Below are 72,089 nucleotides of genomic sequence, written 5' to 3' on the forward strand. Positions count from 1 at the left end.
GTTCAGGCTTATCCACCAAGTATCACTCGACTTCTGCTGCTATCAGAGTGTGGGGGCTGATGACCCCGTAAGGGACTGTTACCCCCACGCACTGTCATAAGCAGTAAACCATTTTGCCACCTTCTTGGACCTTAGTAAATTTTCTTGGTACTGTTGACGCCACCTTCACAGCGGGTCGCTTGCTCGCGACCCCTTCTTCCCTGTTCATTATGTTCTCCCACCTTGGGACCTTGATGCCTATGGGCTTAGCTGATACCACCTCCACTTCTTCCTCCATCTCGGAGAAGTAAATTGCATCGGGCAGGTGCGCCTCATCCGTGTCAAAAGGCTTTTCTGACGCGGCTACTGTGGCCTTCTTTCCTGCCCAGATTCCTTTCATGCATTGATGATAGCTTGACGGGACTACAACACATTTGTGCATCCAACACCTCCCAAGGATTATATGGTAGTTCGTCTGTGCATCAATGATGTGGACCTTCGTTGCAGTGCGGATAGCGCCTACCACGAGGTCTACCACCACATAGCCCAGAGACTTTTTCTTATCTCCTCCAAATCACGTGATCGCGACAGAGGACTTCACAATTCGGTTTTCTGGTATTTTGAGCTTCTTGAAGGTAGCGAGTGACATGATTGATGGACGCCCCTCCATCTAGGAAGGCCCATTTCAACTCGACCCCCCTGACGTGGGCTGTGACATAGAGTGGCCTGTTGTGGGAGAATGTGACGCGACGGTCCGCATCGGAGAAAGTGATGGAGTTAGCTCCTTCTCAGATGGTTCGCGGCACTAAGCCATCCGCAGCCATGCATGCCTGCTGGTGCGCCTCTGTATTGTTTACAATAGACTTGGCGATTTCTGTTCTAGCCGCAGCCGTGAAGCCCAACACGTCATAGAATGCCTTAAACTTAGTGCTTCCTTGTAACACCTTGATTGTAGCGTTAGGGTCAGGGATGACCCTTGGCTGCTCGTGAGAGGCAATTTCATCCAAGTGATCATAATAGGAAGTCATACAGACCTCCTCATCCATGTACTCATTCTCTTCAACAAAGAAGTTGTAACAGGCAGCCATATGGACGATGCGCTCATGTTCCGGATAAGGATGTTCGCGCACGTTGCTAGGGCGGCCAGTCCCAACTCTCAGCTTATTGGCCTCCAGCTTTCTCTTGAAGATTCTCCTTAGAGTCCAACAATCGTTTGTTGGGTGCTTCATGTGCCTGTGGTAAACACAGTACCTCGGACTCCGCGATCTTGCCGCGATGGTTTGTTTTCGACCTCATGTAACTTGATTACACCATCGGCGACCCATTGTTCCACCAACGCCTTCACTTCTTCTATGCTACATGGATATTCTGGGGCTTCAGCTGGTTCTCTATACCTTCGCTTTTTGTGACCGCTACCGTCGCAACCACCCCCTGCCTCTTATGCGACTGTGGGGCGGAAGAGGCAGTAGTGACTGTGATAGAGCGATTAGACTTCCAGTTGTCCTTGGGAGGTGGCTTCACTGTATGACGCAGGTTGTAAGCTACCTCAAGGAGAGCTGAGAAGGTTGGGATTTTGATGTTCACCAGGAATACGCGATAGTCTCGCAGGATTCCGTCAATGCATATTTCGACCAAGTGTGACTCGCCCACTGGCTCGTGGCAGTCCACAGATTTGTCTTGAAAATGCTTGATGTAATCAATGATATCCTCACCATTACGCTAGGTTTCCTTTACGAGGGACAAGGTAGTCACCTTCTCGCAGACTTGGAAGAACTTAGTGTAAAACTTGTTTACCATTTCTTCCCAAGTTTCGATCGAATAAGGTTTAAGATTCACATACCAGGTGTATGCTCGTGAGGTAAGGGATTTTGAGAACTCGTGGAGGCAAAGGTTATGGTCACCGGAATGGGCCCCAAGTGTTTCGATGAAGCGAACCACATGCTCTTGGGCGCTACCCTCTTTTTCGTCAAATTTAATGAACTTGGGTGGGGTATATCCTTCTGGATAAGGTAGAGAGAGGATGGTTATGGGATATGGGGGTTGTATATCAGGGTTGGGTAGGGAGGGAAGAGTGGCTTTCGTCTTTTCTTCGAGTAGGAGGGCTTGCACATCAGTTGCAATGAGAAATTGATTCTGAGACTAGCCGTTGTTCTCGGCCTGGAGAGGCTGCTGGTGGACTGAACTAGTACTTGTAACAAGGGCTGGTCCACCAATTTGGGGGTTTGGGGGATTTTGGACAGGGTTTTGAACAGGGTTTGTTGGATTTGCTGCTACTGCTGCTGCAGTGGGAGGCGGCTGGGCTATGACGAGCGGCACTGCTGGTGGTACCGCTGGTGCTGTAGGCAGAGCTACTGTAATAGCCTCTCTAAGGGCAGTCAGAGCAGCAATCATCTGATTCTGGCCATCTCAAACAGCCTGGAGGACCTCCATGGTGGCGTATCCTCCCTGAGTAGAGGATCCATCACCCTCAACCAAGATCGGCCCGGTATTTGGCAGATTTTCTTCCATGGTCGCCGCTGTGCGATCTAGAGGTTGTTGAACAGCTGAAGTTTCTAGACCACTTCTTAAGTTAACCATAAACTAAGCAACCTCCCCAGCAGAGTCGCCAATGTAGGATAGGTCCGATTTCTGAGTGGACAAATACCCCTTAGGAATAGATGTGCCGGAGAGGTTAGAATAGTCTATGGAAAGGGATGAGAGGAGTGATCTAGAAGCGTGAAGATGGGAGTAGAGGTGAATAGAGAAGGTAGGCAGTGGAGATCCAAACCCAGAGATCCCCAAGTGGAAAGACAGTAGAGCCCCTGAAAGAGGATAAGACCTCTTTAAAATCAGTGCTCACCAACTTTCTCTCTCTAGGGAATGTTCACAATGTGCCCAAAACCTCCTAGGATTCAATGAAGAGACGTTTCATATTTATAGACCACACGAGCTAATGCTCGAGCACCAAGTGGCACGCTGATAAAATGACACGTGTCCCTTCTGTCCCCCTGACCGCCGAGGTGTCGCTACCCTCGTGATGTCCGCGAGTATGATGGTAAGCGTATCCTCTTATTCGCGGAGATCCTCTTCTTCTTTTACAGCCACCAAGCCACTAGATCCCCTTCATTCCTGTAGGGCAAGGTTGTGACTTACTCGGTCGCGCCAATACCGCTGCCAAGCCTCAAGGGGCCCCTCGGGTCCTGCCTAAAGGCCAGAGCAGACATAAGAGTCTGGGCAAGTTCTTTGTGCATCTTGGTTACCGCGTTATCGTCTCCATTAGATTGGGACCACGCCAAGCATCCACCTGAATAAATGTAGCTCTCTCCTTAAGGGAGGAATATGGGTTCGCGACCCTTACGTGGACGCTGCAAAGGTATGGGTAGCGCGTGGCTCCCACGCGCGGGGCCACGTGGAGAGCTAAGGTTCGTTGGTCATATCGTTAACCCTGCGAGGACAAGTACAGGTGTCGTATGCCCATTGGCTAGTCAAACGGTCAACGGTCGCGCCTATTGACCTTTCCTACGAAAGGTATTAAAGTTTCGCGTAACTCTCCTCCCCTAACCCACCTTTTCTTCGCTGATGACTTGATACTCTTTGGAGTTGATAATTGTAGTACTTGTCACGCCATGCTCAATGTCATTACTTCTTTTTATGATATGTCTAGGCAAAGTATTAATTTTAACAAGTTTAAAATGTATATTTCTCCTAATGTTGAGAGAAGGAAAGCAACTAGACTCTGCAATGTTGTTGGTATTCAGCGTACTATTGATTTGGGAAAATATCTTGGTATTCTTTTGCTACATAGTAGAGTGAGTAAAGTCCATTTCAATGATCTAGCTGATACAGTTCAAAGTAGACTTGATGGTTGGATCAATAATACTCTGAATTTTGCTGGACGTGCAACCATGGTCCAATCGAAGTCCTCCACCATCCCCAGTTATATTATGCACACTATGGAACTCCCTATGGGAGTGTGTGATAAACTGGATAGAATTAACCATAATTTTCTCTGGGAGGACACAGAGAGCAAGAAGAAAATTCATTTGGTTAATTGGAACCAAGTGTGTAAAGGAAAGGAGAATGGAGGTCTTGGGCTCAGGAAAGCTTGGAATTAGAACCTTGCTCTTCGAGCTAAGTTAAGCTAGAAAATTATCAATAATGAAGATAAACTCTGGGTTTCTCTTCTTAGAGGTAAGTATCTCCAAAACCACCCTGTTTCCCATTGGCCTTGTAAAAAACTTGCTTCTTTTGTGTGAAAAAGTCTCACCAAAGCTGTTGTGCCGAACACGAAATTGAGAATATAACAAATCAACAAGCGATAAACAAGAACACAATGATATACATGGTTCCGTTCAAGCACAAAGCAAGAACGTACTCCACGGGGAAAAGAGCAAGAGGATTCACTATAAACGGGGAGAGAAACAAAGAGCCGGCTATACCCGTAACTCTACTTGAAGCACCAAACAGATATCTAGGGACAAATCTCTGGTGGAACCCAAAAGGGAGACACAAACCCTTGGTGGAACCCTAAGAGCATAAACAAAACCCTAATATCTAAGCCCTTGAACAAAAGACCATAACCCTAGGAACCCCTAAGGTCCCTATTTATAGGAAAACACTAAATAAACCTAAACCGAATAGGAAAAAGGAATCCTAGTCAATTTAGGAATTCTAGTCAATTTCCAACAAGTCTCCACCTTGACTTGAATTCCATCGAATTCAACACAATAGGCAATCCTCTCCTTTAATCGCTCATCTCCCCCAAAAGCCCCCCCACGGGGCAATCACTAACGGCACAAACGAGCAAGACTCAAGCACACCTGCTTGACCTTGTAAACGCGACTCAGGAAACCCAGCCGCACATGCCTCCAAATTGAGCCTCTATCTTCCAACGGGCACCTCCCACCCAACGCATCCCTCCCGAATGCACTCGAAGATCTGCTCAAACTCCACACGGAGTTAATTACTGACTCTACCACAGAGTTAAAAACCCAACACTAAGTCAAACTCGAATTCACCGATGAAGAACCCAAAGATGTAGCACCCACAATCGTACTACCATCAAGCACATAGAGGTTATTCGATTTTCGACCCTTCATCAAAACACGAGCACCCTTCAAAACCCTCAAGACTCCACCTTCAGCGGTATGCTTCCAACCCAAAGAGTCAAGAGTACCCAAAGAGATAAGGTTCCTCTTCAAATCTGGTATATGTCGAACACCAAACAGCGTCCTCACAAACCCATCATGCATTCTGACTTCAACTGTTCCAATCCCAACAATTCTACAGGGCATGTTATTCCCCATAAGAACTGTACCATAGCTTACCGATTCATAAGTATCGAACCAATCTTTATTCGGACACATGTGGTAAGAACATCCGGAGTCCAGAATCCATTCGTTATTCGAACAGACATCACCGACACTCACAGAAAGAACCATAAGTGAATTGTCAGAATCTTCTTCAACAATACCAGCAACAACCTTCTCTTCAAAATTATCCTTATTTTTCAACCTAGGACAATTTCTCACCATGTGCCCATATTTCCTACAGTAAAAACACTTTACTTCCTGATTTGTGGAACGAGAGCCAGAAACCCCTCTACTGCCATAATCCCTCTCAGAAGTTCTTCCTTGCATCATCAAACCCTGAGCATCAAAATCACCACCCTCACCGGATACTTTTTTTCTCAATTCTTTCGAATACAAACTAGACTTAACGTCCTCCATGGAAATCGTATCCCTCCCGTAAAGTAGGGTAGTAACAAAATGCTCATAAGATGCAGGCAAAGAACATAACACAATAAGGGCTTGATCTTCATCATCAGTCACAACATCAATATTTTTTAAATCCATAATAATTCGATTTAACTCATCTAGATGGTCTTTTACGGGCGTACCTTCCCTCATACGAAACGTATAAAGGCGCTGCTTCAAATACAACCAGTTGGTAAGAGACTTCGTCATATAGATGCTTTCCAACTTCAACCAAATACCGGCAGTAGTATCCTCCTCCCCGACCTCGCGAAGCACATCATCGGCTAAACACAGCTGAATCGAACTGAGCGCCTTCGCATCGAGATCCTCAAACACACTATCCTGCATATCAGCAGGCTTCTTCAATTTTCCTAACAAAGTCTTGTGTAATCCTTGTTGAACAAGCAAAGCCTTCATCTTAATACGCCATAAACTGAAGCTAGTGCTCTGCCCATCGAACTTCGCAATTTCGAAACGAGTCGCCATTGAAACGATCACCAATTGCACAATACGCAACGGAAAACAAAAGCCTCGGATTGAAACCCGGAGCTTTGATACCAATTTGTTGTGCCGAACACGAAATTGAGAATATAACAAATCAACAAGCGATAAACAAGAACACAATGATATACGTAGTTCCGTTCAAGCACAAAGCAAGAACGTACTCCACGGGGAAAAGAGCAAGAGGATTCACTATAAACGGGGAGAGAAACAAAGAGCCGGCTATACCCGTAACTCTACTTGAAGCACCAAACAGATATCTAGGGACAAATCTCTGGTGGAACCCAAAAGGGAGACACAAACCCTTGGTGGAACCCTAAGAGCATAAACAAAACCCTAATATCTAAGCCCTTGAACAAAAGACCATAACCCTAGGAACCCCCAAGGTCCCTATTTATAGGAAAACACTAAATAAACCTAAACCGAATAGGAAAAAGGAATCCTAGTCAATTTAGGAATTCTAGTCAATTTCCAACAAAAGCGAATACCATTCTTAAGAAAGGTGCTAAATGGGTTATCGGAGATGGGTCAAGAATTGAGCTTTGGCTTGACTGGTGGTGCGGGGATCGGCCTTTAATCCTTCTTTTCCCGAGTGCTCATGGATTTTGCAATGTTAAGGTCAAAAGTATCATCAATGGCAATACAGGCTGGGATCTGTCTTCAATTTTGCATATCATTGATGATCAAACTATGAACATTGTTTGCGGTATCAGTATTCCTAATTCTAATATTATACCCAACTATCCCACTTGGGTGGGCCGGGGGCACTCCCGATGGGAACTTCTCCACTGCGACTGCCTTTGGTATAATTCTTGGGAATTCTGATGGCTAGCTCTGACTGGAAATGGTTATGGTAAATTAAAATACCTACTAAACCGCATTTCTTTCTTTGGCTTATGTTGCATAATTGTCTTCCCACTAAATCTCTTAGAGCACATAGGGGCATGATTCCTTTGAGCTTTTGCTCCCATTGTGATGAGACACCAGAAGATTTGAACCACCTCTTTCGTGGTTGTGCGAAAGCAAAGGAATTATGGTCTAGTGTTTATAACCCCCATTAGCTGATCAGGGGCGAGCATTAACAAACTTGTTTTTTTAACTCCAAAACAAAATATCCTTATCAAAAGGACAAGACACAACTTTGGAGCATGGTGTTTATTGTCACTCTTTGGCAAATTTGGAAGGCAAGGAACAAAAATTGTTTTGATAATGTTGAAACTGCGTACTATGGCTAGTTGCTCCAAAGAAGTTTTACCTATGTTAAAGATATTTCGGATGCTTTTACGGCTGCTCAAGCCAAGAACTCCTCTGTTGGACTTTGTATTAATTGGTTAATTTCTCCCTTCCACGGATACTATCAAGTTAAATACAGATGGGTATTTCTACAAGTTCAATAACACATCAGGTTTTGGTGAGATTTTCAGAGACTGTCATGGAAGTTGGACGCTTGGGTACTATGGGAAAGCAAATTGTACCAACAGCCTAGAAGTGGAGATCTAGGCACTATAGTGGGGTCTCACCATTATTCTAGAGAAAGGGCTGTCTAATGTCACTATTGAATCTGATTCGAGCATGGCTTTGTAATAATGATCCCCTGGTGGATCATGTTCATTGTCATATTGTTAAGGAGGCGAGAAGGATTGCTTCAAGAACCAATTCCACCATATCACATATCTATCGTCAAGCAAATCAAACCACGGATTGTTTGGCTTGTCTTGGTTACCAGCTGTAGACACCCCATTCTGGACTGTCCAGATAACGTTATTTGTCGATCTTTTGTTTTCCCCAATGATGATTTTAGTCGAAAACAGTTTAAGGACAAAGGTGTGGTTGAGCTTTGAGCGTCCCTAACCTCTCTCAAACCCCTTTCAAACCCTTCAAACCAGAGCCAAACAGCCCCAACAAAACCCAACTGGCATACGCCAGTGTCCTGGAGGCGTACGCCAGTTATCTGCCACGTGTCAGTCATCGACCAGTGGCCCAGCTTTTACAGGCGCACGCCAGTTAATAGTGGCGCACGCCAGTCAATTCCAGTCAAATCAACTTTATTCAGCCACTTGGGCGGGACTTTTGTGCCACCCTGACGTCGGCCACAGTAGCCCCTGATGATTATATCATCTAGGCGCGTTCCCTCTCTCTCCTACAACCCCCATCAAGGCAAGTCCCATGCATTTAATGCATGGGAGGCTCCCTTCCTCCTCCAACCAGCCAAACAAGGCCCTAGATCAAACTGATCTCAATCACTCCCCCTCTATATATACTCCCCTCTCACACTCTTGTAAAGGGTTACCAAGTTCACAAAGGGTTAGCACCATCAAGAAGCAAAAGCACTCCTCTCCTCTCTTCTTGCCCTTTTCTCTTCTTCTTCTTCCATTGAAAGAGAAAGGAAAGAAGCCCACATACATATACCTCCACTGATATCCAATCACCAGGCAACATCCATCTTCAACCTTTAGGCTCTAAACCACCTCAAAACTTCAACACCCAAAAGGTATACCACCTTTGTTTTCCTTTCTGTTTTAGGCCCCTGAGGGGAACCAGAAAGGTTCAGGCTAGTAAACAATACTAGTCCTGGCCTCAAACTGGTGAAATACGACAAACGTATGAGGTAGCACATGGCGCACGCCAGTAACAATATGCCGTACGCCAGTCATGGTAGAACGAGCACTACTGGCGTGGGGATCATGGATCACCCTTTCTGTCATTTTATCTTCCTGTCAATCACCCTTGCATGCTAAATAACCAGTTTACTGCTTTCTGCATATTTAGAACTGTTTAGATGTAGTAGTTAATACTCACTTCTTAGCTGCTTAAAAGGCCTCTGGGATCCTTCTGGTCATGTTCCAGAGCCCAGATGATGCAAAAGCCAAGCACTGGATTAGGGTCAAACGTGCGTACGGCAGCCCATGACTGGCGTACGGCAGTTAAAACTAGGATCCAGTGGCTGGCCCTTGCATCTTAGTGTGATCTTGGCCTGCTGCATGTCCCCACCCTGTTCAGGGGGTTTTCTGTCTTTTTGCTTTTTTTTTTTTATGGCTTCAAGCCATTTCATCTGTCTGTAAATATATATATCCTGCTTGTTTAAACTGCATGGTTTGTCCTGGGTGTGCGCTGGTCCTTTTCCAGAGCCCAAAGGGTTGCAAACAAAGACTGTGAAACCAGATAAGTGGAGTACGCTAGTCTTGCTGTGGCGTGCGCAAGTCTAACCAACATGCAGTGGCTCGACCAATGCATGCTGGTAGAACTTGCTCATGCCCCTGCGGGGCAGCGTATTGCAATTTGTCCAGTTTGCTCAGTGCTTGTTCTCAATCTATATTTAGCATTGCAATCAAGTCATCCATAAACATTTTGCCACATAAATCACAACTTGTCATAGTTTTAACCCCCGTTAACTGTTCCCCCGCCCTAACTGGCTAAAAAATGATCAAATGAGAGAAAAATGCAAACGTTTTATAAAATGCCCGAGTAGAGACCGATCTCCGGATTGGGCGAGAGGGGGTGCCATAAAACCCTTCCCTTTTCGTAACCTGGCTCCCGAACCTCAGATATCGAAGGTGACTACGGACCGGTCTACGCCTCTTTCAAAATCAAACAAATGTGGCAAACGTTTTCGAGTTCGGTTCCTTGGGTGTTTTCACCGCTAAAACCCAAGTGGCGACTCTGAATCGAGGCGTTTCGCCGCGCTTTTCCAAACACAAAAAGGGCCGCACCCAATTTCGCAAGCAAAATTTCCGGGGTGGCGTGCCCACAGTGGCGACTCTGCTGGGGACCATTGCGTTGATTGATATTTGGCGATTAATACATAACTGAACAATTCTCAAAAGCTTGTCAAAACAGCACGCTTCGCGCTGCTGAACAACGGAATGGTAACGTAACAGGATCTCGGCATCCGACCAATCCGAACTAGGGCTTTTACTATTGTTCTCTTGTGTAGTTTTCTCCAAATATCAATTAACAAAAGTGAGCCAAGCTTCAAAAGGCATTTGTTTTCAAAAGCGTTGCATTTCTCTCTCATTGAATCATTCTTCGGCATTCTCCGTTCGTATCGATGGTTGGTCAGCCCCGTTGAGGTGTTTTGGGTAACCGGCATAGTTTACTGGAGCCCGGGGTCCTCGAACGCCCAACAACCTTGGACGATGATGAGTCGTACTACCGTTCGACCATTGCTTTACTCCACGCGTTGCAATGGGAGGTATATCGCGGCTCTAGTCAGAGGAACCCCTTTAAGCCAAAACCGGCCTCTACAGCGTTTACAAAGCACTAGAACCTTTCAACATAAGACAGGAACCCGCAGGGTAGGATTACTTGTTTCTAACCCCATATCCTGTCTATGTGTTACCGCTTTCCTTATCGCATGCTTGTACATACATTCATGACCGTTTTTGCGTAGGAGCATGCTAGGGCGGCTTTTAGGATATCTTTTGTCGAGTCTGTCTTGCGCCCATTCGGCGTTGCCTTGGACCGATGATGAGTCGTGCATCTCGATGTTGCACGTTACCAAAAATTTTCAAGTCCTTAATCAATGAGACTTCGGGAAATCAACACTTTCTAAGTCTTTGTCCAATACCCCATCGAGGTTTCAAATCGAAAAACAAGGAACAACGGAGAGAATGACGTGATACTTACGCCACTCAGGTTAAGAGTGCCAATCACTTACACCGCTCAGGCTCCGGCACAGTGCTGCTTACGCCATTTCGGTTACAGTATCACGCCATCTACACCGAGTTGTTCCGAGCTCAAACTTTGAAACTTCGAGAAGGGAGAAAGCCAAAAGCTTAGGCTGTTTTGGCATCTCTTAGTAACATTCGATTCAATCAAGGATACACCGTCGAAAAGAAAATCCGAGGATTCCATGGCAACTGTCCGAGTGTCGTGAAGCAGACTCCCTCTAGTTCTAGAGTCTAGGAGGACACCGACGACAATGACATGCGCATTGCATTCCTTCAAATTCTTCCAAAAGCTTACTGCAGGAACGCCACTGAGTTCTCATTTACTTTGCTGTCCAAAGCTCTAGGCCATTTCATCAAAGGAAAGAGCCAAACCTACTTGGGAGCGTCTGCCAGGGCTATTTCACCGTCACTTCCAAAGCCATATCACCCTCCTCACTCATCAATCCAAAATGGCAGCACAAACAGAGCTGGCTGAGCTGAAGAGAGCTGTACAAGAACTGAACCAGAAAATGGACAAACAAATGGCTATGGTCCAGGGACTGGTTGACCTTTTTACCTCTGTCATTTCAAAGACGGATCTGGGGCTAGTCAAACAACCCCTTCAGGCCTGCCAAACTCCTGCGGTTGGAACCAAGCTGTGCTCGAAAGACGTGTTCAAAGACCTGGCTGAGTTTCATGAAGCCAGAACTCACCCGAAGGAAGATGTTGGATCCCTGTTCAAAACCAACGCCGAAAGGGAGGATATGCACGACAAAGAAATCAATCCCAAAGGCAAAATAGTGTATCATGTTCCTCAATCTGGTCGTCGGAACCCACCAAGGACCTTCTCCCGCTTCTCCACACCTTTGTCCTCGGTTTATGAGAAGCTCCTCGAAGCTGGCTTCCTCAAGCCACTCCTTCCAACTCCTTCGCCTCGAACATTCCCGGCATCCTACAACCCAAACGCCTATTGTGCTTTCCATCAAATGCCTGGCCATCTCACCGATGCCTGCTTCCGCCTTCGACATGAAATTCAAAATCTCATTGACAATGGGACCATTCAAGCTCCACTCCCATCAAAGCCCAGCATCATATCCAACTTCATGCTCCAACACGGTTCAAACCCATGTGTTCACCAGATATCCATCAACTCTACTCAAATCAACTCAAGCTCCACTCAAATCAAACCTAGCTCCACCATGTTCAACCCAACCCTTTTCATTAGGGCAGAAAATCAAACCAAGCCAATTTTGTCTCTCCCATCCGAACCCGAGGTTAACCTGATGGCCATAGGTGCAATCGAGGTCCTTACCGCCGATACCTGGGTTGACAGTGATGGGCAGTCTATAAAGGAGGAACTCAAGAGGAAGCTTAATCAATCAAAGGAGAAAACAGACTGGCTTGGATCCTTCAATCATGAGAATTTGGGGCTGTTGTTCAAGGAGTTCTCTCAAGTGGGTTTGGACGAAGAAGCTAAAGAAGCCGAAGTGCTATTGCTTGAGCCTGTTGTCCTCTAGCTCCCACCTCTCTGTGAGGAAGTCAAGGGTAACTATAAAAGTTGCATTTTCAAATCGCGTCTCTTTTGCATTGACACTTTCGAGTCTGAGTCTGACACAATGTCTATCAAGTCGTCTAAGTCTAGCTCTGAGTCGGAGTTTGTGCCTCTTGGCCCTCCACGTCGTAGCTTTTACTCTCAATTTAAGTCTTTTTATTGTACTTGGCAGCCCCGAGGGTTCTTATGATATGCATTATCCTGCTTTTAAGTACTTTGCTGGCTTTTGAATAAATCGTGTCGACCCTGACGACGAAGGGATAGATTTCGATGGGATCATCCCCAAGGAAATGTGTTCCCTCGCCGAAAGGGAAGACGGAAGGCATGCTCAGCCTCTGAAAAGAAGAAGTAATTTCAAATAAACTTGAAAGATGGGGCAGACCTCCGGATGGTTCAAATTGGTTCAGCGCTATCCCCATAAGAGTATTGCGCCCGTTCAGACTTGTTCAAAGAATTCAACAATATCTTGGCATGGTCTCACAAAGACACGCTTGGCGTTGATTATGGGATAAAGAAGTATCAAATCCCCTGCCGCTGAATGCCAAGCCAGAAAGCAGAAGCTCAGAAGGCTCCAGGCCTCGTACCATGTTCAAAATAGTAACAGCAGTGTTCCATCAAGCGCACATTAAAAGGGTGCAAAAGTGGCCTGGAGCGAGGCATTTCCAATTGTAGCAGTCAGGACCCTTTCATTATCAAAGTCGTTCTATCTGGGGCTACAATCAAAGATCATCGACCTCGACGGCAACAAATTCAATACCTTGGTCAACTCAAGCGTTATTATCCCTGAGAGATGCTCGTTGGATCGAAAACCACAAGGGTGGGCGATTCCAAGCAAAAGTTAGAGCAGCCTGCTAGACCGAAAACCTATGAAGGCGGTCTAGGCAAAAATGAATTGGCAAAAGTCGAAAGCTCGCTAGACCGAAAACCTGAAAGGGCGGTACTAGGCAAAAGTTAGAGCATAAAAGGAGAGGTAAAACACACGAGTGAACCTTTGCCTGAACTACGTTCTGACCTGATTCCTTGAAAAGGGATACGTAGGCAATCTCACCTCGAGATTCGGTCACATTCTATCAAAAGTTCGATCCAGGTTTGACATTTTGTGTACACATCACAGTTTGGGAAGGTCGAGCACAAGTCAAGGTTGCAGTGAAGTGAATCAGAAAAGGGAAATCCATTGTCTTTCAACTTTATTGCAAAACTACTACTTCTAATACATAAGCTGAGCATAAAAACCTTAAAAACAGTTAAAGCATAAAAAACAAAACGAAATGCTTATGAGGCCTAACGGCTCACGGTTTATTCTAAGTTCAGCAACGTCTATTTTAAGCAGCTGCAGTAGCTTTGCAATCTCGCGCGTTAGTTTGAGGCTCACATGCACTCATACAAAAGTGATACACATTGATCTCAAGCCTGCGCTCGCTTCTTCAATTCCTGCATCAGACAGCAGTAGGCAGCCACCACGCCTAACAAATATTTTTGAACCCTCGGGGGCATATTTCAAATTCAAAGCACCTCAAATCTCGTTCAAGGGGCTTTTGCCAAGATTTGTCATGCTGTGCAGGTCATATGGTCCTAATGTGGCTGCACAGGGGTGTCGGTTTCAGTCCGGGCCTATATGAGTCATCATTTACGTCTTTTGTCCATCTGTGCGACACTTTTCTAGTTCTTCAATCTATTGTCATGTCGGGATGCTTTTCCTAATTTTACCGATTTGTACAGGTCAATGTACATTTATTGGACCTTATGCAAGTGTCAGTTTCACCTATCTAAGGGATACTGTGAATTTTTGGCACGTTAATGCCCAAAATTTCATTGTTTTCCATATGTCTAGGGGTCCGTGATGTATCCGGGGCTCTTCTCCCTTTTCGTTCGAGCTAGGCGAGTCTGTACATATATGTGTCTGTGTGTCGACTCAGCTCACTTGTCAATGCAAATTAGATATTAGCGATTGGTCTATGCATTCTTTCAAACTTTCTCAAAAGAGAGTCAAATAAATTGGAAAATGCAATTTGCATTGCTACCCTACCATCTGTGGTCCGCAAGCAGTGGAATCTTGTGAGCAGCGAAGGCATGTCGGCTCAGGGCCAAGCAAAGCTTATCTATGGGGCTCATCCGCCCAAGCATCAAAGGAAAAGGGCACGTCGACCCAATGCCACTCCTAAATGTCAACTGAGGCATGCTGGCCCGCTCAACGTCTATCTATCTAGAAGCACGTCTCAGAAGCAAAGGACAGTGAAGTAAAGAGGCTCAATGGTAGTCCTCAGTGGTAGAGCTCAGCCTCGTTCTCGTCGTTGTCGTCACTCTTGATCTCTTTGAAGTACCTGGGGCTCCTATCCCATCTGCCTCTTCTGAGGGGGCTTTCGCTAATGGACTCTTTCTCTCTCACTCTCTCTTAATCTCTCAGACTACTCTCTCTGAACCTCTGAAAACTCTTCGGTGCGAGCCACCCTTTCTATGGGCCTCTCTTTCAACTGCACACCTCTAGCCGCTGGTTATCTATTGCTCTCGTATCTTTGAGCTATGGCTAAGGTGGCAGTACCGCTTTGTGTAACTCTTGTTTATGTGGCCATCCTAGGCCATCAATCCTCTAGAGGCCGCCCTAGTCTGCCCTTGCATTTTCAATTTATGCATTCAATTCCGTACATATCATTGCATATTGTATATCAACTGTTGAAAACAGGGAAAATCTATCCAGTGTCAAAGCATGCCTGTCCAGTATCGAAAGCAGCAAGTAATCAGGATTTTGGGGGTTCCTACCTGGGATCTAGTCACTACTGGAACTGGAGCTGAAGCCGCTGCTCTAGGAAAGTGCAATTGTAAGGGGGGGTGCCACATGTTGTTCTCCTTGTCTATTTCTCCATGACAAATGTCAAGCATACAGCCTCACTGTCCCGCTCCACTAGCACCTAGAGCACACTTTGGCAATCAGAATACAATTCAAAGCAACAATGGCTTGTGCTACCTGTTCCAATCCATCAACGACGATTAACCATGTCGTCCTTCTCATCAAATCAACGACGATCAGCCATGTCGTCCTTCTCAATCAAATCAACGACGATCAGCCATGTCGTCCTTCTCAATCAAATAACCGACGATCAGCCATGTCATCATTCTCAATCAAATCAATGACGATCAGCCATGTCGTCCTTCTCAATCAAATCAACGACAATCAGTCATGTCGTCCTTTGAATCCTTTTCAAATCAAGCCATATCGTCCTTCTCAATCAAATCAACGACGATCAGCCATGTCGTCCTTCTCAATCAAATCAACGACGATCAGCCATGTCGTCCTTCTCAATCAAATCAACGACGATCAGCCATGTCGTCCTTCTCAATCAAATCAACGACGATCAGCCATGTCGTACTTCTCAATCAAATCAACGACGATCAGCCATGTCATCATTCTCAATCAAATCAACAACGATCAGAATATCGTCCTTTTTAATCTTTCAAATCAACGATGGTTCCCGAGTCGTCCTCAATGATGACCCACCGTCTCAAATCAACGATGGTTCCCGAGTCGTCCTCAACGATGACCCACCGTCTCAAATCAACGATGGTTCAACGAGTCGTCCTTCAGTGATGACCCACCATCTCAAATCAACGATGGTTCAACGAGTCGTCCTTCAGTGATGACCCACCGTCTTAAATCAACGACGGTTCAACGAGTCGTCCTTCAGTAATGACCCACCGTCTCAAATCAACGATGGTTCAACGAGTCGTCCTTCAGTGATGACCCACCGTCTCAAATCAACGATGGTTCAACGAGTCGTCCTTCAGTGATGACCCACCGTCTCAAATCAACGATGGTTCAACGAGTCGTCTTCACGACGACCCACCGTCTCAAATCAACGATGGTTCAACGAGTCGTCCTTCAGTGATGACCCACCGTCTCAAATCAACAATGGTTCAACGAGTCGTCTTCACGACGACCCACCGTCTCAAATCAACGATGGTTCAACGAGTTGTCCTTCAGTGATGACCCACCGTCTCAAATCAATGATGGTTCCCGAGTCGTCCTAAATGATGACCCACCGTCTCAAATCAAAGATGGTTCAACGAGTCGTCCCTTAACGATGACCCACCGTCTCAAATCAACGATGGTTCAACGAGTCATCCTCAACGATGACCCACCGTCTCAAATCAACGATGGTTCAACGAGTCGTCCTTCAGTGATGACCCACCGTCTCAAATCAACGATGGTTCAACGAGTCGTCCTTCAGTGATGACCCACCGTCTCAAATCAACGATGGTTCAATGAATCGTCCTTCAGTGATGACCCACCGTCTCAAATCAACGATGGTTTCCTGAGTCATCCTCAACGATGATACATCATCCATGTTCAACGATGGTCCGTCCATTCTGAATGACTACCTCTACTTCAGTCCAGCTTAGAGCACATTTTCCAGCAGTCCTATTGCTCTGTCTCGGATGGTCCTTGATAAGGAGATTGGCTCTGATTCCCAACAGATGGAATTTAACCACCCTGACGCGACCTACCCGTGATTGTTGGAACTATTCGTGCCAAGGATAGCTTGATCCCCTCAACGACGGTTTGCCCGTCCAACTTCAAATCCATGACGGTCCACCCGTCCAATTTCAAATCAACGACGATCTATTCGTCCAATTTCAAATCAACGACGGTCCACCCGTCCAACTTCAAATCAACGACGGTCCACCCGTCCAAGTCCCAATCAACGACGGTCCACCCGTCCAATTTCCAATCAACGACGGTCCACCCGTCCAAGTTCCAATCAAAAACGGTTTACCCGTCCAATTTCAAATCAACCACGGTTCGCCCGTCCATTATCAAATCAACGACGGTTCGCCCGTCCATTATCAAATCAACGACGGTTCGCCTGTCCAATTTCAAATCAACGACGGTTCGCCCGTCCACTTTCAAATCAACGACGGCTCGCCCGTCCAAATTTTCAAGCAACGACGGTTCCCCTGTCCAATTTCCAAGCAGCGACGACTCATCCTTTCTAATTCAACGACAGCCAGCCCTATCCGAGGTCAACGACAGCCTGTCCTGTCCAGTCCATTTGCAGCATCACTCTGTCCTGGTCTACAGTGATCCAACCATTAACACATCTTCCAACAGTCTTATTGCTCTGTCTCGGATGGTCCTTGATAAGGAGATTGGCTCTGATTCCCAACAGATGGAATTTAACCTCCCTGACGCGACCTACCTGTGCCTGTTGGAGTTCTTTGTATGCCGAATAAGGTTTGGTCCCCAACAACGTTCATCGTTCATTGTTCATCGTTCCGCGATTAAACCATTTCCCCAAGCAGAGGCCCGCCAAATCAACGACGATCCACTCGTCCAAGTTCAAATCAACGACGGTCCACCCGTCCAATTCCAGATCAACGACGGTCCACCCGTCCAATTCTAGATCAAGGACGGTCCACCCGTCCAATTTCAAATCAATGACGATCCACTTGTCCAAAATCAAAACAGCGACGATCCACTCGTCCAAAATCAAATCAACGGCGATCTATCCGTCCAAGCTTCAAATCAAACAGGTTCTTTAAAAATTTACGTATTCTGGATAGCCTTGAAAAGGGTGTCTAGAAAAACCTTTGACGTTACTTGTCTCCAGTCAATGGTTCATCAAGTGCCGTCAAAGGGGGGCTTCTGTAGACACCCCATTCTGGACTGTCCAGATAACGTTATTTGTCGATCTTTTGTTTTCCCCAATGATGATTTTAGTCGAAAACAGTTTAAGGACAAAGGTGTGGTTGAGCTTTGAGCGTCCCTAACCTCTCTCAAACCCCTTTCAAACCCTTCAAACCAGTGCCAAACAGCCCCAACAAAACCCAACTGGCATACGCCAGTGTCCTGGAGGCGTACGCCAGTTATCTGCCACGTGTCAGTCATCGACCAGTGGCCCAGCTTTTACAGGCGCACGCCAGTTAATAGTGGCGCACGCCAGTCAATTCCAGTCAAATCAACTTTATTCAGCCACTTGGGCGGGACTTTTGTGCCACCCTGACGTCGGCCACAGTAGCCCCTGATGATTATATCATCTAGGCGCGTTCCCTCTCTCTCCTACAACCCCCATCAAGGCAAGTCCCATGCATTTAATGCATGGGAGGCTCCCTTCCTCCTCCAACCAGCCAAACAAGGCCCTAGATCAAACTGATCTCAATCACTCCCCCTCTATATATACTCCCCTCTCACACTCTTGTAAAGGGTTACCAAGTTCACAAAGGGTTAGCACCATCAAGAAGCAAAAGCACTCCTCTCCTCTCTTCTTGCCCTTTTCTCTTCTTCTTCTTCCATTGAAAGAGAAAGGAAAGAAGCCCACATACATATACCTCCACTGATATCCAATCACCAGGCAACATCCATCTTCAACCTTTAGGCTCTAAACCACCTCAAAACTTCAACACCCAAAAGGTATACCACCTTTGTTTTCCTTTCTGTTTTAGGCCCCTGAGGGGAACCAGAAAGGTTCAGGCTAGTAAACAATACTAGTCCTGGCCTCAAACTGGTGAAATACGACAAACGTATGAGGTAGCAAATGGCGCACGCCAGTAACAATATGCCGTACGCCAGTCATGGTAGAACGAGCACTACTGGCGTGGGGATCATGGATCACCCTTTCTGTCATTTTATCTTCCTGTCAATCACCCTTGCATGCTAAATAACCAGTTTACTGCTTTCTGCATATTTAGAACTGTTTAGATGTAGTAGTTAATACTCACTTCTTAGCTGCTTAAAAGGCCTCTGGGATCCTTCTGGTCATGTTCCAGAGCCCAGATGATGCAAAAGCCAAGCACTGGATTAGGGTCAAACGTGCGTACGGCAGCCCATGACTGGCGTACGGCAGTTAAAACTAGGATCCAGTGGCTGGCCCTTGCATCTTAGTGTGATCTTGGCCTGCTGCATGTCCCCACCCTGTTCAGGGGGTTTTCTGTCTTTTTGCTTTTTTTTTTTTATGGCTTCAAGCCATTTCATCTGTCTGTAAATATATATATCCTGCTTGTTTAAACTGCATGGTTTGTCCTGGGTGTGCGCTGGTCCTTTTCCAGAGCCCAAAGGGTTGCAAACAAAGACTGTGAAACCAGATAAGTGGAGTACGCTAGTCTTGCTGTGGCGTGCGCAAGTCTAACCAACATGCAGTGGCTCGACCAATGCATGCTGGTAGAACTTGCTCATGCCCCTGCGGGGCAGCGTATTGCAATTTGTCCAGTTTGCTCAGTGCTTGTTCTCAATCTATATTTAGCATTGCAATCAAGTCATCCATAAACATTTTGCCACATAAATCACAACTTGTCATAGTTTTAACCCCCGTTAACTGTTCCCCCGCCCTAACTGGCTAAAAAATGATCAAATGAGAGAAAAATGCAAACGTTTTATAAAATGCCCGAGTAGAGACCGATCTCCGGATTGGGCGAGAGGGGGTGCCATAAAACCCTTCCCTTTTCGTAACCTGGCTCCCGAACCTCAGATATCGAAGGTGACGACGGACCGGTCTACGCCTCTTTCAAAATCAAACAAACGTGGCAAACGTTTTCGAGTTCGGTTCCTTGGGTGTTTTCACCGCTAAAACCCGGGTGGCGACTCTGAATCGAGGTGTTTCGCCGCGCTTTTCCAAACACAAAAAGGGCCGCACCCAATTTCGCAAGCAAAATTTCCGGGGTGGCGTGCCCACACCAGCAGGAAGAGGAGCTGATAGCTACCAATAGTGCTCCACTTACTGCTCTAGAATTTGTTACAGCTGATGCTATGGGGTGGGCCACATTAGGACCTAACGGTGGAATGTGTTTTCATCGAACTTGTCCTGTGTAATATGATACTTAGTCTTTATGACTCTGACTCTTTAGTTTCTAATCTAAATATTTCCGTTTGACCAAAAAAAAGAAATAGAGAGAGTGAGATTCGGATGCTCTAAGCCTTCCAGTTGGGCCAAGTCAGACCAAGAAGCCTAGTAGATTTGGTTAGGCTACAGCAAATTAAGCTCAATCTTAGCCCAGTACTCCTAGTAACTTCAGCTGCCGGCCATTTTTTCCTTCCTAGGCCCTCAATCCATAACTTCTACATCTTGCGACGAAGTGGCTCTGAGTTTGCCACTCGCCAACACACACCCCCATCAACCACACCCCTCTGACATAGTTGCGGGACCCACATACATGATTATGGGACCCACACATGATGGGGTTCACACATATGTAAGAGGGTTGTGGTTGGAGGTGTAGCTGATGGGTGTGTACCTATTATTTTCCTTTACTAATTTCCGCACATATGTCCACTGGACGTTAGGGATCAGACCAACGTAGTTCAATTGAGACAATGCAAATACAACGAATCCCGGAACACAAATTGTAAAATCATGCAACCAACTTGAAAAGATTGGGTGCCTGTAGTGTCAAGTGTCACAAAATTCATGAGACAAATGAGACGAGTCCTCGGGGGATTAAAATTGTGGCAAGCCCTCAGGGGACTAAAATTCGAGACGAGCCCTCGGGAGGCGAAAATTCGATACAAGCCCTCGGGAGGCAAAAATTTGAGACAAGCCTTCGGAGGCGAAAAATTTCAGACGAAAATTCGATACGAGCCCTCGGGAGGCGAAAAATTTGAGACGAGGCCTCGGGAGGTGAAAATTTGAGACAAGCCCTCGAAAGGCAAAATTTTGAGACGAGCCCTCGGAAGGCGAAATTTTGAGACAAGCCCTCGGGAGGCAAAAATTTGAGACGAGCCCTCAAAAGGCGAAATTTTGAGACGAGCCCTTGGGAGGCGAAAAATTTTGGTAAAATCCTGGGGTTATTATGATGAGCCCTGGAGAGCGAATATAGTGAATATGGCGATTCCTTGGGGGACGAAAAATTCTACGAGTCTCGGAGAACCCTTTAATCCAAGCACAACATTCTAAATAGACTTTTCTACAAAACGGCGGTAATATTTGATTCCCAAGGGGATTTTGGTGGCTGGGTTAAACAATTTTCGAGAACAATAATTTAATCCTCTAGAGCTAGAATGCCATGCGGTTTATAGGGGTACCGCGTGATATTTCAATTATCCATACAACTCTTCGATTTACGAGAACAATCGACTGATTTAAGGGTGCCCATTAATGCAGGCGTGCCCTTTCGTCGACTGGAGCCTCTTTATAAGGATGGTGGTGCCTCATTCTATGCACCACCATCAAAAGTTTTACAATTCTCTCCACATTCTTCTTTCTTTTCAAAGAACGCGTTGAATCCAACTTCCGAAAGCAGTCTAATGGCGGATTCCGGTCTTAATGCACGCTTCATTGCCCTCGAGGCTGCAATGGCCTCGTACCGGGAAGAGATCGAGCAACTCAATGTGCAAATTGCGATGTTGATTTCCACCATCTGCACCCTTCGTCGTGCAGTCTCCAACCTTCAAGACTTTGCCTTCGACCAATCGGATGACAAGCACGATCCGGAGTACGCACCGGAGCGCAAGTCCGATGATACAGCGGAAGACTCCGAGGGGAATCCGAATGGTTCTGACGACCGTTCGGATGGAGCAAACGATGCGTCCTGTGTGGGCAACGATTGAGAAGGAGGACGAAGAAGAAAAAGCATGGGGTAGTAGGATTTTCCTTCTCTTCTTCTTTTTGTGTTTTTTTTTTTGAATGTAATGAAAAATCCTGGGGGTAACCCCCGGGTTTTATGAATGAAAAGTTCCCTTTTCTCTTCTTACTGCTTGTTATCTTTCTTTTGTCCTCGAACAAACTTAAGCAAACCCAAATAACAGAGTTTCGAACGTCCAAAAACTATCCAGGACTCGAACTGTCAAAATAACCCATACTGCCACGCGTAGCTTGTAGAGGGTTGCGCGGGGTAACAAAGCAAAGAATTCTGCATGCTTGATCATTATGCCGCGCGCTTCAGCCAAAATGCCATGCGGCATATAAGCTATGAACCCGATCTGGGTTTTATTCTAGACGGACCGGTTCACGAGGGAGGTATATATAGGTGAGGCGTACACAGTACGCCCCACCGTTCAAATTTCCCTCTCTCTATCTCTCTGCTCTCTCTCTCTCTCTCCCGATCACTCACTCTCTTTCTCTCTCTTTCTCTCGATCGCACTCACTCTCTCTCCTGATCACTCTCTCCCTCTCACATTGATCATGGAAGTACCCGTTGGTGACCATCCATCGAGGTTCGAGATTACACCTCCTCCGATCGCTCCAGAGGGTGGTACAACGATCGGGGGTGCTCCGGAGACCGTGGGGGTCTCGATTCAGACAACATTGGCCGAGGATGCCACGGCCTCGGTCACCGTGGTGGCTGGCGACGGTGGTGGCAGTGATGACAGTAGGGTGTTGGCCAGCTATGGCCAGAGCACGGAGAGTCCGAGTGCAATGGCGCGAGGGAATAAAGAGAAGGCTACTAGCCAATCAGAGGGTGCAAATCGGTTTGGAGGAGAGGGGCGCAGAGGCCGAGGGTGGTGGCGGTTTGGACAAGGTTGAGGAGAAGGTTGAGGCCTCTCCCGTGAGGGTGCCTTAGGCCGACTTGGGGAAGGCCCCCGTTGTCGAGGAGGAGCCAGCCGGGGAACGGGAGACACCGGCCATGTTCGTAGGTAGTGGAGCGGGTGCAGGGTTGTCGCGGCACATTGTTGCAGGGGACTTTTTAGAGACAGTGTCCCTCGCGGACCTGGTAGAGATTTTGCAGGGGGTACCTGGGCTGGCTTAGGCTTTTGCTTGAGACTGGGGCTAGCAGGGAGCCACAGGTTGAGGAGGAGACTGAGGGCAAGGCAGTCCCTCACAGGAGCACCGTAGATGAGGCGATCGAGGCCTTACAGGGGCAAGGAGCTTACGACAAGGCACTCTACGTGCCCTTCTAGCACGTAGTGGTGCCTTCTCTTTTGGACGCTTACAGGCCGGAGAGGCCTATGTACGGCGAGCCTCTAGTTTTGAGGGACCCTCAGCAGCACCTTTCTCTACAGCGAGCCAAGGTATACTTTAAATATTTGCATTTCAAATTTCAATGCATCGTACTTTCATTTCCTTGCTTTGAATATTGTATTTGTCTTGCATGCTATGCCTATTTGCTGACCATGGCCATTTTATTGTAATAGGCGATCCTAATCTCGTGCTACGGTGGTGCGGCAGATGTGCTGAAGTTTTGGGAGAGGCTCCTCGAGGCGGTGAGGGAGATAGTAAGGGAGGCTGGTTTTGGAGAGTTCGTTGGGGTGTTGACACGGGCAAGCAACAATCGCCAGGTAGTGAGAGCACTCGCCAAAAGGTGGTGGGACACGACAAACTCGTTCCACTTCTCTTTTGGTGAGATGATGGTGACGCCATTAAGCTTTATGGCGATCACAGGTCTGAGGGTTGGAGGTGACCCTATCCCTTTTGACACCATGACGGGGAGGAGTGCGGAGTTCCAGAGGTGGATGCTGGGGTATGTACTGAGGGAGGAGACGGATGATGCCCAGTACACATAGCTTTTGGGGTTTCGGATGGAGAAGCTCCTGACGGACAAGGCACAGGAGGAGCAGATGGCGAGGTGCTTTTTGCTATACATGCTCGGTGCGTCCCTGTTTCCCAACAGGCGCAACCGAGTACGCATTTCGCTCTTGCCAGCCTTGAGGGACGTTGGGGAGATTGCCCGTTTTGACTGGGGAGGTGCAGCACTGGGGACGTGCTATGCCTTCATGGGATCTCTCTCCCGATGGGCAGGAGTGAGCCTCGGTGGGTATTGGAGAGTCTGGGAGGTATATCTCAATCCCTTTCCTTTGAATAGTCAGCTTTCCATTATATATTTCTGTCTTTTACTGACTTTCGATGCCTTGACTTGTAGCTTTGGACGTACGAGGTACTAGGCATGTACCCTCCCGAGACCACGTGCCCGGATGACACAATACTCCCTCGAGCCTTACGCTGGTCAAAGGAGTATAGAGGGGTGAAGAAGGGAAAGGGCAATCTAAATGCCTTCCGTCTCTTTCTGAACGAGTTGCGTCTTGACCAGGTACGAACACACCTTTACATCCATACCTTAGCTTTCATACCCATTTCAATTCGTAAAGTATGCCGATGTTGCTCATTTTTTTATGGCAGGTCTACTGGCGGATCTGGGATCGCTTCGAGGTCCCTTACGTCGCGCGGAGCAGGGAGGTGATGAGGGGGAGAGTGCTTCTCGAGTCCCCTTACGACTGGCAGTGGTACTTGGGTGACCTGGTATCACGTCAGTCGCTGAGGCTGGATGCTTTTCGAGTCCCTGGGCCACTCCTTCCTTTAGTGCAGAGGACGAGTCAGTACACTCGGGGAGAGTTTGAGTGGTTCACGAGACTAGACCCTAAGCTAGAGCCGTTCTTTCAGGCGGGCGCTGGTTGTACTGCTGACTACACTGAGTACAGGCTCGGTACCTAATGCAGAGCCTTGGGATACGTGCCACTTGGGAGGCGACGCAGCCAGCGCGAGGCACCAGAGGTGGTAAGGGTGGTAGAAGTCGTGGAAGAAGGGGAAAAGGTAGTGTGGGCAGCATGCCCTTGAAATTTTTCGGATTTCCAAACGCGAGGATCAGATATCGAGGGAGCGCGAGCAGAAGCGGCACACGCTCGCAGAAATACAGAGTCGCCCCTCGGGTTTTGAAGGTCCGACACCCAAGGAACCGTACTTCAAAGCACCTGCCGCGCTAATTTGATTTGAAAAAGTTAAGGAACCAGTCCGCCCTAACCATATCTGGGTTCGGGAGCCAGGTTACGAGAGGGGAAGGGTTTTATGGCACCCCTCTCACCCAATCCGGAGATCAGTCTCTACTTAGGCATTTGCGCAAACATTTGCGATTCCGTTTTGATTAATCAATTCTTTAGCCAATTAAGGGCGGGCAACATTTTAAGGGGATTAAAACTGTAACATGTTTGCAAGATGTGATATGAGAGATAGCATTGATGGATGATATGTTAGAAAATAAATGAGATAAAATCCAACACTGTGACTGGATATCAAAACAATGCCTTTGTATGGGAGACAAAATTCAACCTGATGTTAGGATATACAATCGCGCGATTGTATGGGTTTGTATGATTTTGACACAAACAGTGACCAACTTGCATGCATGGATCTACGTGCATGCAAGCCCACCATCGCGCGACAAACCCATACAATCGCGCGATTGTATATCCTAACATGAAGTTGAATTTTGTCTCCTTCTGGGCTCTAGAAGGACCAGTGCACACCCAGGATCAAACCAAGCTGTTTATATGTACTGAAAGTAAATAATTATTACAAACAGGAAATAAGATACAACCCCTAAACAGTGGGGGTATTAAAACAAAGGTCGTGGACCAAGTTGCCCATGCAAAGGCAATTTCTAGAAATAGGCTAACCGTCGCGCGATGCAGTGAGATCACCGCGCAAGGGTTTTCGACTTCCAGGAATTGCTTTTGCATGCTTGGGCTCTGAGACATCTTCAAAAGTAACCTAGGGGCATTCCAGCGTAACTGAATGAGCAATCTAAGCTAAGCTACGGATTTTTAGCATGCAAAATAGTGAGTCTGGTTTTATCATACATCACAGTGATCTATAATATGGCAAAATTGAAAACAACTAGCATCCCCTTCCCCACGGGGAGCATCGCGCGCTGACTGGGACAGTCGCGTGTGGGAATGGCTCCATCGCGCGTAGGTGTACCAGTTACACGGTTTTTGAAACCTTGCCAGCTTTAGGGCCAAAGCATGGTATTGATTACCAGCTTTGACCCTGCCAGCCCCCCTCAAGGATCAGAACAGGAAAGCAGTAGGTATGTTATACCTTTGCTTGACTTTGAAAGAGTGCTTGAGCTTTGAGTTGAGTTGAGGTTGGATGCTTTTGAGTGGTAGAAACAAGGTGGCTTGTTCCTTGGTGTTAGGGTTAGAATTTTGTAACCTTTTTCCTTAACCTTTCTAACCCAATATGTATGGATTTTTTGAACCCTTTAAAAGATGAACCATGGGGGGTATTTATAGGGCAAGACCCTTCTATTAATGGAAACCCTCCATTAATAGAAACTATTTTCATTAATGGAAATCTTCTATTAATGGAAAGTATTCCATAAATGGAAACTATTCCATTAATGGAAATCTTCCATAAATGGAAACCTTCTAGAAACCTTCCAGAAGTGGAACGTACAAGGTCGGCTGCAACTTTAACTAGTGCGCGCGGATCGCAAACTGGCGCGCGCAAGCAAAACCAACACGTGCCAGTAGGGTTTTTGGTTTTTTGAAGTGGCTTAGGATTGGTTAGGTTTAAGGGTTTTGCAAACACTCAAAGCTCAAACACTCGACATTCCCGGGTGTTCTTGATCCATTTCATCATCGGGGAATCAAAAACCGAAAGTAAACTAATCTGGAAGCCCAGATTGGGTTGTCTACAGTAGCCCCTCCTTGACGGCACTTGAATTACCATCGAATTGGTACAAGTAACGTCAAAGAATTCTAGACACCCCTAAAGGCAATCCAGAACAAAGCATACTAGCAAAGTAGACTTGTAAACTTAAGGAACCTGATTGGGTAAATGGACGGGCAGTCCATTGCCGGGGATGGAAGTAGAAGTGGACTAGTGAATCGCCGCTTGTTGATCGAATTTGAACAGGACAGACTGTCGTTGCAGATTTAGACAGGACAGGCCATCATTGCTGGGGATCAAGCTATCCTCGGCACAAAGCATTCCAACAAACATGGGTAGGTCGTGTCAGGCAGGTTGAATTCCATCTATTGGGAATCAAAGCCAATCTCCTTATCAAAGACCATCCGAGGCAGAGCAATAAGGTTGCTGGAAGATGCATGTGAAGTTAGACTGATGTAGAGGTAATTGTTCAGGGCAGGGCGAGGCGGACTCTCCTAGGGAATAATTAGTTGCGGATGGGTGGACCATCGAACCATATTCTGATTGTTGTTGATAATATGGCTAAACATTGCTGAATGACTAAGGCATCGCTGAATGGACTGAGACAGACGACGTGGTTGATTGTTATCCCTGAATGGACTGAGACAGGCAATGTGACCGATTGTCGTTGATGATATGGCTGACCATCGGGAATAACTGAGTCGGACGATATGGCTAACCGTCGTTGATGATACGGCTGACCATTGTTGAATGATTGAAATGGACGATATGGTTGGCCGTCATTGATGATACGGCTTACCATCGTTGAATGATTGAAACGGACGATATGGCTGACTATCGTTGAATGACTGAAACAAACGATATGGCTGACCGTCGTTGATGATACGGCTGACCATCATTGAATGATTGAAATGGATGACAAGGCTAACCGTCGTTGATGATATGGCTGACCATCGCTGAATGGAGATGGACGATATGGCTGATCATCGTTGATGATATTGTGGATCACTATACAAAATGATAGAGCCATAGAAAATTGGACAGGACAGGATGTCGTTGATTTGAACAGGCGGATCACTATACAAAGTGATCGAGCAATTGGAAATTGGACAGGACCGGTTGTCCTTGATTTGAAGAGGCACATCACTATACAAAGTGATCGAGCCATTGGAAAGTGGACAGGACCGGCTGTCATCGATTTGAAGAGGCAGATCACTATACAAAGTGATCGAGCCATTGGAAAGTGGACAGGACCGGCTATCGTTGATTGAAATTGGACGGATAGATCGTCGTTGATTGAAATTGGGTGGATAGATCGTTGTTAATTTGAATTGGACGGATGGATCGTCGTTGATTGTGATCGGACGGATAGATCGTCGTTGATTGAAAAATGGACGGATAGATCGTCGTTGATGATATGGCTCACCATCGTTGATGTAGACAGACGATATGGTTGACCGTCGTTGAAGTGGACAAGACCGGCTATCGTTGATTTGTTCTGCAAAAGATTTTATCGCATTCTGCTATGAGAACAATGCCGCAAGAGATTTTCAATCGCATCCATCGGCAAACAAATCATGGATTAAGGAGATTTCCATTGCCTCTACTAAACAAACAGAACAACACCGCAGGAGATTGCATCGCATCCATTGGGGAACAAATCGAGAGTTAGGGAGATTTCCATTGCCTCCGCTAACCTATGAGAACAAAACTGCAAGAGATTGCATCGCACCCTTCGGTTTTTAGAGAGATTGTACCTGCTTTCAACATATGACATACACAATATGCAAAGATGTATACTAACAAAATGTACAAATTGAAAATGCAGACCCTAGCTAAGGGCGGCTCCTAGGAGGACAACGATGCTTAAGGACTATTACTGAGCCCTAGTACTTTACTGCCTTTGCTTTTGAGATGCGCACCCAGACAAAGAAACATTGAGTGGGCCAACATGCTCAATTGCTATAGTAACGACATTGGGACTGCGCGCCCTTTCTTTGATGCTTAGGCAGACGTGCCGCAGAGATATGCTTTGCTTAGCCTTGGGCCGACATACTCTTGCCCTTAATGAGCTTCCACAGTTTGTGGGTAACAGATACTAGGGTAGCAATGTAAAAATTGCATTTTTCCAGTTTATTGACATATAAACAATGCGCTAATATCTAATTTGCATTGACAAGCAAACTGAGTTGACACAGACACACATATATGTACAGACTCGCCTAGCTCGAACAAAAAGGGAGAAAGAGCCTCAGGATTCAACACAGACCCTTAGACACATGGCAAATAATGAAATGTTGGGCATTTAAAGCGCCAAAACTCACAATAGCCCTTCAAACAGGTGAAATTGACGCTTATGTAAGGTCAATTAGAGGTACATCGACCTGTATGAACCTCTATTTGAAAAACTGGAAAAATGCTACAAAGACAGACATAAGATGCAAATAAAGACACATATAGGCCTGGACTAAAACCGACATCCCCGTGGAGTCACATTAGGTCTGCACGGTATGAAAAAAAAATTGGCAAAAACCCCTTGAAGAGAACTCGAAAGCAGTAGCTGACTGCTATTGTTTGCTGCTGGAATTGAAGCAGCGCGCGCAGGTTTGAGACCAATGCACATCAAATTGAACTAGCGCGCGTGAGTATCGAACTAGCGCGCATGACTGCAAAGCTGCTGCAGCTGCTTAAACTAGACTTCGCTAAACTTAGAATAAACTGTGAGCCGTTAGGCATCGCCAGCATTTCATTCTGTTTTCTATGCTTAAAATCTTTTAAGGCTTTTGCTCAGCTTTGAAATTGAAGTAGTAGTTTGAAACAAGATTGAAAGATGAAAGGTTTTCCCCCTTCTGCACAGATGTAGCTTGTCTTCTTCTCGACAACGGCGATGTACCAAAGTCTTGGATCGAATTGATAGATTGTGACCGAGTCTCAAAGAGTGACTGCCTACGTATCCCATTTGGGAATCAGGTCAAAACGTAGTTCAGGCCAAGGTTCACTCGAGTATTTACCTCTCCTTTTACGCTCTAACTTTTGCCTAGAACCGCCCATTCGGGTTTTCGGTCCAGCGAGCTTTTGAATATTGCCTATTCATTTTTGCCTAGACCGCCTTCATATGTTTTCGGTCTAGCAGGCTGCTCTAACTTTTGCTTGGAACTGTCCACCCTTGGGGTTTTCAGTCCAACAAGCTTCTCTCAGGGAAAAGGCTTTTGAATTTGATCTAGGCTGACCAAGGTACTGAATTTATTATTGTCGAGATTGATGACCTTCTGCCACAGCCCCAGATAAAATAGCTTTGATAGCACAGGGTCCAGAGTGCTTTAGTTAACATGCCTCGCTCTAGGCCAATTTAAACTTTCTAACTTGTGCTTGGCGGACCGCTGTTCTTGCAAACTTGAACATGGTATGTGGCGCTGGACCTTCTGAGCTTTGCTTTACATGGTTTGACACCCAGTAACAAAGGGATTAAATACTTTTTTATCTCAGGATCAACACCAGGTGTGTCTTTGCAAGACCCTACCAATATGTCGATGAACTCTTCGAGCCTGCTTGGCACAATGCTCCTCTGGGAACAGCGTTGAACCAATTTGAACCATTCGGTGGTCTACCTCATCTTTCAAGTTTATTTAAAAACCACTATTTCAATTAATAGGCTGAGCATGCCTTTCGTCTTCCCTTTCGACGAGGGAACACATTTCCTTGAGGACGATCCCATCAAAATCTATCCCTTCGTTGTCAGGGTCGACACAATTTATTCAAAAAGCCAGCAAAGTACTTAGAAGCAAGATAATGCATATCATAAGAAAGCCCCTCAGGGTTGCCAAGTACTACAAAAGACTCGAATAAAAGCTACAACATGGAGGGCCAAGAGGCACAACCTCCAACTCAAAGCTAGACTTAGAAAACTTGACAGACACCGTGTCAGACTCATACTCAAAAGTGTCAATGCAAAATAGACGCGACTTTGAAAATGCAATTTTAAAAGCTATCTTTAGTTTCCTCACAGAGAGGTGGGATCCAACAGGTGTCAAGCCCAAGCAACAGCACTTCGGCTTCCTCAGCTTTTTCGACCAAACCTACTTGGTGCTCCCATGAACAATGGATCTCAGCCCGTCAGTCCGCTCCTTTGTAAGCTCCTCATTACTGTCAATCCAGGTGTCGGCAGTGAAGACCTCAATTGCCCAACCTACAGCCATCATGTTAATCTCTGGTTCAAACGGGATGGATATGATTGGGTTGGGTTGGCTTTCTGGGATGATATAGTGGCTAGGGTTGAATATGGTGGAGCTTGAGTTGATTTGAGTGGAGATGATAGATATCTGACCAACCAGAGGGTTAGAGTTGTGTTGAGGCAAGGAGTTGGAAATGACGTTGGGCTTTGATGGAACTTCAACCGTGCCATTGTTAATGAGATCTTGAATCTCATGTCGAAGATGATAGCACGCATCAGTAGGATGGCTAGGCGTTTGGTGGAAGGCACAGAAGAGGTGAGGCTTGTAACCAGCAGGTAGGATTTTTGGCAGGGAGGTTGGGGTCAAAGGCTTGAGATGCCCAGATTTGATGAGCTTTTCCATCACTGTGGACAGAGGTGCCTCAAAGACAGAGAAATTCTGAGGTTGGGTTCGGGTCTGGTAGCTTTGGGTGTTTTGAACCTGATTGATGTTGGCGGCATGGTTGAGGGAAGCAACATCGTTGTCCCCGTCTGTAGTCACATTGGCGTAGTTGCTACCGCCAAACAGTGCGCTACTGTTTCCAGAGTAAGCCTTCAGCTTAGCTTTTTGTGAAGAGGACTCTCCCCTAGGCAGAATTCCACTCTGCAATGCATCCTCAATGGCTAGACCAGACTCGAAGAAAGTCTCAAAGTTGGCAGACGCTTGAACCAGCACAAGGTGCTTGGCATAGTCGGGCTGAAGATTGCACAAGATGATGCGGAGTTGATCCCTCTCACTCAGGTGATCGGTCATTAATGTGGCTTTGGCTTTCCACCTCTTTACAAAATCCACAAAGGACTCCTTTGCTTCCATTTTGGTGGACTCCAACTCACGAGTAGTCATCTTGAGCTGCGAGTTGTAGTTGTATTGCGAGATAAAGGCAGCCCCAATGTCTTCCCAAGTCCGTCTTTTGGAGATGTCGAGCGACAAAAACCAATGGAAAGCAGGCCCAGAGAGGTTTTGGGGGAAAAGCTGAGACATGGCCTCATTTTCCACTCCTAGCAGCTTCATTGCTGCATGGTAGCCAAAGAGATGAGTCTTGGGATCACCACTCCCATCGAACTTAACCAAGTCAGGCATCTTGAATTTGTCGGGAAGCCTAGCATTAGGGTATAGGCAGAGACGATCCAGGTCAATTCCTCCTGCACTGATCTTCTCAAATTTTGAGACAGCTTCTTCTAGCTTAGCCATCTTGGCCATAAGAGCGGCCATGTCAGGGTTTTGAGCAGGCCTAACAGCAGCAAGGTTTGGGTTTAGAGCAGGCGCACGAGCCTCTCTAGGAATGGGCTTAACAATGAGACGCCCTGCATGATTTGGATCCTCAACAAAGACAGGTTCTGCATGAACATCCTCATCGTCCTCGCCTTCCTCTTCTGGTGCTGGTGGAAGACGAGTGTTGATAAGGTCATTCAAACGAGTGATGTTTGCATCTGTCTAAGTAGCCCTTTGCTGCATATCAGTGATGCTATTCTAGAGGTTCATGAACATGGCTTCCAGAGTGAGCGGTTGCGGCTGATCTGCCATGACGGATTTTTCAGAGGAGCTTGATGAAGAAGCTGAAGATGGGGAAGCCGGCAGCGTGGCTTATTGCAAAATCGATGGCAAACCTGACTATAGGGTGGCCAACAGTGAACCTGGAGAAGCCTCCGTTGCAACTGACAGGGAATCTAGCCTGACAAGTCTTTGAACTGGATTCTGAAGACGTTCCCAAGTAGGTTTGGCTCTTCCTTTCGGTACTCTCTTGTTCGGTGCAATGGTTCCAAAGTAGACAGTAAAGTAATTGAAAGCTCAGTGACGTTCCTGTAGCAGCAGTTAATTGCAAAAAGAATGCAATGCACACATCATCATCGGTGTCCTCTTAGACTCTACAACTACAGACGAGTCTGTCTCATGATGTTCGAACGCTACCAAAATACTCAGAATTCTTTTCGAGGGTGTATCCTTGTTTGAATCGACTAATACAAAGAGATGTCAAAATAGTCTAAGCCTTTGACTATTTCGTTCTCGAAGTTTCAACTTTGGAATCAGAACAACTCGGTGTAGATGACGTGATACCTTAACCGGGGTGGCGTAGGCAACACAGCGCCATAGCCTAAACGGAGTACATGTTGCGCACGATAACCAAGGTGGTATAAACATCACGGCATTCTCTCCGTTGTTCCTCATTTTCTGTTTGAAACCTCGATCGGGCATTTAGACAAGGACTTAGAAAGTCTTGATTTCCCATAGTCTTGTTGATCTAAGGACTTTGAAAATTGATAACATGCACCATCAAGATGCATGACTCTTCATCGGGGCATGGCAGCTGTAGGTGGACAAATTCAAGTAGTGCTTTGATCAGCACTAGATTGTAACGGCTTCTCGTGCCTCTTGACCGGAACCCTAGTTCGTCAACGAAACCCTTGACCTGCAAAACAGACAAGGAGTGAGTGCACCTTTGCCTCTCGTGGCAAAGGCCCTCCGATGCCTTTGTTAGTATTTCGTACTAAAGGAACCCTAATTATCAGTAAGTAAATATCGAATAATGCAATGTATTGCGTACCTTTTTCCTCAAGGTTTACCTCGTATTTATAGATTCACAGATGCTTGCTGCCCAAGCATCCCTATCGCCCTAGGATTCCTATCTCGTAAAGGAAACCTAGGATATCAAGGATTCTTGTTTCCTTTATCAGTTTGCTACCTTAGTCCTTTTAGGACTCTTTTCCATAGATAGCCAAACATCCCATTCCCGTTGGGTATCTTTTACAGATCCTATATTCTCGGGATATCACTTTAAACGGAATACCACTTTAAACGGAATACCACTGTTTTTGGACTCTTCCAAAGTGTTCCCTCTACTTCAACATCTGATAGGACTTCTCTCCTTGTTCGGCCACATCATAGCCGAGCAGACAGCCTGGACCAGTCACTTCTCATGTAACTGGTCCTGTATCAATTATTTGGACCATTCCTTTCTTTAGGAGTTCCCCTCCTGTTCGGCTTTCTCGTCGCCGAACAGACTACTTGGACCAATGACTTCTCATGTCACTACACTGAGAATCGTACAACCTCTCTGGACCATTGACTTCTCATGTCACTGGTCCATAGTGCGTTGACCTTTTCTTCGAACCGTGTTCGAGCTCTTCTTGGGCCTGTTCGGGAATACCTCCCTACAATTGCTCCCCAGCCTTACTCGTTATTTTTTACTTAGATGACGAGTAAAGCTCTTTTACCGAGCAAATTGATTCTGCTCCTGCACCTTATTTCATATTTTGGTGCAATCTTTCATCATTTTGCCAAGGCAAAAAAACATCTTTTCGTTTGGTCGGGACAGGCTTTTAGTCCTAATCTTTGCACGTGTCGATCATTGTATTGCTTACATTAAATGCGGACAGACGTGTTTTGGAAAACGGAACACTCAAACGGCGTCTGGGGTGACGTTTCACATACGCCACCTCACTTTTAGGGTATTTTTGGGTTTTCGTCCCATTTTCAAAACCCCATTCTCTCTCTTAGACTCCCTCTGTAGAAAAGAAGGTTCAAGCCTTTACCTGCCATTGAAGCTCTGTTCATCATCTCAAGGCCTTCTCCTTTCTGCTTTACAGATTTCATCTTCCAACTCCATAAGTCACCATTCTTTTTCGCTTCCATTTCTCTGGTGGATTTGCTTACAATCTTTTTAGGGTTTCATCGTTCCCCTTTCTCTATATTTCAAAGAACCAAATAGCTTGTCTGGTTATGGGGAGATTTCGGAGGCATTGTAATACTCCTCAAACCATGTCAAGTTTCAGATCTCGTTATGCGATTCCTGACAACGTAGCTACAGTTTTCGCTCCTGAGGATGCCATCCGTGAAAGTTTTGATTTTGACACCTTTCATATTCCAGTAGTAGCCGTCGTTGAGGGCGGGGTTAGGTTTCCATTAGCTCTCTTGCTTCGTCAGGTCCTAGCGTACTATAGGCTTTCCCCTATGCAGGTTTCTGCCAATTTCTTTCGAGTGGTTATGGGTATAAATGCCCTAAATCAGATGTTAGGGACCTCTTTAGGTTTGTATGACATTCATCATTTATACAGTATCTCTTGAACCGGGGATGCCCTTACATATTACTTAAAAAGTAGGGATTCTAGAAAGAAACTTGTCCTTGAACTCCCTGACTCTGCTCGTGGAGACGACGATGACTTTCTGATCGTTACGGGTAACTTCGAACCCAGAAACGAGGACGGCCAAGTGATTGGTTTTCATGCTCCTCACGTATTCGGGAGCCCACGTTAGTGCCCTCCTCCTAATTCATATGTTCTTCCTTTTTCATAGGAAAAGCTTTTTCATGCTTCTAATTATTTGTGCTTTGCTATTTTTCAGCATCAAACATCAATCGAGGATATAATATCATAACCCCTCAAGTGCACGTAGCAGATATCAGACGAGCACTTGCTTTCAACGGTGAAGGGACATACCTTGCTGGCCGAGCAAGAGCAGCTCAGGTACTACTCAGCTACAAAGCGTCATACGGGGGTTTTATTGATCGGCATACCCGTGCAGCTGACAACCTTGTAGTAGCTGGTCCTTCAAGACCAGTCCCCGAACAAGAAGAGAGGCATTCTCGAACTCCTCCAATCTCTTACAAACCAATCTCTCTTGCTGAGGAAGCTTCCAGTTCCACATCCAGCTTGTCTTCCAGCGGCTATACCCTCTCACCTCCAGAGATGAACCGGCCAATTGACTTAGGCAGCCTCCTTACCATTCCTGGTCGGGGTTGTAACGTTGCTCGGGGCCAGGGTGGTCAAGGTCGTGGTCGTCGCCCCCAGACTCAAACCGATGCTCCCCCAGGATTTTCTCCAGAGGAAATTGAAGCCCTCCATCGAGAAAAACGTCAACGAGTGGAGGAAACTCAGGAGCGGCCCCCACAAGCCTCTTCGTCTCCTGCTCCTATCTGGGCTCCTTCTTTCTCTCATGGGAATCGAGCTATCACTGCTCGGGACAATGTGGAAACTGACGGTACTGCTCTTGCATTGTCCTAGGCCTTTCTGTTGCCTGGAGATGTGCAGAAAGAAGTAGCAATGTCTCCTGACAACCTCCTGAGCTCATTTATGTCCCATAATGCCAAGGTAAAATTTCCCTTTGTACACCATATCTTTTGGTATCTATGTCTAACTGGTTTGAACGTTCCAGGTGATGCAAAAAATGGTAGCCATGGCTCAAAAGCTTAGCCAGTCCGAGCCCCAACGTGCCAAACTTGTCAGTGAGAACACCAAGCTACAACGTACCATTATTAGGCTCGAGAGAGAGAGAAACCAAGTCCTGGGGGTAGCTGATGGTCTTAAGGGGCAGCTGAAGGGGCTGAAGATAGTCTTAATCAAACTCTGAAAGAACTTGAGGCGAGCCAGAATGAAGCCAAAGCTGCATTTGAAAAGGGTTACAATGAAGGAATCAAAGTAGCTACAGAAAGCTACACGAACCAGATGCCTGGGATTCAAGACCAAGTTTGGGTGGCCTCCTGGATAGCTTGCCTTGCCAAAGCTGAGATACCTGAGTCATCTCCCCTCTGGACCAACATCGAACTACCAAGTGCTGCTGCTGGTTGTGAGGAAGATATTACTGAGGAAGGAGATGAGGAGCAGGAGGTGCATACGTCTGAGCAACATGTTCCTGATGTTGAACCAGGTGAAGTCATGACCAACCCTGGCCAGAAGGAAGTCAGTGGTGGTCAACCTGAAAATACCACGGAAGGCTCGACTGTTCCAGCAGCTCCTACGACTGCTCCTACAACTGTTCAAGATCTCACAGAAGACGAATAAATTCAATCGTCTGTTAGAATACTGTGTTGAAACGCTTTAAGTATTTCGTACTGTTCTTTGGTTTGTAAGTTTCCCGTACTTAATCGTTAAAGTTTCACGTACATTATGCATATATTCGTATGCTTCGAAAGATGTTTTAAGCGTCTGGTAAGTTTCTCGTACTTATGCATATATTCATATGCTTCCAAGTTTGTGCATATTCTCATATGCTTGAACAGTTTGTGCATATTCTCGTATGCTTTATATGCCAAGCCAAGTGTTTCGTACTTCAAATTCCATACAAGTGTTTTCATACTTGTATTCGTTAAGTTTCACGTACTTAGAACATCACACAAGTGTTTCGTACTTGCGTTTAAGTTCCACGTACTTAAATGTATAAGTCCCCTGCTCCCCAATACGAATGAGGGAAACTAATCTCGAAGTTCATATTTTGAAAACAAATACCAAGAGCACAACATTTATACTGAAAAAAGTGACTTTATTCGTAATCTGTAAAACTCAAGAGGGCGTTATTCGTACCCCTTGCAACGAAAATAACAAAACTAGAACACAAGAGAGTTTTATTCGTAACTCTCACACAATCACGATGTGCATAAAGAAAAACATATTCATATAAAAAACTTTCTCAGATTATGGACATTCCAAGGTCTTGGCACTGGGTTCCCGTCCAAGTCTGCCAATCGATAAGCCCCAATGCCCACGATCTCAGTAACTCGATATGGGCCTTCCCAATTGGCCCCTAACTTGCCCTCATTAGCCACTTTAGTGTTGCCGAGCACTTTCGTAAGACCAGGTCTCCAACACCAAACTCTCGTGGATGCACATGTTTGTTGTAGCCTTTGATTAGCTGCTCTTGGTATGAGGCCAAGTGCACCAGGGCCCGTTCTCGTCGTTCCTCGGCAAGGTCTAATTCAATCTCCAAGGCTCTATCATTTCCTCCACTTTCAACCAAAGTGGTCCTGTTGGTCGGCAGACCTATTTCCAATGGAATAACAGCCTCTGTTCCATATGCTAATGAATAGGGGGTCTCTCCCGTAGACCTCCTAGGCGTTGTTCGGTATGCCCAAAGTATCAATGGCAATTCATCAGGCCATTTCCCCTTTGCTTTATCCAAACGCTTCTTAATCCCATCAAGAATTGTTTTGTTAGAAGCTTCAGCTTGTCCGTTGCTTTGAGGGTAGGCTGGAGTCGAGTAGTAATTTCTTATCCCATACTGGGCACAGAAAGTTTTGAACTTCTTCTGAAACTGGGATCCATTGTCTGTAATCAATGAGTATGGGACCCCAAAACGAGTAATGATGCTCTTCCACACGAACCTTTCTATCATAGGTTCGGTGATTTTGGCCAATGGTTCTGCCTCAATCCACTTGGTGAAATAGTCCGTTGCAACTAGCAGGAATTTTTGATTCCCAGTTGCTTTGTGTAGTGGGCCCACGATGTCCATTCCCCATTGAGCAAACGGCCGGGGACTTGTCAAAGGCACCAGATCCTTGGCGGGCGTTCGAATCATTGGCGAGAATTTTTGACACTTCTCACAAATTTTAACGTACACCTTAGCGTCTTCTTGCATGTACGGCCACCAATATCCTTGGGTGATTGCTCGGTGGGCTATGGACCGGCCCCCAGCATGGCTTCCACAAGTTCCCTCGTGAATTCCGTGGAGGAACTTTTGCACCATTTCAGGATGCACACAAAGTAAATAGGGTCCTGTAAAAGATTTTCTATACAATTTTCCCTCTGGGGATAACCAGAACTGAGCAGACTTGGTCCTTATTTTATGAGCCTCCTTTTTGTCCAAATGGAGTGTTTCATCTCGTAAAAACTCCACAATTGGGTCCATCCAACTTGGTCCTTGGTTCACGTCCAAGACCATCTCTATGCTTCTCCCAATGCTCGGCTCAGTCAGATACTCCACGGCTATCTTTCTTTTAAACTCTGTTGGCACAGCTGCGGCTAACCATGCTAATGAATCTGTGTGAGCATTCTTTCCAGAACTTATTTGCTCAATATACACCCTTTCGAAGGTATCAAGCAGATCTCTGGTTGCCTGTACATAGGCCGCCATCTTTTCGCTCCGGGCTTCATATTGCCCAGACAGCTGATGTACTACAAGTTGTGAATCACAATGTACCCTAACACGTTCTGCTTTTAGAGTTTTTGCACTTCTCAAACCAGCTAAAAGTGCTTCGTACTCTGCCACGTTATTTGATGCATTGAACCCTAGCCGAACAGATAGTTCCAACATTGACCCTTCAGGGGTAAAAGCACAACTCCAATTCCTGAACCGGTGTTGCAAGCTGACCCATCAACGAACAGCTTCCATTCCAGGGGATCTTGTTCGGCTGATACCTGTTTCTTCGTTACAGGTGGCGTTGCTTCATGCTCCTTTCTCGTAGGAGGCAAAGGTGCTACTGTGGGCGAGAATTCTGTCACAAAATCAGCCAACACTTGACCTTTAATTGCTGTGCGCGGCTGATACTCAATGTCATATTGGCTCAACTCAATGGACCAAGTTGAGATTCTTCCCGAGAAGTCTGCTTTTCGTAGCAGTGATTTTAATGGGAACTCAGTGTAAACCACAACTTTATGGCTCTGGAAATAATGTGGCAATTTTCTGGTTGCAGTCCTTAATGCCAGGATTAATTTCTCGAGGGGCAAATACCTTGTTTCAGCATCCAATAACGTTTTGCTCACATAATAAACAGGGATTTGCTCGGATCCCTTATTTCTTAAGAGGACTGCACTCACAGCATGCTCAGAAACGGCTAAGTACAAAACTAGGGACTCACCTGGTTCCGGAGTCGAAAGAAGTGGGGGAGAAGCCAAATATCCCTTTAGGTCTTTGAAGGCTTGTTCGCACTCTGCTCCCTATTCGAATCCTTTCCTTTTCTTTAACAGCTGAAAGAAAGGTCTGCACTTGTCACTTGACCGGCTAATAAATCGATTAAGAGCCGCTGCCATCCCAGTCAACCGTTGGACTTCTTTCGTTGTCCGAGGACTCTGCAGATTCTGTAAGGCCTTTATTTGGTCGGGATTCGCCTCTATCCCCCTTAGAGTTACAAGGTGGCCCAAAAACTTTCCAGAACCGACTCCAAACGCACACTTCGAGGCGTTGAGTTTCAACTTGTATTTCCTCAAGATTTCAAAAGCCTCTCTCAAATCTGCAATATGGCCTTGCCCAGCTTTATTCTTCACCGCCATGTCATCTATGTAAACCTCCATAGTTTTGCCGAGCAATTTTCTGAACATGATGGTTGCCAATCTCTGATATGTTGCCCCTGCATTCTTCAATCCAAAGGGCATGACATTGTAGCAGTACAACCCTCGTGGTGTAATAAAAGAAGTCTTCTCTTGATCTGGCCCAAACATGGCAATTTGATGATATCCCCGATACGCGTCGAGGAAGCTCATTCGCTCGTACCCAGCAGTTGCGTCAACCAACTGGTCTATCCTTGGAAGTGGAAAGCTATCCTTTGGGCAGGCTTTGTTCAGGTCTGTGAAGTCTACGCAGACTCGCCACTTTCCATTCTTTTTCTTCACCACAACGGTGTTGGATAACCATTCTGGGTAGTAGACTTCACGTATTGCTTTGGCCTCCAACAAACGATCGACCTCTTCGATAACTGCATCCACATGCTGCACGGCTGCCCTCCGTTTTTTCTGAACGATTGGCTTATGCTGAGGATCAACGTTTAAATGGTGGCAAATTACGTTTGCACTTACCCCAGGCATTTCTTCTGGTGTCCAGGCAAATACATCGACATAAGTCTTTAAGAAACTTATCAATTCAGTCTCTTCGTCTGCTGGCAGCGATTCCCCAATCATAAAATACCTATTTGGATCAATCTCGTTGATCTGTGTTTTCTTCAAACTCTCAACTACCCTCTCGGTTGGGTCCTTACCGATATCCTCAATGGTCGGCTGATCTGGAATTTCCACTGTGTTGACATGGTGAGCGTTATGGATTCTTTTTATGATGGATACCAAACATTGTTGAGCTACCTTTTGGTTACCCTTGATCTGTTCAATCCCATTGGACCCTGGGAACTTTACCATTTGATGGAAAGTAGAAGAGACTGCCCTCATCTTATGTAACCATGTTGTCCCTATAATCACGTTTATAGGAGGATGGTACATCCACCACCAGGAAGTCGGTTCGTAGCACCACTGTACCAGCCCGAACAGGCAAAGTTACCTTTCCCAATGGCCAAATTACTCCTGCTCCAAATCCGACCAAAGGGGTTACTGATTGTACCAAATCTTCTTGAGTTAATCCCAGTTTCTTGAATGCATCGTAGTATAGCACTTCGGTGCAACTCTCAGAGTCCACTAATATTCTTTCCATGTCATATTCCCCAACTCGTAGGGTTATGACCAAAGCATCGTTGTGTGGTACCTGGACTCCTCCCAGATCTTCATCTGAAAAAACTATGCCTTCGTTGCATGCCTCTTCGCTACGCCCTCTCTTTTTTCCCAACTGCATCACATGTTGGTCGTGTTTAATCTGTCTCTGAAGCAATCTCACCTCATTTCTCGTATAAGGCTCGGCTAATCCATGTATCATATGGATTACTCCCTTTGGATTTTGTTCGTAATCCAATTCCATTGCTTTTTCTTTATCCTTCAGATCTTCTTGGATAAATTCTTTGAGATAACCTCGCGAGACCAGATCATCAAGATGCCGTTTAAACATCTCACAATCCTCTGTCATATGGCCCCAATCCTTATGGTAGCTGCAGTGCTGATTCGTAGCACGTTTTGCATCTTTATTCCCACCTAGAGTTGGAGGCCATTTGAAATAGGGCTGATTCTTTATTCGATAAAGAATTCTGTAAATGGGCTCTTTCCAGATCGTATTTATTGAGAAGAATGATTTTGGATCCGGAGCTTGTTTATCCTTGTACTGCTCTTTCTTCACCTGCCCATAATCTTTCCTTTCACGATAAGTTTTGGGCTCTGGCTTGTCTGCTTTCTTTATAGGCCCCTTTACTTGCTCGGCGGCCAGCTTACCATCCTCCCGTAGAATGTCATCCTCGTTCCTGGCGTGCTGCTCAATTCGCTCCATTAGTTTTGCCAATGTCAGCACTAGACTCATATTTAGGGACTTACGCAGTTCCCCCCGAACAGGTAAACCCGTCTTGAACGTGGCTATCGCGTATTCCTCACTGCAACCTTCAATCTCGTTGAAGGTTTCCCAGTACTTTTTTGCATATGTCTTGATTGGCTCGTCCTCACCTTGCTTCATAAAGGAAAGGCTCTCAAAAGTTTTTGGAGCTTTCCTGCTCGTCAAAAACCGTGCAATGAATTCCTCAGCTAACTGCACCCATGTTCGGATGGAGCGTGAACCCAACCTGTGAAACCAAGACAAAGCTACCTTCCCCAAACTTAACGGGAACATCTTGCACATAATTGCATCATCTCCTTCATGCATAAACATCGCCTGCTGGTAATGCTGTATATGTGCCACGGGATCAGCATCTGTCTCGTAGAGGATGAACGTTTTGTGTTTCACTCTGGTCGGCAACCTAGCCTCCTGTAACTTTTTTGCAAAAGGGGAGGATGCTATGTTCTTGAGTGCTTTCCGTGCTGCTTCTCGTGCAGTCATGGTTTCATCCTCTGGTCCTTTCTTTTCGTTGGGCCTAGTTCTTTGCCAATCGGAATCAGGGCTTTCGTACCTGTCCCTATGATGTTTCCTACTCCCTTCCTCCTCAGAAGTAGAGCTTCGACCTCTGCTTCTCCTCTTTCTCGGAGAAACCCTCCTTCGCTCGGGTGTTCGGGTCTTGCTCCTCTCTTTTCGTGGAGAAGCTTTATGTCACCTTGGGGTTGGGCTTCTGCTCCTGCTCCTTCTTCCTCGTGAAGGAGCTTCTCTGAATTGTACCATAGCATACCCACTGCCCCTGGAATTTCTTCGAGACAGTCCGGAGTCCTCCGGATGTTCCCTGATTCTCTCTAGTTCTCTAATCTCGTGTTCTCATTTTTTAATCAAACGAGCATACTCCTCAATTTCTTGCCTCTATTTATCAAGAACATCTTCGCTACGGTGCACACTCCTGGAGTGTGCGACCGATTCATCCCTTCGATGGGATTTACTCCTTCTCGTGGATCTAGAAGCCGTCTCTCCATCTCTATTTTTATTGTGGACGGTAAGGGGGCGGCTCTTACTCGTGGTCCTCCTGTGTCCACCCTCGGGCTTTCTCAGAGCCCCAGGTGGAGATTTATCCCTTCCTCCCTCTAACACATCCTTTAGGTCGTGCGGTGTTGCTGGATCTACTTCCACCATGGTCGTATTTCAAAGGGAACTCTTTCGATTTCCACAGACGGCGCCAATTGTAGGTGGACAAATTCAAGTAGTGCTTTGATCAGCACTAGATTGTAATGGCTTCTCGTGCCTCTTGACCGGAACCCTAGTTCGTCAACGAAACCCTTGACCTGCAAAACAAACAAAGAGTGAGTGCACCTTTGCCTCTCGTGGCAAAGGCCCTCCGATGCCTTTGTTAGTATTTCGTACTAAAGGAACCCTAATTATCAGTAGGTAAATATCGAATAATGCAATGTATTGCGTTTCTTTTTCCTCAAAGTTTACCTCGTATTTATAGATTCACAGATGCTTGCTGCCCAAGCATCCCTGTCGCCCTAGGATTCCTATCTCGTAAAGGAAACCTAGGATATCAAGGATTCTCGTTTCCTTTATCAGTTTGCTACCTTAGTCCTTTTAGGACTCTTTTCCATAGCTAGCCGAACATCCCATTCCCGTTGGGTATCTTTTACAGATCCTATATTCTCGGGATATCACTTTAAACGGAATACCACTGTTTCTAGACTCTTCCAAAGTGTTCCCTCTACTTCAACATCTGATAGGACTTCTCTCCTTGTTCGGCCACATCATAGCCGAGCAGACAGCCTGGACCAGCCACTTCTCATGTAACTGGTCCTTTATCAATTATTTGGACCATTCCTTTCTTTAGGAGTTCCCCTCCTGTTCGGCTTTCTCGTCGCCGAACAGACTACTTGGACCAATGACTTCTCATGTCACTGCACTGAGAATAGTACAACCTCTTTGGACCATTGACTTTTCATGTCACTGCACTGAGAATCGTACAACCTCTCTGGACCATTGACTTCTCATGTCACTGGTCCATAGTGCGTTGACCTTTTCTTCGAACCGTGTTCGGGCTCTTCTTGGGCCTGTTCGGGAATACCTCCCTACAGCAGCGTCCTAATAAGCATAAGACAGACTCGAAAGAGAGACAACCTAGAAGCTGCCCTAAACATGCTCCTACGCAAAACAGTAAGTATGTACAGTGCATGCGATAGGAAAAGCAGTAACACGTAGACAGTATATGGGGTTAGATGCAAATAGATCTTACCCTATAGGTACCTGTCCTAATTTGAAGAGTGCTAGTGCTTGTATATGCAAAGGCTGGTTTTGGCTTGTAATAGGTTCCTCGGACTAGAGCCAAGATATACCTCCCGCTACCCGCGTAGTCACAGAGCAACAGTCAAATGGTAGAATGACTCATCATCGTCGAAGGTTGTTGGTCATTCGGGGTCCCCAGGCTCTGGTAAATCGTGCCGGATTGCCAAAACGATCCAACGAGGTTTATTCCACATCGATGCAAATGAGAATGCTAGAAAGTTGATTAATGAAACAGAATCGCAAATTCGCAAATGCCTTTTCAAAATTGGCTCTCTTTATCAATCAATACTTAGAGGAAACTACACAAGAGAACAATCGGAAAAGCCCCAGATCGGATTGGCCGGACACGAGGTCCTATTAAATCACCATTCCAACCTTCGGCAGCGCGAAGCTCACCATTTTGACAGACTTTTAAAGGGTTGTTCACAAGTGAATTAAACTCTAAGTCTGGATTAATATTGATTCGATGTATCCCCAGCAGAGTCGCCACTGTGGGCATCATGCCCTTGGAAATTTTCGGATTTCCAAACGCGAGGGCTCGATATCGAGGGAGCGCGAGCAGAGGCGGCACGCGCTCGCAAAAATACAGAGTCGGCAATCAGGTTTTGAAGGTCTGACACCCAAGTAACCGTACTTCGAAGCACCTACCGCGCTAATTTGATTTGAAAAAGTTAAGGAACCAGTCCGTCATAACCATATCTGGGTTCGGGAGCCAGGTTACGAGAGTGAAGGGTTTTATGGCACCCCTCTCACCCAATCTGGAGATCGGCCTCTACTCAGGTATTTGCAAAAATATTTGCGATTCTATTTGATTAATCAATTCTTTAGCCAATTAGGGGCGGGGAACAGTTTAAGGGGATTAAAACTGTAACATATTTGCAGGATGTGATATGAGAGATAGCATGGATGGATGATATGTTAGAAAATAAATGAGATAAAATCCAACACTGTGACTGGATATCAAAACAATGCCTTTTGTATGAATTTTAACAAACAGTGGCCAACTTGCATGCATGGACCTACGTGCATGCAAGCCCACCATCGCGTGACAAACCCATATAATTGCGCGATTGTATATCCTAACATCAGGTTGAATTTTGTCTCCTTCTGGGCTCTGGAAGGACCAGTGCACACTCAAGATCAAACCAAGCAGTTTATATGTACTGAAAGTAAATAATTATTACAAACAGGAAATAAGATGCAACCCCTAAACAGTGGGGGTATTAAAACAAAGGTCGTGGACCAAGTTGCCTATGCAAAGGCAATTTCTGGAAATAGGCTAACCGTCGCGCGATGCAGTGAGATCACCACGCGAGGGTTTTGGACTTCCTGGAATTGCTTTTGCATGCTTGGACTCTGAGACATCTTCAGAAGCAACCCAGGGGCATTCCAGCGTAACTGAATGAGCAATCTAAGCTAAATTACAGATTTTTAGCATGCAAAATAGTGAGTCTGGTTTTATCATACATCACAGTGATCTATAATATGACAAAATTGAAAATAACTAGCATCCCCATCCCCACGAGGAGCGTCGCACGCTGACTGGGACAGTCACGTGCGGGAATGGCTCCATCGCAAGTAGGTATACCAGTTACACGGTTTTTGAAACCTTGCCAGCTTTAGGGCCAAAGCATGGTATTGATTACCAGCTTTGACCCTGCCAGCCCCCCTCAGGGATCAGAATAGGAAAGCAGTAGGTATGCTATACCTTTGCTTGAGTTTGAAAGAGTGCTTGAGCTTTGAGTTGAGTTGAGTTGAGGTTGGATGCTTTTGAGTGGTAGAAACAAGGTGGATAGTTTTTTGGTATTAGGGTTAGGATTTTGTAACCTTTTTGCTTAACCTTTCTAATCCAATATGTATGGATTTTTTGAACCCTTTAAAAGATGAACAATGGGGGGTATTTATAGGGCAAGACCCTTCCATTAATGGAAACCCTCCATTAATAGAAACTATTCCTTTAATGGAAATCTTCTATTAATGGAAAGCATTCCATAAATGGAAACTATTCCATTAATGGAAATCTTCCATAAATGGAAAGCTTCTAGAAACCTTCCAGAAGTGGAAATCTTCCAGAAACCTTCCAGAAGTGGAAAGTACAAGGTCGGCTGCAACTTTTACCAGTGCGCGCGGATCGCAAACTGGCACGCGCGAGCAAAACCAACACGTGCCACTAGGGTTTTTGGTTTTTTGAAGTGGCTTAGGATTGGTTAGGTTCAAGGGTTTTGTAAACACTCAAAGCTCAAACACTCGACATTCCCGGGTGTTCTTGATCCAATTCATCATCGGGGAATCAAAACCGAAATTAAACTAATCTCGAAGCCCAGATTGGGGTGTCTACAGGTAGCAAGAGAGGAGATGGAGGTAGAGGAGGTGGAGGCCGTGGTGACAGCGCGGGTCAGAGCGAGACCAGGTTGCCTGCGCTTTCCTGGACAATGGATGTGGTGACCGCTAAGGGAGTCCCTGGCCTAATGGAGGTGCCACGTCCTACAGTCGAGCCTCCAGAGTTCCTTGCTCAGGTATATCCTATTTTTGTTCCCTTCGTACGTCTTGCTATTGGCACTGCACGTTCTGATTTTTCCTTGCAACGCATAGGTGACTCCGAAGTACGTCAGGGAAATGGCAGCGGCCATGATGGACCTAGAGTAGGTGGTGCATCAATATGCCTTAGGTCATCCCCTGGCAGTACTGACTCACGTTAGAGGGACGATGGTAAACCCTTAAATCTTAGTCGTTCTCCATTACCCTTACTCATGATTATGATGCAAATGCTATATGAATGTTGTGCTATTGCAGGCTAGAGGAGAGGCTGCTCGAGGACTACGCAGAAAGTCTGTTCGCATGCCTATGCAACAGGCTTCCTCTGCTGGCTCTCGGGAGGAAAGTCCATCGAAGAGACAGTGACACTCTGGTGGCACCGAGGAGGAGCCTATTGCCGTTTCAGACTAGACCGAGGAGCCTACAGACATTGATCTGGAGGACACCTTTAGCAGTACCGTGCCCAGGGTGACTCGCAATCAGGAGGTTGTCAGCTCCGAGGCAAAGGAGGAGGCCTCTGAGGAGGACGAGGAGGAGGGTGAGGACAGAGATGAGGATGAGGACTGAGTTTTCTCTTTTTTTTGCTTTTTGTCTTTTGACGGAGCCTGCGTGCTTCCCTTTGTAAGGTGCCTATTTACCCTTGGTAGATAGGATTTTGTGCATCAAGCTTGCAAGCCTTATTTTACTTATGTACTTCGACTCATGGATGCCCAGGATTTTATGTATAGAAATGGTTCTTTCAACGTCTTTGTTATTCAATTTCGTTTTTTATTGTTGTACAAAAGAAATTGAACAACCAAGATTATTACCGTAATGTGCAACTAACCAATGATCGCAAAAATGAGTCTAATACAGGGTTTGAAATGAAAATCATATGGACAAAGGAAGCGAAATCAAAGAAGCGATTGATCAAATCTTGAGGAATTGAGGCTTTATCTGAGAATTTACACAGATGCCCTTGCTATGGGCTCGAATATGGTCACATCAACCTTTAAGATTTGGTACGCGGCTCGGAAGTTTTAACTTCATGCTTGAATGTACTCAAAAACCAAGAAAAAGTTGACTTTAAAGGGTGACAATCTCAAACTTTTCTACCCGAACCGGAACTTGAACCAAGTTTCTTTTGACCAATGTGACTTGTGAGACTCGAGAAAACAACTTGAAACGATTCGAGACGTGATTTGACATCTCGACACGGCTTAAGAATGGGATTATGTTGACTTTTTGCACCACGACCTTGAATTTCGGGAGTTGACTCAAAACAAAACATCCTTAAAGTCCCAAATACTTGTTGGAGTGTGTTCTGGTGGTCGATGGTGCCCTGAGATGCCTCCAATTCATTCCATTCTTTTGTTGTCAAAAACTGCAGAAATGCAGACACAATATGTCGCGCGGGTCTTCAAAATACCGTGCATTATGTCATAAGATTCCGCGGTATATTAGTGTGACACCGTGCTGACTTTCTAGTTTCAATATACCGCGCGTGGCTCCATTATGCCGCACGTGGTTGTTTTTCTGACAGTCTGCATTTTGTTGTTTTCCAAGACAGATTGCACGATGGTTGAAGTTTGACCTATGCAATGGCATTTCTGAGCCAGTGCATGCCTGCATTGTGCTTCCATGCAATGACCAAGCCTTTTCCCATGCAAAATCCATGCAAAATTTGCACTTTTGGAACCCAAGGCTCCTTGAAAGTTGAAGTTGTTTCCTCCATCCTTCCTATAAGTTCAGGCCTTCTACTTCAAATTCTTTCTATCCCACTCAACTCTCATTCTTCTAAAGCTCACTCTTCCTCCCAATGGCCCTTTCACTCACCGGTTCGCTCCGCCCACGGCTGGTTTCAATGGAGGGCGTTGATTGGATCAACTTCTGGGCTCATTGTAGAGAGGTATTCCCGGACAGGTAACAATAATACCCAAACATGCAGTACGTGGGACCACGATTTGATTAAGACAAGATGAGTAACTGTGCAGTATGGTGGTCGGCAATGAGGACTAACGACATGAGAAGTCATTGGTCCAAGAAGTCTGTACGGGGTCAAGATCCAGCAAACATGAGAAGTTGTTGGACCAAGAGATTGATATAGGTACAGTGACATGTGAAGTCACTGGTTCAAGTAGTCTATTCGGCAACGAGAGGGCCGAACAGGAGGAGAGCTCTTCAAAAGATGTTGGTCCAAGTAGTTGATAAATGACTAGTTACATGTGAAGTGACTAGTCCAGGCAGATTGTTCGGCCATGAGATAGCCGAACAAGGAAAGAACTCCAATCAAGTGTTGGAGAAAAGGGAATACTCTAGGAGGTTCCAGGACAGTGGTGTTCCGTAAAGGAATGGGATCCTGAGAACGTAGGATCTAGTAAAGATACCCAACGGGAATGGGATGTTCGGCCAGTTATGGAAAAGAGTCCTAAAAGGACTAAGGTAATGAACTGACAAGGGAACGAGAATCCAAGATATCTTGGGTTTCCTATACGAGATAGGAATCCTAGGGCAATAGGGATATGCTTAGGCAGCAAGCATCTATGATTCTATAAATGCGAGGTAAACCTAGAGGTAAAAGGTACGCAATTAATTGCATTCATACGATACTTCCTATTGATATTTAGGGTTTTCTACTAGTATGTGATACTAACTAAGGCATCGGAGGGCCTTTGCCACGAGAGGCAAAGTTGCACTCACCCCTTTTCTGTTTTGCAGATTAGGGTTCCGGCATCGAACAAGGGCTCCGGTGAAGAGGCGAGGGAAGTCATCGTTGCAATCTGGTGCAATTCTAAGCACCAATTGTTTTCTCCCCCTCATAATTGGCGCCGTCTATGGGAAACGAACCCACGACCACGTGGTGGAAGAAGATCAAATCACACCAGAGGAGCAGTTGGGTGAAGGAGGAGATAAATCCCCACCAGGGGCTCCGAAGAAGGCCGGAGGGGGATATGTGAAGACCACGAGCAAGGGCCACCCCCAGACTATCCATAATAACCCCGAGAACAGGGAGGGTAGGACAGCCACGGAGTCCACAAGAAGGAGTAGGTCCCAACGTGGAGGAGAATCAGTGGCACACTTGAGGAGCGTGCATAACAATAAGGGTATTCTCGATAAAAAGAGACAGGAAATTGAGGAGTACACTTGTTTAATCAGAAAAAGAGAGCATGAGATTCGAGAGCTAGAACGAATCCGAGAACATCCAGAAGACTTTACACTTTCACGAAGAAATTCCAGGGAAGACAGGCTGGCTCTAGTAACACACAAAAAGATTCCATCACGAGGAACAAGGAGCCGGAGGAGGAGTCCTAACCCAAGGCGAAAGAGAGCTTCTTCAAGAAAAAGAAGGAGCAGAAGTCCAACTAGGATTCTTAACAAGCGAAGGGCTTCCCCACGAAAGGGGAGAAGCAGAAGCCGAAGCTCCTCGTCTGAGGAAGGTCCCAGGAAACACCATAGGGACAGGTACGAGAGACCTAATTCCGATTGGGAAAAGAATAGACCGAACAATACAAAGGGACTAGAAGACTAGACCACGACTGCACGAGAGGCAGCACGGAAGGCACTCAGTAATATTGTGTCTTCCCCTTTTTCAAGGAAGCTATAGTAGGCTAGGTTGCCGAGCAGAGTACAGCACGGAACCTTCATCCTCTACGAGACAGATGCTGATCTAGTAGCACACATTCAACACTACCAATAGGCGATGTTTATGCATGAAGGGGATGATGCAATTATGTGCAAGATGTTCCCATCAAGTTTAGGGAAGGTAGCTTTGTCTTGGTTCCATATGTTGGATCCGTGCTCCATCCGTGATGGGTACAGTTGGCCGAAGAATTTACTGCTCGGTTCTTAACAAGCAGAAGGGCCCCAAAGACTTTTGAAAGCCTCTCCGTTATGAAGCAAGGAGAGGATGAGTCGATCAGGAACTATGCAAAGAAGTACTGGGAGACTTTCAACGAGATTGAAGGTTGTAGTGAGGAGTATGCAATAGCAACATTCAAGACCGGGTTGCCTATTCGGGGGGAGCTGCATAAATCTCTGAACATGAGTCCAGTATGAACACTGGCAAAGTTAATGGAACGGATAGAGCAACACGCAAGAAACGAGGATGACATACTCCGGGAAGATGGTAAGGTGGTTGTCGAGCAAGTCAAGGGGCCCTCGAAGAAAGCAGATAAGCCCGAGCTCAAAACCTACCGAGAGAGGAAAGACTACGGACAGGCTAGGAAAGAGCCATATAAAGATAAGCCCGCACCTAATCCCAAGTCTTTCTTTTCCATTACCACAGTTTAGAAGGAGCTCATCTATAGGATTCTTTATTGAATAAAGAATCAGCCTTACTTCAAGTGGCCCCCAACACTGGGAGGAGACAAAAACGCGAAGTGGGCTACAAATCAGCATTGCAGCTACCACAAGGATTGGGGCCTCATGATTGAGGACTGTGAGATGTATAAAAAGCACCTTAATAATTTGGTCTCTCGTGGTTACCTTAAAGAATTTATCTAGGAAGATTCCAAGGATAAAGAGAAAGCAATGGAGTTGGATTACGAACAAAATCCAAGGGGCATAATCCATATGATACATGGATTAGCAGAGCCTTATACAAGAAATGAGGTGAGATTACTCCAGCGGCAGATTAAACACGACCAGCACGTTATGAGGATGGGAAAGAAAAGAGGGCGAGGAGACGACGTATGCAACGAAGGCATAGTTTTTACAGACGAAGACTTGGGAGAAGTTCAAGTGCCCCACAATGATGCTTTGGTCATAACCCTACGAATTGGGGAATATGAAATTGAGAGAATCCTGGTAGATTCAGGGAGTTGTACAGAGGTGTTGTACTATGATGTCATGCCCCATTCCGGAATAGCACCTCATCAGCCTATCCCGATACGACACGCGACAACAGCCCAACAACAACCAGTTACTAGCAATTCCAAGAATAACTAAATATTAAAGTTTAACAGCCACATTTTATTTACATCTCAAAAATGATTGTCATTTACAAACTACAGCGGAAGTCTGTCAAGAAATAAACATAACCAACTATTATCCAAATTAAAAACTAAACTAAACTAGGCAAATATCATCTATGGGCTGGGAGACAAAGACTCTCTCAGGCCTCAACCACGCACTTCTCAAGCGAGTCACAAAAACGCAAAATGTGACCTGTAGTGGACACCGACCTATACCTGCAAAACTGAAACCCCAAACGAGTTCCAGGAGTGTAAATGAGACATGGATGTTGTTCAATATAGACAATAAATCCAAGTTCATCATTAATTAAGCATTAAGCAAATAATCGACACAAAGTCTTTAATCCGACACATAGTCACTAGCTCGACACAAAGTCATAATTTTGGCATAAAGCCATTGAATCGACACAAAGTCAAAGGCACGACACAAAGTCCGGCCGTTGGCCGTTGTTGCCCACTGACATGAAGTCACAGTCCAAAATCACAAATTCAATCCAATTGAAGAACATCTATGAATCGAACACTCACCTCGGTCTCCAACAAAAAGAAAACCAACGCAGTCACTCCCTACGTGGAGCTGCGGTACTCGTCATCGTCTCCGAACCTAACAAATATTCCGCACATATGAGCTCAAAGTTTAATTCCAAAAGCAAAGAAGTAAATTCATCAATTTTTACCTCAAAGCCAAAAATCTCACAAACACACTTTCTAGCAGAACCATTGATCGAATTCTGACTATAGCATTTCTATTGGTTTAGGATTAGACTTCGAGACTATGACCATTAGAAAATACACTCTTAGAACATCAATCTCAATATAAAATTTGCCCTAATTGGAGTCTGAATGACCAAGATACGTTCAAATGAAGTTACACATCTAAAACAGAAATCACAGTTCCAACAGAACAGTCCGTGATCGAATGCTCATTAAAAATCACATACTCAATCTTTTCCAATAATTCCAACACCAAAACATCACCAATTGATCAATGTTTAAGACTCATGTTCACCCATGTTCACCCAGTGTAACATCTATTTATCTTTGAGGTGCTTAAATGTTATATTTAATAACTTAAGGGCTAAAGTGCAATTTTCTTCCAAAGTGTGGTGCATGTGTGCCGTGTGTTTTGTTTGGTGAGGTGTGTGTGTGATTCATTGAAACAAAAAGAAAAAAATAAAAAACAAACCCAAAGGAAGTTCTGATTTCTACGTTAGAGAGAGAGAGAGAGAGAGAGAGAGAAAGAGAGAGCAGCGTGGAAGAAGAAGGGAAAAAGAAGAAGAAATTGGGGTTAGGTTGATTGAAGCTCAATTAGGTAATTTTCATCTTCTTAAATGCTGGGATTTCCTATTTCACATGCTAGGTTTTTGTTCTGCATCTAATATGCTCTGAATTGAAGCCATGGGAGAGGGTTTTTGAGGTTGAAATTGAGTTTTTATTTCAGAAAATTCGTGTATATGATGAGCATGCATAACTGCGTTTGAACAAGTTAATAATTTGTCCTGTTTTGACGAATTTTTCTCATCGACGTTCCTATCATGTTATTTTCTGATAAATTTACTGTAGATGCCTCTGTGAGTTTAGTTTATGCTGTAAAAATTTCAGAATTTTCTGAGCAATGTGGAAGAAGATAAAAATCGTGAACCGAACTGGTGTCTGATTCGCGTCTGTGCAGACAGCGCAGACACGTGTTGGAAAAACGGGCATAACTTCTTGCTCGGGTATCGGTTTTACGCACCGTTTCTTGATTCAAAAACTAGACTCGTATATCTTTCTGAATATGTTTGGGTTGTGTCGTGGCTCTTTCTAGATTATAGCAGTTTTTGAATTAAAGTTCAGGTTTTGGTACTTCTGAAATTCTGGACAGCTTTTGGCTTGTGTTCGTCATGAAATTCCTCAAGTTTAAGCATGCTGGGTGGACATGGGTTCTCATGAGTCTTAAACATTGATCAATTGGTGATGTTTTGGTGTTGGTATTATTGGAAAATATTGAGTATGTGATTTTTAATGAGCTTTCGATCGCAAACTGTTCTGCTGAAAACTGTGAATTCTGCTTTAGATGTGTAACTTCATTTGAGCGTATCTTGGTCATTCGGACTCCGTTTAGGACAAATTTTATATCAAAATTCATGTGCCGGAGGTGTACTTTCTAATGGTGGTGGTTTCATAATCTGGTTTTAACCCTATAAGAAGTTATAGGCAGAATACGACAGGCTGGTCATAGATTTCAAACCAAATGTAGGGGTTATGTGGTGTTTGAGTGTTAGACTTGTTTAGGGACACTTCTAAACCTTTGAGATAGACATGTTAGTATGCGTTAAGTATTGTTAATCTATTGTTGGTGTCATAGAGTATTGTTAGGAGGTAGTTTTGACATTTAAGCGTTCAATAAAGTGATATGGTTAGCTTGTGGTTAGGTAACAAGCCGATCAATTGGAGAGGTTCCGAAACTGTAAGTTTGGCGTACCTCGGTCGATACAAGGTGAGTGTGTCTGATATGGTTCTTCTCAATAAGATATTGCTATGGTGGTATGTATATATCTTGCTAATGGTATTTTAGCTTTCAATATGATTATCGATATGTAAATAATGCGGTGGAGGTGATCATATATCAATGATATCATGCTAATCGAGGTTTAGCTATTGATATGGATATATGTGGTCGAAATTGTATATCATGCTATATATTGTTTTAGCTAATGGTATGCATGCTTGTTGTATGTTGATTGTAGCCGCGAAAGGATTGTGGAGTGAGTCACGCCATGTCGTATGCCATTCCGTCTAATTAACGAAGGTTGGGAGCATGGTTTGCGAGACACAATGCCTTGGGTACATGGGAATGTGGCAGACGTGTCACTGCATGCTTGTGTGATTTACATTCATGCTGTCGTTAATTCAGTTATTGTTACGTGGCTGTTTATTGGATAATATTGCTATGTTTGGCGGATGTGGTGGTTATAACTATTATACTCATACGGGTATTGCAGTTATGTTGGTGGTGAATATTCTGATTGATATTCTTATGGGTATTGTGATATTTTATTGAGCATTTCTATATCTCACACACTCTGGCTTTCCTTTTTGGTCTACCAGGTAGCAGGTTTCTTAGAGTGGTTCCACTACCGGTCGACGTGTTGAGGTGTACTCGAGTATTAGCTTTGGGAGGTGTTGGTGGTCGAGCGTGCTGTAGGTAGTTATTGAAGGAATTGATTTTTATAAGTTGTAGTTTAGTCATTGGTGAATATGTTGAAGTATAGAACTTAATAAGTCTTGTGGTAGTGGTTATGGTTTTAGCTATGCAGGCTTGTGATTGGTTGATCGGTACGTTGACTCATTTCTGTTTTATTGTGAGAAGTCTTCCGCTAAGTTGTATTCTGATTGGTTGTAGAGTGTGGTGTGGTCTTTTGTGTGGAATGCCACGTGGCCGCGCTGACTCGGGCCCACATTGGGTGCCGTTTGCGGGGCGGGGCGTGACACCAAGCATGCTTAAACTTGAGGAATTTCACGAGGAACACTAATCAAAAGCTGTCCAGAATCCCAGAACTTCCCAAAACCTAAACTTTAACTCAAAAACTGCTATAATCTAGAAAGAGTCACGGCACAATCCATACATATTCAGAAAGATATACGAGTCTAGTTTCGGAATCAAGAAACGGTGCGTAGAACCGATACCCGAGCAAGAAGTTATGCCCGTTTTTCCAACACGTGTCAGTGCTGTCTGCACAGACGCGAATCAGACACCAGTTCAGTCCACGAATTTTGTAGGCCAAAACACTTCGAGTTATTTTCTGAAAATTTAACACAATGCAATACACTCACAGATGAATATTCAGGATTTGTTTCAAGAATTTAGAAGATTTTTAGGTACCTTGAATAAATTCGTCAAAACAGGACAGATTATCAACTTGTTCAAACACAGTTATGCATGTTCATCATATACACGAATTTTCTGAAATAAAAACTCAATTCCAACCTCAAAAACCCTCTCCCATGGCTTCAATTCAGAGCATATTAGATGCAGAACAAGAAACCTAGCATGAGAAATAGGAAATTCAATACTTAAAGAGATGTAAATTACCTAATTAAGCTTGAATACACCTTAACCCTAATTCCTCCTTCTTCTTCTTCCTCTTTCTCCTCTTCTTCTTCCTCCACGCTACTCTCTCTCTCTCTCTCTCTCTCTCTCTCTCTCTCTAACGTTGAGAATACAGAACTCCTTCTGGGTTCTTTCTTTGTTTTTTTTGTTTTGATAAGAACACACCTCAGCACACACACACGGCACACATGCACAATGCTTTTTTTTTTTTTAAAATGCACTTTAGCTCTTAAGTTATTAAATATAACATTTGAGCACCTCAATTAAAAAAGGATGTTACAATGATGTTCAAGAAAATGGGTCTAGCCCAAAGAGACTTTGAACAATCCATAACACCTTTGGTTGGGTTTGGTGCAGGTGCCGTCTGGCTCCTTGGAAAAATAATGTTACCTATTCGAGCTGGATCAGTAGTGTTGAGGACAGACTTTCTGGTTGTAGATGTTCCTTCTTCCTATAACGCAATTATAGGAAGGACTTGGCTGCACAAAATGAGAGTTGTCTCTTCTACTTATCACCAGATGGTGAAGTTCCCAGGATTTAATGGGGTTGAAAAAATTAGAGGTAATTAAAAAGTGGCACAACAATGTTTGATTTCCGTCATAAAAAGAGTCCCAAAGGCCCATCATGTTCATACTTTAGAAGTACTGCATCAACCGACTATGGAGGACGTCGGAAAGAACCCAGTAGAGAAAGTGGTTAAGGGCCTGAAGAAAATACAGATCAACAAGGCTGATCCTGAAAGGTATTTTTTAATTGGGGAAACATTGCCAGAAGACGAAGAAGCCGAGTTCTTAAGCTTTTTAAAAGAACACATTGATGTATTTGCATGGGTACCAGAAGAAATGCCCGAAGTAGATGCAGATGTGATCTGTCACCACTTAAACGTTGATCCACAACATAAGCCAGTTATTCAGAAGAAAAGAAGGGCAGCTGTGCAGCATGTAGATGCTGTTATCAAGGAGGTAGATCGTTTGTTGGAGGCTAAAGCAATACATGAAGTTTACTACCCAGAATGGTTGTCCAATACTGTGGTTGTAAAAAAGAAGAATGGAAAGTGGCGTGTCTGTGTGGACTTCACGGACTTAAAAAAGGCATGCCCAAAGGATAGCTTCCCTCTTCCGAGAATAGACCAGTTGGTTGACGCAACTGCTAGATACGAACGGATGAGTTTCCTCGACGCATATCGAGGGTATCATCAGATTGCTATGTTTGGACCTGATCAGGAGAAGACTTCTTTTATTACGCCACGAGGGTTTTACTGTTATAGTGTCATGCCCTTTGGACTAAGGAACGCAGGGGCAACATATCAAAGACTGGCGACCATCATGTTCAAAAAACTGCTTGGCAAGACTATGGAGGTTTACATAGACGATGTGGTGGTGAAAAGTAAAACAAGACAAGGGCACATAACGGATCTGCAAGAAGCTTTTGGAATCTTGCGAAAATACAAACTAAAGCTCAACGCCTCAAAATGTGTGTTTGGAGTAGGTTCTAGGAAGTTCCTAGGCCATCTGGTGACTATAAAAGGGATTGAAGCTAAACCTGATCAAATAACGGCCCTACAAAGGCTACAAAGTCCCAAAACCACAAAGGAAGTCCAGAGGTTGACTGGAATGACTGCATCACTCAACAGATTTATCAGCAAGTCAAGTGATAAATGCAGACCCTTTTTCAGTTATTAAAAAAGAGGGAAGGATTCGAATGGGGAGCAGAGTGTGAACAAGCTTTCCAGGATCTGAAAAAATTATTTGGCCAAGGCTCCACTTTTGTCAACTCCACAGCCAGGTGAGTCTTTAGTTTTGTATTTGGCTATTTCTAGACATGTTGTAAGTGCAGTCCTATTAAGAGATATGGGACTCGAGCAAATCCCTATCTATTATGTTAGCAAAACATTGCTAGATGCAGAAACGAGATATCTGCCCCTTAAGAACTTGGTCCTACCATTAAAGACAGCAACAAGAAAGTTGCCACATTATTTCCAGAGCCATAAGGTTGTGGTTTACACTGAGTTCCCATTGAAATCACTGCTACGGAAGGCAGATTTTTCGAGGAGAATCTCAACTTGGTCCGTCGAATTAAGCCAATACAACATCGACTATCAGCCACGCACGGCAATTAAAGGCCAAGTGATGGCTGATTTTGTGGCGGAGTTCTCACCCACAGTGGCACCCCTGCCGCCTACGAGAGAGGAGCAGGTGACTAGGCCACCAGTAAAGAAGTTTAAAACCCAAGCCGAATAGGATCCCCTCAAGTGGAAGTTGTTTGTTGATGGTTCAGCATGTAATACAGGATAAGGGATCAGAATTGTCCTTTTTCCCCCTGATGGGGTAATGTTGGAGCAATATGTTCGGCTAGGGTTCAGTGCATCAAATAACGTGGCAGAGTATGAGGCACTTTTAGCTGGATTGAGGAGTGCAAGAACATTGAAAGTAAAGCGAGTCAGGGTGTATTGTGATTCACAGCTTGTAATTAATCAACTATCCGGGGAATACGAAGCCCGGAGTGAGAAGATGACGGCATATGTATAAGCAGCCAAGGATCTGCTTGATACCTTCAAAAGGGTATACGTCGAGCAGATAAGTTCTGGACAGAATGCTCACACAGATTCACTAGCCTGGTTGGCTGCGGCCGTACCAACTGAGTTTAAAAGGAAGATAGCAGTGGAGTATTTTGACTGAGCCGAGCATTGGAAGGAGTGTGGAGTTGGTCTTGGACGTAAACCAAGGACCAAGTTGGATGGACCCATTTGTGGAGTTTTTACGAGATGAAATACTCCCTTTGGACAAAAAGGAGGCTCACAAAATAAAGACCAAATCTGCTAGGTTTTGGCTATCCCCGAAAGGGAAGTTGTACAAAAAGTCCTTCACATGTCCCTATTTGCTTTTGTGTGCACCCTGAGATGGTGCAAAAATTCCTACATGAAATTCATGAGGGGACTTATGGAAGCCATGCTGGTGGTAGATCCATCGCCCACTGAGCAATCACTCAAGGTTATTGGTGGCCACATATGCAAGAATATGCAAAGGTATATGTAAAAATTTGCGAGAAGTGATAACAGAGCCTATGATAGAAAGGTTCATTTGGAAGAGTATAATTACTCGTTTTGGGGTACCCTATTCTTTAATTACAGATAGTGGGTCCCAATTTCAAAAAAGGTTTAAGGCTTTCTGTGCCCAATATGACATAAGAAATTATTATTCGACCCCTACCTATTCACAGAGTATTGGGCAGGCAGAAGCATCCAATAAAACCATTCTTGATGGGATCAAGAAGAGGTTGGACAAGGCAAAGGGGAAACGGCCCGATGAGCTGCCCCTGGTTCTATGGGCACACCGAACAATAGGAACAGAGGCAGTTATACCATTGGAAGTGGGTCTGCCGACCAATAGGACCATTTTGGTTGAAAGTGGAGGCAACGATAGGGCCCTCGAAATTGAGCTCGACCTTGCCGAAGAGAGAAGAGAGTGAGCTCTGGTGCATTTGGCTTCCTATCAGGAGCAGCTGATCAAAAGCTACAATAAAAATGTCCACCCACGAGAGTTTGGTGTTGGAGATCTTGTGCTACTTAAGGTGCTCGGCAATACCAAGGTAGCCAACGAGGGCAAGTTGGGGGCCAATTGGGAAGGCCCATATCGAGTTATAAAAATTGTGGGCATAGGGGCTTACAGATTGGCAGACCTGGACGGGAACCCGGTGCCAAGACCTTGGAATGTCCATAATTTGAGGAAGTTCTTTATTTAAAAGACTTCAGTTAATTCTTTATTCTGCTTTTGGATGCACATTGTGATTATGTGGGAATTATAAATGTATTTCCCTTGTTTTTACTCTTCCTTAGTTGCATGGGGTACGAATAACGCCCCCTTGAGTTATCAAATCATGCATAATAAATTTGATTGTGACTTTTTTCAAAATTTTGTGGTCTTTTATGGTTATGGATTTCCACTTCCTCCTTTTGTTTAAATATGAAGCTAGCAAATTATACACCATCTTTCACTCACTTCGTATTGAGGAGCAGAAGAGAGAGGAGTGTAGTAAGTATGAATTACGAGCATTTCAAAACTTGACAAAGTACGAATATACTTAGTTTTTTTATGGTCTAGGTACGAATAAACCTAGAATGCCAATAAACTTCCCAAATAAGAATATATTTGGATAGTAATCTAAAGTACGAATATACTTGGTCATGAAATCCAAGTACGATTACTTGAGTATGAAAAACTTGTTTTACAAGTACAAAGTATGTGACACTTGGAGTTCATACGAGAATATGCAATTTATTTAAGTATGGGAAACTTACAATTATAAACTAAGTATGAATACACTTAGGAGTAAACCAAATATTAGAAATTTGGAGAGCATACGAGAACATGCATTATATGTTTCACAGGTATGAAATACTTGGGTCAAGACATAACGAAATTAGACTAAGTATGAGAACTTAGATAAACATTCATACATACAAACAATTGCATATGAAATATCCACGGATGGTATGAGGTACTAGGCTAAACATTTTAAAACAAGAGTTTATGGCCATGAGGGGCTAAGCAAAACATGTTGTTACGCCACATTGGGCCGAATACCTATATTATCAAAAGTATGAATGTACTGGTGCCTCGCAGGGCCAATACTAACAGTCATGCAGGACCAGCAAAATGTTCCAAAACTCAAAGGTTCACGGGGAGTACTTACCTACCAGTCCAGGTTTTGGACCTTTGGAGGAGACTCGTTTGTAGCTTGTACATTAACCTCGGTACTGGTACCACAACCAGTAACATTCCCTTCCAGGTTGATGGGCTCATTGGTCCCCTCCCAAGTAGGTGAACGATCAGCAGTGGCACCCAGAGACTCTTTAGGTGTACTCTCATCAGCATCAATGAATTCGTCAATCTGCTGTTCAACATCATTAGCTTGTTGTTCCATGGATTCATGGGTAAGTGCTGCACGGTTGCTTGGTAAGTCATTTTCAACCCAGAGGGGCGAATCATCTGCAACCCCAACTTTCATCAAACACGCTTCCCAACATGCAATCCAGATCTGGTCCTGAATGGCCGGCATCTGTTCCACATAACTTGCGGTCGCAACGTCAAAACCTTTTTGATATCCATCATCATAAGCTGCCTTTTTGGTACTATCAATTTTAGACATAGCATGGCTAAGACTGTCCTCAGCGGTTTCAAGCTTCACCTTCATTCCGTCAACTTCTAGGTTCGCCTTGTCTCTTTCCCTTTCCAGCCTGGAGGCAGTTTGCAGCAGCCTGGTATTATCCCTGAGCAGCCTGTTGCGTTCAGGTTCAATCTCCTACATCTTTTGACCCAACGCCACCATTTTTTTGGATAAACTAGCCAGAATCGAGCAGTTAGCAAATGATATGGACATACGTGATACGTAAAGTATACAAAGGAATAAATGAGATACCTTAATCTCACTAACAACGCCAGTGGATATAAGCCGATCTACAGGGGAAACAGACTCTTTTTGCATATCAACCGGCAACAGCAGGCCTTGGGTGAGGGCCAATGCAGTTTTCGAGGAACTAGCACTATCCCTGATGTGTACTGGTTGATCACCCCTAATGAATGAAGGGGCCTAGGTTTGAGGAAATACCTGGGTTGCCGGTGAGAGAGGTTGTTGAATGGAAGCAGCGATTTGAGCTGCAGTATCCTTGGTATCACTTCTGGGACGTTTGTCCCGGTGAGCCTCATTTGCCTCTAGGGAAGTATCACGTTCCCGAGGAGATGAGGAAGATTGTGTAGAGCCCCCCCCCTATTACGATGGGGTGGTGGGGGAGCATGACTAGTCGAAGAAATTTGTCCAGTACCACGTCCCCGAACAGAAACGATAAGCAGGGAACTAAGGTTTATAGGTTGTTGAGACATAATACCTAAGTGTGGTGGTGGTGGTGAAGGTGAATACCCTGAAGAGGAAGATTGGCTGGTTTCACGATCTTCGATTTGTCGATGAAAGGTCCTCCTGAAAATTAAACGAGGCAACAGAATGCCTTCAGAGATGGATACTTCACCTGGTTGCCCAGCAATGGTAACTCTAGCATGAGATCTCAAATTCCTTGGCTGGGGAGCAGTCGAAGTTGAGGCGACACTGGTACTTGGGTTGGCAAGCCTTCTATCAATGAAGCCTTTGTAAAAAGGATCATAGCCCAACAGAACGCTCGCATCACGACCCCAACCAGCTGTCAATGTTCCAGGCTCCCCTGTGTACTTGAGAATCCTATTGATTTCTGTTGTTCGGACATTGCTAGGTTCACGTCTTGGACGTTTGTTAGCATTATCCGTTGCAGAATTAAAACGCAAAATTGAATTAGAAACATAAAGAAGCTATGAGAAAGCAGTAAACAAGAATTACGAAGCAAATTTGGAGCATACGTGGGTAGCCCCATACATGGGGGCAATGGAAGCCCACCACTTGGCCGTCTTCTCACATCGGCTCGAAGGCTCCAGTGACATAAAGGAAGTCCATTTCATGATCACAAGCAGAATTTGGCAAATTAAGCACGAGACGCTTTTCTGCTTTCCTTACTTTGAAGTAGTAGGTATTGTATTCAGGGTTTAGCACAATGCTATACCATCATTGGATGTCCCAGATTCCTAGTTGGGTCCTTAAGATCCTATTTAGGGACACGACCCCCATCACTAATCTAAAGAAGTTAGTGGAAACTTGCATGGGCGAAAGGCGGTACCAGTTTAACACACAACGAAGTAATGGATCAAGGGGAAAACGAACCCCACCCTCAACAATAGCTACGATAAGGATGCACATCCTATCCCATGAACCAGCGTCCCTATCTGCTCCTAATGGGGCAAGTTCTAACCCTACATTTTCAAGGATATTATACTTTGTTCTAAAGGCAGCCATGGCTGCGGGAGTATCGCAAAGCTTCCTAAATTTACCAAGCTTGGGGCCATTATTATCCTCATCCGCCATGGATAAACTTAAAAAGCTATGAACAGAACAAAGAAAATCAGGGAATGGGTATAAATGAAACCCTAAGAATGAAATGCGAGAAGGGAATAAGGATCTTACGGTGCTTGTTGCAGTAGTGGTTGGACGTGCAAATTAACGAAAGCTTCAGACGGCGGTAATGGCTGAAGAGATTCGAGTTTTGGGTGAAAAACCCAAAAAAGGTCCCTTTTTGGGGTTTAAAGGTGAGAGACGAAGACGAAATGTCTCCTCTCACACCGTTACTTAAAAGGTAATGTGAAACAGGGATCAAACGGATGCCATTATGATGCCGTTTAAACAGAACGTCAGACAAAATTTAATGCAAAGTGTACGAAACACACCATATGAGGTCATTACCTCGAGAAAAGTAATGACCAAGCCGCCAAAAAATATCAATAGCTTTACCAATTACCCCCGAACAGTGGCAAAAGGGAAAGCTGGGGAGCAATTGTAGGGAGGTATTCCCAGACAGGTAAAAATAATACCCGAACACGCTGTACGTGGGACCATGGTTTGATTAAGACAGGATAAGTCACCGTGCAATATGGTGGTCGGCAATGAGGACTAGCGACATGAGAAGTCATTGGTCCAGGAAGTCTGTACGGGGTCAAGATCTAGCAAACATGAGAAGTTGTTGGACCAAGAGATTGATATAGGTACAGTGACATGTGAAGTCACTGGTTCAAGTAGTCTATTCGGCAACGAGAGGGCTGAACAGGAGGAGAGCTCCTCAAAAGATGTTGGTCCAATTAGTTGATAAAGGACCAGTTACATGTGAAGTGACTGGTCCAGGCAGACTGTTCGGCCATGAGATAGCCGAACAAGGAAAGAACTCCAATCAAGTGTTGGAGCAGAGGGAATACTCTAGGAGGTTCCAGGACAGTGGTGTTCCGTAAAGGAATGGGATCCCGAGAACGTAGGATCTGGTAAAGATACCCAACGGGAATGGGATGTTCAGCCAGTTATGGAAAAGAGTCCTAAAAGGACTAAGGTAATGAACTGATAAGGGAACGAGAATCCAACATATCCTGGGTTTCCTATATGAGATAGGAATCCTAGGGCAATAGGGATGCTTAGGCAATAAGCATCTATGATTCTATAAATACGAGGTAAACCTAGAGGTAAAAGGTATGCAATTAATTGCATTCATACGATACTTCCTATTGATATTTAGGGTTTTCTGCTAGTAGGTGATACTAACTGAGGCATCGAAGGGCCTTTGCCACGAGAGGCAAAGGTGCACTCACCCCTTTTCTGTTTTGCAGATTAGGGTTCCAGCATCGAACAAGGGCTCCGGTGAAGAGTCGAGGGAAGTCGTCGTTGCAATCTTGTGCAATTCTAAGCACCAATTGTTTTCTCCCCCCCACATTCATGCCTCTACTCCATGAGGTACCTTTCCAACATTCATCTTCACCCCGAGCTCTTGAGGGCAGCCGCGAATCTTTGGGATCCCGAAGTTCACGTGTTCCGTTTCGGCGAGCAAGAACTTTGTCCCACTGTGGAGGAGTTCTGTGCATACTTCAGCAGTTTCGGCTCTGGAGAAGTCATTATCCCTCCTGTTCGTGAGAGCATCCACAAGGTTTTATCCACGGCCCATGGGTTGAGTAGCGGCGCTGCCCGTTACTTAGTTAGCTAGGGTCGCCTCAACGTGATGCGACTTATTGAGATGTTTTCTCCCCCCGGTGATCTTGCGGACATAACTTATCAAACTCAGCGCATGACTGCCCTCTGCATGTGTCTGCTTGTGGGCTACCTTTTGGTACGCTCCACTGGTCATGCTAGCTCAGCTCTGGTCAGCATTGTCATTCAAATCGAGGCTCGAAAGGACGTGATTCCGATGGTTTTGGCTGAGACATTGATAGGTTTGGATAAAGTTCATTCTGGAGAGACTGAGACTTTCAGGGGTAGTCCTCTGCTCCTACAGGTTAGCTTCTCACTCAGCTCTCCTTTTTCGAGTCTTTCACACGTTCTCATTTTACCTCAACGCTCGGTTCGGCTTCCTATGGTTTTTTTCTTATTTTTCTCTCTTTTGTAGATCTGGCTCTATGAAAAGGTGAATGTGCTGACCATTCCTCCTGGCAATTGGACATATGAGGCTAGGTTGTTGTCCCTCTGATGCTTTGAGTTTGCGGACAGGCGAATTCCTGAATGGGTCAACTTCTTTAGGCGTCTGCGAGCTGAGACCGTTTCGTGGAGGCGTTCTGTGGGCAGCGTGCCCTTCGGAATTTCCGGATTCCGAAACGCAAGGGCCCAGATCGAGGGAGCACGAACGAGGAGGCAAGTGCTCGCAAAAACACAGAGTCGCCACTCGGGTTTGAAGGTCCGACACCCAAGGAACCGTATTTCGAAGCGCTTGCTGCACTGATCGATTTGAAAAAGTTAAGGAACCAGTCCGTCATAACCATATCTGGGTTCGGGAGCCAGGTTACGAGAGGGGAAGGGTTTTATGGCACCCCTCTCGCCCAATCCGGAGATCGGTCTCTACTTAGGCATTTACGAAAAACGTTTGTTTTGCGATTCTGTTTCATTAATCAATTTTTAGCCAATTAGGGCGGGGAAACAGTTAATCGGGGATTTAAAACTGTAACAGTTTGCAGAATGTGATAGATATGGCATGGATGGGCGAGATAACAAATAATAAATGGAATAAAGTCCAAAACGTCGATCATACATCAAGACAGTGCTGTGTATGACTTTGGCACGAACAAACGGCCAGCTTGCATGCGTGAATCCATCTGCATGCAAGCAAACCGTCGCACGACAATACCATACACTCACGCGAGTGTTGATGCCTCACCAATGGTTTGAATTTTACTCCCTTCTGGGCTCTGGAAGGACCAGTGCTCACCCAGGTGCAAACCAAGCAGTTTATTAAGTACTTGAAAGTAAACAATATTCACTACAAGAAAAATCAAAATTGGTGACGAAAAAGTGGCGACGAAATTTAATTTTGTCACTAAATGAGTATATTTGGCGACGAAAAAATAAATTCGTCACCGTTTTGACATCTTCCGTGACGAAATAATTTTGTCACCAATTATACCTGTTTAGCGACGAAAAAAATATTTTCGTCACCAAAAGTACCCATTTGGCGACGAAATACATTTTTCGTCACCAAAAGCTTAAAAAAGGTGGCGAAATTATTTTTTGTCGCCAAAGATAATCATTTGGTGACAAAAAAATATATTTCGTCGCTATATGAGACCAATTTAGTAACGAAATATTTTTTTCGTCACCAAATGCTTAACTTTGGTGACGAAAAATAATTTCGTCACCATTTTAACGCTTTCAGGGACGAAAAATATATTTCGTCATCAAATGGGTACCTTTCGTGACGAAATTTGTGAATTGCGCTTTGTACCTAAATGTATTTCGGACATAACTCTTTACTAAAAACTCCGATTGAGATAATTCAAATTGTGTTTGAACAATAACTCAATTGCCTACAACTTTCATGTTTATCAAAATTACTAATTTTAATGTTTAAAGGTTCAAAATTGCATTCAAAATATATTTTAATGTTAAACATATATGTTATATATTAGATATTTCAAATATTTACTGAAAAGTGTGTGTGGTGCAGTTGGTTAGAGCTTGCGCGAAAAACTCAAGAGACTCGGGTTCGAAACCTAGTAGGAGCAAGAAAGAATGATTTTTTTTCCATATGAAAACGTCTTTTGCAATGAAAATTTTCGTCACCGATGAGACTCATCAGTGACGAATTTTTTCGTCGCCAAAAGGAATAATTTATGACAAAAAATTTCGTCATCAAAAAGCACAATAAGCGAGGAAAAAAATTTCGTCACCAATTATTCACTTTTTGATGACGAAGTATTTTGTCATCAAAAGACATTATAGGTGACGAAAAATAGATTTCGTCACCAGGTAGGAATCCTCGACAACCTTTAGTCGACAAATTTTTTTTCGTCACCTATATTATTTGTGACGAAAAACAAGCAATTTGTGACGATTTTCATTCGTCACCCAATGTAATTTTTCTTGTAGTGATTACAACAGATAGATGGAAATATTATGGAAACATGGCCCCTAAACAGTGGGGGTGTCTAAACAGAGGCCAAGGCCAAGCTGCTCATGCAAGGGCAGTCCCTGGAAAACAGAGAACCCTCGCACGAGGGAGTGATACACACGCGCGATTGTTCAGACTGGACTTCCAGGAATTGCTTTGCATGCTTAGGGCTCTGAGACATGTTCAAGAGTATCCCAAGAGCATTCCGAACCAAATGAAGTTGTAAACTAAGCTAAACTATGATTTTTAACATGCGAAGCAGTGAGCTAATACTTTTAAAAGACTTGAAAGCAACTATAAACACGACAAGAAGCTTAAAGACCAGCATCCCTTCCCCACATGGTCCAATCTCGTGCAGACAGAACCGTCGCGCGAGTGAATGGGACCATCGCGCGAGGGAGTGCTTGGCAACGGCTCTTGAAACCTTGCTAGCTTTAGGGCCAGAACTGGTATTGATTACCAGCCTTGACCCTGCCAGCCCCCCTCAGGGGTTCGAACAGTGAGCAGAAAGGTATTATACCTTTGATTGTGTGTCTTGGAGATGGCTTGAATGAGGTGGTGAGGCTTGGATAGTGACTATGTGGGAGTGAGTGTAATATGGGGTGCTTGTGTTTAAGCTTTCCTTCTTCTTTCTTAAGGAAATATTGGTAACCCCTTGAAATGAAGCATGGGGGGGGGGGGGGGGTTCTTATAGAAGGAGGAGTTGGTTGGTGGCTAGACAAGGCCATGCAACCAGCCAACAAGGCTGGTCACAATTGCTTGGTGGAGAAGTAAGGTGGCAAAGGTGATGGGAGAATGGGGTAGAGGTGGTGCAAGGGGAGCCCCCCAGAACGCTGTTCAGTCGACGAAATGGGGTCACATAGGCCTGTAGCCCCCTAATCACCATGCAATCCGGGTGAAAATGACAGGTGTTGACCATCGCGCGATGGAGTGGAAGCATCGCACGAGTGTCAAACAAGCCCCGCAAGGGTCAACGGTCAAAACTTTGACTTTGACCACCACCTGGCAAGTGAAGCATTGCGCGAGGGTCCTAGTGCATCGCGCGACTGTTAAACCCATGGTCCAGGCTTGGATTCAAGGGTTTTCAGGGTTAAGGATGGGTTCCACACACGCCAAACTCAAGCCATTCCATGTTCTCAAGACTGTTTTCGACCTGATTCATCATCGGGGAAACAAGAAACCGAAAAACAAAGTAAAACGATCGGGAAATCAGATTGGGGTGTCTACAGTAGTCCCTCTTTGACGACACGCGGAGCACCATTGGCTGGTACGAGTAACGTCAAAGATTTCTAGACACCCATCCAATCCACCCAAAAGCCGATTAAACGAAAAGTGCAAGCAAGTATATACAAATACCGTGCACCAAGGGATCGGAGAGCAGATCGATCGCCGTTTTGGATTTTGACGGATGGATTGTCGCTGATTTGAAATTGGACAGATGGATCGTCGCTGATTTGAAATTGGATGGATGGATCGTCGCTGATTCGTTTGCAAGGGCCGAGTAAGACTCCTGGACTTCATTAAAGCGATACATATGATTGGGCCTGAACCGGAGGCTGAACCGGGCCAACGGCCCAGTTGGACCATCACGCGATCAGGTCACACCATCACGCGATTTTTTCCTGTTAGGGCTTGGGTCTGCAACCAACCCAGATCCGGCCCGCACCCATTTTCTTCTCTTTTCTTCCCGGGGACGCTACAAAAATTGACATTCAGCGGTTTCAAAAATTTCAAACTCCTCTCAACTCTCAAACTCTCCAAATCTCAACCCAATCCTTGTTTTCTTCTCGAAGCCAACAAACCCACGCGTGTGTGAACATCCATGGCGGAACACGACAATGGTGGCGGTAGAGGAGAGGTTCTTGATCGTCCGGACCCGGCGAAGGGCAAGGGCGTAGTGGCCGAGGAGGAGGAGACCACCGGGGTTCCTGAGGAGGAGGTACTGTTTCGGCCAGGAGCCACCTCATCAGGCCACAGACCAATTACAAGACAGGATTTTGCAGAGTTTTTGAGCGACGAAAGGTTAGCCCGGCTTTTTGAAGAGGATCCCATGATTGGGGCTGCCGTGTTAGAGGCTCGAGAGGAGCGAGAGCGGGTGATAGCCGCCTTGGAGGTCGCGGTGAGAGCCGAGAGGGCGAGGGCCGCTGACGAGGAGGCACTAAGGGATGCAGAGACCGAGGAGAGGATTGGAGCCAGGGCACGTGGGCCCAAGGTGACAGCGGTGTCTGAGGCAGAGAGCTCGACTCATGCTCTGTTTTCAGCAGAGGGGTACAGGCCACCGGTTCCACATTTGTTTGTACCATCGGGTCTTGCGGCATACAGACCATGGCAGGCGGAGTACGACCCCGAGCTCGTTCTGAGGGATCCTGATACCCACATTTCGAGCAGCTGGGCTGAGGTAAATTTCTGAGAATCCCTCATTTCCTTTTGTGATTGCAAATTCAATACAATGTATGTGCCTTAATACCGAGAAACGTAGTGTAATCCTTTGAAACAGGTTCGAACGACGACACCATAATTTCACGTTGAATGCCATGCATGAGACATAATAACTTGAACCAACCATCTACTGTCAGGATACATTGATTACCTAGAACTTGAGAATGAAAGCTTTACATGTTGATATATCCCCTGTTGCTTGTTTTCGTGTCTAATGCAGGAGAGAGCGAGTCAGAGAGACATTCGAGGTTTTGGGGGCGCCTGCAGCTCCTTGGCGTTGTACCAGGGTTTGCCTGAGAGGGTGAGGCAGTTGGTGGATGAGGCAGGCTTCGGGGAGTTCATACAGACCCTTACTCCGGCCAGAAATGACCATGCGGTCCTGGTTGCACTTGCAGAGAGGTGGAGGGATACCACCAACACCTTCCACCTACCGCTCGGGGAGATGACAGTGACGCCTACTGACTTTGCGGCGATCACTGGTTTGAGGGTTGGAGGCGACCCTATCCCATTTGACTCGGGCATTCAGGAGGACGAGGCGGCCCTGGAATGGTTCTTGGGAGAGGTGCCCAAGGTTGAGGAGGGGATGGCGAGATATGGATAGTTCACGAGATACCTGAGAAAGGAGGTGGCGACTGAGCAAAAGGCGGAGCAGATGGCCCAGGCGTATTTGTTGTACCTCTTTGGGGCTACCCTATACCCGAATAGGCGTAGCAAGGTTCACCTATCGTACTTGCCTACACTGAGAGACCTGAGGACAGCCTCACGCTTTGACTGGAGAGGAGCTGCACTTGGCGCAGCTTATGGCTTTATGGGGGACTCATCGAGGACTGAGATGAGCACTGTTGGGTACTGGCGAATTTGGGAGGTATGATTATGATAGAGTAAAGCACATTTCTACTGTATGCTTATCTTTTTGAATACATAACCTGCTCAATAATATTTCCGCGTTGCACTAACGATTTGAACTTTGATAACTGTGTAGCTCTGGGCCTATGAGGTTTTAAACATGTGCCGTCCAGTGACGAAGAGCCTAGACCTGTGGATCCTCCCGCGTGCTCATATCTGGAGCAAGAAGAACATGGGAGAGAAAAGAGGGAGAGGCGACCTGAACGGCTTCAGGATATACCTAGACGAGCTCCGACCCTCACAGGTATGACATGACTTTATCAAATAGAAATATGCATCCCTTTTTATTGCTTTAATGCTGTTGCTGACCGATGCTTGCATTGCTTGCTTGTGCAGGTAGAGTGGGATCCTTGGAGAGTGGCAGAGCCAGAGCCTGAATACCTGGCCAGGAGCAGGGTTGTGACGGCGAGCAGAGTGCTGCTGGAGTCAGCCTTTGGTTGGCAGTGGTACTTGGGTGACCGAGTGACACGCCAATCACTTGGCCATGCAGGGTTCCAGGTGCTTAGACCGCTTCCACCACGGGCCTCGCACACAGGGGAGTACACGCTGGCCGAGCTAGAGATCTTCACGCGGCCTGACACCGACTTGACACGCTACCTGCGTCCCGGCATGGACTATGCAGTTTACCAGAGAGAGCGCTTGGCGGGGCCGCTGAGAGTGCGAGAGTTCAGGGAGGTCTGGAGTCAGGCCCGTGGAGCTGCCGAGGAGAGGAGGGCCATCACAGTGAGGCAGAGCAGTGGCGAGAGTCGCGCGAAACGGGGTCCGAGCGGACCTGTGAGAGGTGGGCCACCAGAGTTGACATGGCATATAGCAGTGGTGGACTCTCAGGGCAATCCGACTGAGCTACACCTAGTTCCTGCCAGAGTTGAGCCAGCGCCCGTCATCGTGCCGGTAAGACATTGTATCCTTCATTATTGTACTTTCATAAAATCTTGAAACATTGCTCCATTGCTTATGTTCAAGTTATCCTTGCAGGTGCCCAATGAGTGGGCGAACGAGGCCGTTCGGCGTATGCTTGCACTGGAGAACGTGATAAGGCGGGCGACAAGTGGCTTGCCTTTGGACTTGCGCTACCCACCACCGGCGGCTCAGAGATCTCAGGTATACCCTTCAGAGAAACGATACATTCTTGCATTCGATACTTGACATATGCATGCTTTGCTCGATACATAGTATACTTTAATTGCCATTAACTTTGAAATTTGATTGTTCCTACTTGCAAACATATAATACATAGAATGTATACTAAATGTGCAAAAATTTACAATGCAAACACAGGGACGGGCGGCTCCTAGGAGAAAAAGCGCAAGAGAGCCTCTACAAAAGAAGCTAGCAACTAGGACTCTTGCTCCTCCACCTACTACTAGACCACAGACACGGGGCGTACAGCCACCTGTTGCGAGCGAGGAGGCGGCCCGAGAGGCCGTGGCGCGTGTTGAGGAGAGGTATCAATTGAAGATGCGCCAAAGGCCCTCGCAAGACAAGCCGGTCCGCAAGAAGCGGCTGATCCTGCCCGAGGATTCTGAGGAAGAAGAGGAAGAGGAGGGAGAAGAAGAAGAAGACGAGGAGGCGCCTGACAGCAACGGCTCTGACGACTTAGCGGACGATCCTGGTTTTAGACAGGATCCTAGAGAGAGGGACGACGACGACGACGACGGAGATGGTGACTGGTTCGGGGAGGACTGAGGCCTACTAAGAAGCCTCATTTCACTTTTCGCATTCTTGATTTTTGCTTCTGGGCTTGTGCGCCCACGTAGATAGATTGAAGGCCGGAGTGCCTTAGTTGATACTTGATACATGTTTTTGGGGCCTGTGTGCCTTTTTGATTTGATGGGCGAGTGTGCCCGCATTGACATGATGACTCTTGCGTGGCCGATGTGCCGCACACGCAGTGGTTTACTTTACTTTGACATGGATAGATTACGGCTTAGCTATAAAATTTGCATTTTCGGTTTATTTTACTCTTGTAATGAACTTAGAGTAAATAAATGTTTGCCACTAATACCATGCTTGCATTGATAATGTACTGAGACTGTTCACAAACACACACGTA

The 72,089-nt window shown here is 45.4% G+C and overlaps 2 protein-coding genes and 1 long non-coding RNA gene across 3 annotated transcripts; 2 read left to right on the forward strand and 1 right to left on the reverse strand.

Annotated features, from left to right (window-relative positions):
* The first annotated feature begins 23,856 nt into the window (after positions 1–23,856).
* On the forward strand, positions 23,857–24,766 carry LOC131306893 (protein MAIN-LIKE 1-like). The gene is made up of 3 exons (XM_058333322.1): positions 23,857–24,111; positions 24,198–24,365; positions 24,455–24,766. The coding sequence occupies exons 1-3, from the start codon at positions 23,857–23,859 to the stop codon at positions 24,764–24,766; spliced, it is 735 nt and encodes a 244-aa protein (XP_058189305.1).
* Positions 24,767–48,457: 23,691 nt separating this feature from the next.
* Positions 48,458–50,928, forward strand: LOC131306894 (uncharacterized). Its single transcript, XM_058333323.1, has 3 exons — positions 48,458–48,561; positions 49,357–50,100; positions 50,736–50,928. Exons 1-3 carry the CDS (start codon positions 48,458–48,460, stop codon positions 50,926–50,928), a joined length of 1,041 nt encoding a protein of 346 aa, XP_058189306.1.
* Positions 50,929–51,588: 660 nt separating this feature from the next.
* On the reverse strand, positions 51,589–55,863 carry LOC131307706 (uncharacterized). Its single transcript, XR_009194203.1, has 3 exons — positions 55,687–55,863; positions 52,140–52,215; positions 51,589–51,835 (listed from the first exon to the last, which is right to left on the reverse strand). It is a non-coding gene; the product is annotated as an uncharacterized LOC131307706 (long non-coding RNA).
* Between the last annotated feature and the right edge of the window lie 16,226 nt (positions 55,864–72,089).

Source organism: Rhododendron vialii, chromosome 11a (genome assembly GCF_030253575.1).
Source record: "Rhododendron vialii isolate Sample 1 chromosome 11a, ASM3025357v1".
NCBI classification, from domain to species: domain Eukaryota; kingdom Viridiplantae; phylum Streptophyta; class Magnoliopsida; order Ericales; family Ericaceae; genus Rhododendron; species Rhododendron vialii.

Excerpts from the sequence above, each read along its gene's own strand:
- LOC131306893 (XM_058333322.1), top strand. The coding sequence starts at position 23,857 with ATGGAGAAGCTCCTGACGGACAAGGCACAGGAGGAGCAGATGGCGAGG. Across the intron at positions 24,112-24,197 it reads GGTATTGGAGAGTCTGGGAG|CTTTGGACGTACGAGGTACT; the intron begins GTATATCTCAAT and ends CTTGACTTGTAG. Across the intron at positions 24,366-24,454 it reads ACGAGTTGCGTCTTGACCAG|GTCTACTGGCGGATCTGGGA; the intron begins GTACGAACACAC and ends TTTTTATGGCAG.
- LOC131306894 (XM_058333323.1), top strand. The coding sequence starts at position 48,458 with ATGGCCCTTTCACTCACCGGTTCGCTCCGCCCACGGCTGGTTTCAATG. Across the intron at positions 48,562-49,356 it reads AGAGAGGTATTCCCGGACAG|ATTAGGGTTCCGGCATCGAA; the intron begins GTAACAATAATA and ends TCTGTTTTGCAG. Across the intron at positions 50,101-50,735 it reads AGGAAACACCATAGGGACAG|AAACGAGGATGACATACTCC; the intron begins GTACGAGAGACC and ends GCAACACGCAAG.